We start from the raw sequence: 72,089 nt of genomic DNA on the forward strand, positions 1-72,089 counted from the left end.
AACTGGTCGTGAGTTAATATATTTACAATAAAAAATTATTATCACCATGCCTTGAATGCACAGGACTTAAGCATTGTCTCCCTATAGAAAGACTTACAATTGAAGGAAGCCAAATTATGATGAGAATAGCTCTAGGTCAGCACCAAATCAGATGATTGAACCATTGGATGGCATGAGGCAAAGACTGCCTGTTACTCTTCTTGCTCTGTTTTAGGGATGATCTTCCTGATGGGACCAGAAAACTCAAAGTCCACTGGCCAAGGTTCCCTTTCCCTTTGAACAGTACTCTTCCTTTCTCTGTTTCTGAGGCTGGTTGACAACTCTCTGTAGATATGATAATATATTTAGTCAGATCACACCATCCGGTCTAGCAGGCCTGGGAGCCCCTCTGACTCTTAACGTGACAATGCATATTTCTATTCTGATCTATTGTATATTGATTTCAAATTTTAAAATATTATGGATGATTCCATTTCTCTCATTTTCAAGGTCTTAGGGGACACTGTCTTACCATTGAGTACTGCCAGCGGGTCGTCCAGCCATTCCTCTGCTTGGAGATCAACAAGTGTTCCCCAAGTCTACCAGGTGTCCCTCTCAGCTCCATTATTTTAATTCTGTGTGGTTCTGTTTCCTTCTTGGGTCTTTCTAAAAGCTCTGTAGCTTCATGGGAAGACCACTGTCCCTAATATTTCAGCTGGTGTTAGAGATTCTCTACACCCACATGTCGCTAGAAAAATTCAAGGAACTTTGCTAGTTGGATCCACTGTCATTTCATTTGTAGCTGCAATGCTGACCAATAATCATTTTATTCAACTCAAGCCTTCTCCGTAGCGCTCTCCTCTGAACAATTTCCAAACACTCTCCCTTTTCCTCTAGCCCTCAAACTCACTTCTCTACCTGTGGCTCCTAATGGAATATTACAAATATCTGAACACGAGCTTTCATGTTCATCCTAAAATTTCCATCATCTTCTCCTTCTCTTTTTTTCTCAGAGGAAAAAGTATCCCTTCTCCTCCCAAACATCAGTCTCATATTATACATAGGTCCTTGATCCCATCTTTTCCTAGTTTTTCCAGGATTTTGTTTCACTATTCTTATTTCCTCTCGCTCCTTGTCTTACAAACAAGGGCAGGCCATCCCATCTACACATAATTTTTTACCTTAACTCTCCACTCTCTTGAGTTTGCACCTTATCTCTGTGCCCTATAATTTACCCCCAGCATCTTACAGTGAGGGCTAATTGCCCGCCTCTATTTTCTCACTGCTATTCCCCGAATCCCTTTCAGTCTGGGATTAACAAATAATCCCACTGCTGTGATCCCCACTGCTCTACCAAAACTGCTCTCTTGAGGGGAGGAAGGGGAAGAAAACAGGCAAAGAGCTTCATGCTGTGTCTAGAAGTAAATCTGTCACCACAGGGAACTATATTCAATATCTTGTTATAACCTCTAATGGAAAAGAATCTGAAAAAGAATAGATATATAGAATATATATATCTGACTCACTTTGCTGTTCACCCGAAACTAACACAACATTGTAAATCAACTATACTTCAATAAAAATAAAAGTCGGTGTGACCATCAACACAGAGCTGGGGTGTACATTATAATTTAGAAGAGTAAATTCCATTTACTACAACAAACATATTCTAGCAAAAAGTACTTTTATAATAAACATAAAGTATCCAAATACAGTTTTTACAATGACTATGTAAAGGAAGATTTGCAGTTATCATAGCTTTGTAGTCAAGGTTTACATTTCATGGGAGATAACTATAAAACTTTTGTGGTTAAAAGCAGAAAAATCACAAGAGAGCTTCTTGCCTTTTTCAATAAACAATTCAATTTTATGATGACGAGATACAGAGTATGTATAGATTTAACTTAAACAGGAACTTCCCCCACCTGGCTATTACTTCTTATTCTTTGTGTCTTATAGTAACTGGTGTGTAAAATTCTCTATATTTTTACAACCAAAGATGATTCTAATCCAAAACCTTGAAGTCTTTAAAGAACTTTTGTCAACAGTCTTTTCTGTCCAAATTACTCTTTCTTTATTAGTTCCTGCCTGTTATCTTACAAACAAGCTCAGGTCTTCCAATTCCAAAAAAGATTAAAAAATCTTAGCTCAACCCTGCATGCTTGCCTTTTCTTATTCTTAAAATCTTGAAGATAAAGGCTACATACACTGTTTATCTCTACCCGCAAATTTCTTATTCACCATTGTGGTCCATGACATATTATTCAATAATGATTTTAAATGAGATTGAATCAATGTTTTAGGGGCTTATAAATTTTTATTTTCATAGAATTAACTTAGCACCAACTATATTTCAGGTGCTCCATATGTGTTCTCTTGTATAATAATCATAACTATACTGAGGTGGGTACCATTTCTTTCATTTGATAGTGGAGGAAAAAGATGTTCAGAACATTTCACAAATGTCACCCATCTGGTGACAAAGTCACCCATCTTGTAAGCGTGGAGCTTGGATTCAGACTGTAACAAGTCAGGACTCCTAGCTGCAAGCAACAGAAACTAAGGCTGACTGATTTCAGCAGAGAATGAATTGATCATATTGTTAGGTAGTTCACAGAACCCCATGCAAGTCTAGAGACGGGGATTTAGGGCTGTATAGCTAGGGGTGATCCTCATCCAGCCAGAGGTGCATGGATGGGGACAATTCTGGCAGCTTTGGATATTGTAGCTCTTACTGTTGACACTGCCAACACTGCCAAATGGACACTGGATGCCCTCATCAACACCAATCTTGTCACTACCCTAGGAACTTAATATTTCTGTAACTACTGCTACAGAGAATTTCTTGTGGTTCCTTGATATGAGGTATGTTTGTCTGACTGGCAGAACCTAGGTCATGGGCCTGCATCCTAGCTACAAGGTTTCTTGGGAAAGTAAGTTTCTGGAATTTTCCATGTCTGTAATGGGAAATAGGTTTTGCATCCCTTTAAGAATCATAGTTTGCATTTGTGTATGTATTGGGGGATAGGGGTCTCAAATAAAGGAAGTTGTTTTCGTATATTGGATGGTCAAAAAGAGAAACAAATTCCATTACCAGAGCTCAAATGTGTCTGACTCCGAGTCTTTCCTTTATAGAGTGAAACACCTTGAAAGTCACTAATGATCTCCTATTTGCCAATTTTAATGACTTTATCTCTCATCCTTTTTAACTGCTATAAAGATTTGACACTATTGAATATATCTGTTTCCTTTTTTCCTTCCTCCCTCCCTTCCTTCCTTCCTAAAAAGAAATTGAGTTATTGTTTTTGCAAAACAAAAAAAGTAGAAGAAGAAAACAATAAAGAAAAGAGCAAAATTCAATGGAATAAAAAACAGGCAAAATAGAGAAAACCAATAAAAACAAAAGTTGGTTCTTTAAAGTATTAATAAAATTAATAATCCCATGGGGAGACTGATCAAGAAAAACAGAGAAACATAAATTAGATGACATCTCTATATACCCTACAGACATTAAGAGAGTGATAAGGGGGATATTATAAATGATTTTATGATGATACATTTGACAACTTCAAACAGTGGACAATTTGCTTGCAAAAATCAACTTCCTGAAATTATTAAAAGTAAAAACAGAAAATGTGACTATTCCTATATTTGTTAAAGAATTCAAGTAATTAGAAGTCTACCCAAAAAGGAAATCCCAGACCCAAGCATATAATTCATTTGTGAATAATACCAAACATTTAAGGAAGAAATAATACAAGGATTAAAACCCTTTCAGAGAATAAGAAGAGGGAACACTTTCCCATTTATTTTATGAGGCCAGAAAAAACCTTAATACCAAAACTGGACAAGGAAAATAAAAAAAAGAAAACTATAGACCCTGTGAAGCTCATGAACATCAATGAAAAAATTCTAAACAAATACAAGCAAATAGCAATATATAAAAAAAGGTAAAACATAATGACCAAGAAGGGTCATGCAAGTTTGGAACAGTATCAAAAAAATTCAATCAATGTAATTCACCACATCAAAAAATAAAGGGGAAAAACTGTGTGATCATATATTTTTTGAATTTTATTTTATACAGCAGGTTCTTGTTATATATCTATTTATACATATTAGTGTATATATGTCAATCCCAATCTCCCAATTCATCCCACTACCACCGCACCCCCCTCCCCTGCTTTCCCCCTTGGTGTCCATACGTTTGTTCTCTACATCTGTGTCTCTATTTCCATCCTGCAAACCGGTTCATCTGTACCACTTTTCTAGATTCCACATATATGCATTAATATATGATATTTGTTTTTCTCTTTCTGACTTACTTCACCCTGTATGACAATCTCTAGGTCCATCCATGTCTCTACAAATGACCCAATTTCGTTCCTTTTTATGGCTGAGTAATATTCCATTGTATATATGTACCACTTCTTCTTTATCCATTTGTCTGTCGATGGGCATTTAATTTGCTTCCATGACCTGGCTATGGTAAATAGTGCTGCAATGAACATTGGGGTGCATGTGTCTTTTTGAATTATGGTTTTCTCTGGGTATATGCCCAGTAGTGGGATTGCTGTGTCATATGGTAATTCTATTTTTAGTTTTTAAAAGAACCTCCATACTGGGCTCCATAGTAGCTGTATCAATTTACATTCCCACCAACAGTGCAAGAGGGTTCCCTTTTCTCCACACCCTCTCCAGCATTTGTTTTTTGTAGATTTTCTGATGATGCCCATTCTAACTGGTGTGAGGTGATAACCTCATTGTAGTTTTGATTTGCATTTCTCTAATAAATAGTGATGTTGAGCAGTTTTCCATGTGCCTCTTGGCCATCTGTATGTCTTCTTGGAGAAATGTCTATTTAGGTCTTCTGCCCATTTTTTGATTGGGTTGCTTGTTTTTTTAATATTGAGCTGCATGAGCTGTTTATATATTTTGGACATTAATCCTTTGTCCATTGAATCATTGGCAAATATTTTCTCCCATTCTGAGTGTTGTCTTTTCATCTTGTTTATGGTTTCCTTTGCTGTGCAAAAGCTTTTAAGTTTCATTAGGTCTCATTTGTTTATTTTTGTTTTTATTTCCATTACTCTAGGAGGTGGGTCAAAAAAGATCTTTCTGTGATTTATGTCAAAGAGTGTTCTTCCTATGTTTTCTCTAAGAGTTTTATAGTGTCTGGCCTTAAATTTAGGTCTTTAATCCATTTTGAGTTTATTTTTGTGTATGGTGTTAGGGAGTGTTCTAATTTCATTCTTTTACATGTAGCTGTCCAGTTTTCCCAGCACCACTTATTGAAGAGACTGTCTTTTCTCCATTGTATATCCTTGCCTCCTTTGTCATAGATTAGTTGACCACATAGGTGCATGGGTTTATTTCCGGGTTTTCTATCCTGTTCCATTGATCTATATTTCTGTTTTTGTGCCAGTCATATTGTCTTGATTACTGTAGCTTTGTAGTATAGTCTGAAGTCAGGGAGCCTGATTCCTTCAGCTCCATTTCTTTCCCTTAAGACTGCTTTGGCTATTTGGGGTCTTTTGTGTCTCCATACAAATTTTAAGACTTTTTGTTCTAGTTCTGTAAAAAATGCCACTGGTAATTTGATAGGGATTGCATTGAATCTGTAGATTGCTTTGGGTAGTATAGTCATTTTCACAATATTGATTCTTCCAATCCAAGAACATGGTATATCTCTCCATGTGTTTGTGTCATCTCTGATTTCTTTCATCAGTGTCTTATAGTTTTCTGAGTACAGGTCTTTTACCTCCTTAGGTAGGTTTATTCCTAGGTTTTTTATTCTTTATGTTGCAATGATGAATGGGACTGCTTCCTTCATTTCTCTTTCTGATCTTTCATTGTTAGTGTATAGGAATGCCAGAGATTCCTGTGCATTAGTTTTGTATCCTGAAACTTTACCATTCATTGGTTAGTGCTAGCAGTTTTCTGGTGGCATCTTTAGGATTCTCTATGTATAGTATCATGGCATCTGCAAACAGTGACAGTGTTACTTCTTCTTTTCCAATTTGTATTCCTTTTATTTCTTTTTCTTCTCTGATTGCCATGACTAGGACTTCCAAAACTATGTTGAATAAGAGTGGCAAGAGTGGACATCCTTGTCTTGTTCCAGATCTTAGAGGAAATGCTTTCAGTTTTTCACCTTTGAGAATGATGTTTGCTGTTGGTTTGTTGTATATGGCCTTTATTATGTTATGAGGTAGGTTCCCTCTATGCCCACTTCCTGGAGAGTTTTTTTTTTTTTATCATAAATGAGTGTTGAATTTTGTCAAAAGATTTTTCTGCATCTGTTGAGATGATCATATGGTTTTTATTCTTCAATTTTTTAGTATGGTGTATCACGTTGATGGATTTGCGTATATTAAAGAATCCTTGCATCCCTGGGATAAATCCCACTTGATCATGGTGTATGATCCTTTAATGTGTTGTTGGATTCTGTTTGCTAGTATTTTGTTGAGGATTTTTGCATCTATATTCATCAGTAATATTGGTCTATAATTTTCTTTTTTGGTAGTATCTTTGTCTGGTTTTGGTATCAGAGTGATGGTGGCCTTGTAGAATGAGTTTGGAGTGTTCCTTCCTCTGCAATTTTCTGGAAGAGTTTGAGAAGGATGGGTGTTAGCTCTTCTCTAAATGTTTGATAGAATTCACCTGTGAAGCCATGTGGTCCTGGACTTTTGTTTGTTGGAAGATTTTTAATCACAGTTTCAATTTCATTACTTACGATTGGTCTGTTCATGTTTTCTATTTCTTCCTGGTTCAGTCTCGGAAGGTTGTGCTTTTCTAAAAATTTGTCCATTTCTTCCAGGCTGTCCATTTTATTGACATATAGTTGCTTGTAGTAATCTCATGATCCTTTGTATTTCTGTAGTGTCAGTTGTTACTTCTTTTTTGTTTCTAATTCTATTGATTTGAGTCTTCTCCCTTTTTTTCCTGATGAGTCTGGCTAATGGTTTATCAGTTTTGTTTATCTTCTGAAAGAACCAGCTTTTAGTTTTATTGATCTTTGCTACTGTTTTCTTTGTTTCTTTTTCATTTATTTCTGACCTGATCTTTATGATTTCTTTCCTTCTGCTAGCTTTGGGCTTTTTTTGTTCTTCTTTCTCTAATTGTTTTAGGTGCAAGGTTAGGTTGTTTATTCGAGATGTTTCCTGTTTCTTGATGTAGGCTTGTCTTGTTATAAACTTCCCTGTTGGAGCTGCTTTTGCTGCATCCCATAGGTTTTGGATCATCGTGTTTTCATTGTTATTTGTCTCTAGGTATTTTTTGATTTCCTCAATGATCTGTTGGTTATTTAGTAACGTATTGTTTAACCTCCATGTGTTTGTGTTTTTTACATTTTTTCGCTGTAATTGGTTTCTAATCTCATAGCGTTGTGGTTGGAAATGATGCCTGATATGATTTCCATTTTCTTAAATTTACCAAGGCTTGATCTGTAACCCAAGATGTGACCTATCCTAGTGAATGTTCTGTGTACACTTGAGAAAAAAGTGTAATCTGCTGTTTTTGGATGGAATGTCCTATAAATATCAATTAAATCTATCTGGTCTATTGTGTCATTTAAAGCTTGTGTTTCCTTATTAATTTTCTGTCTGGATGATCTGTCCATTGGTGTAAGTGAGATGTTAAAGTCCCCCACTATTATTGTGTTGATTTCTTCTTTTATAGTTGTTAGCATTTTCCTTATGTATTGAGGTGCTCCTATGTTGGCTGAATGTATATTTATAATTGTTATATCCTCTTCTTGGATTGATCCCTTGATCATTATGTAGTGTCCTTCCTTGTCTCTTGTTACATTCTTTATTTTAAAGTCTATTTTATCTGATATGAGTATTGCTACTACACCTTTCTTTTGATTTCCATTTGCATAGAATGTCTTTTTCCATCCCCTCACTTTTAGTCTGTATGTGTCCCTAGGTCTGAAGTTGGTCTCTTGTAGACAGCATATATATGGGTCTTGTTTTTGTATCCATTCAGTGAGCCTATGTCTTTGGTTGGAGCATCTAATCCATTCACATTTAAGGTAATTATTGATATGTATGTTCCTATTACCATTTTCTTAACTGTTTTGGGTGTTTTGTAGGTCCTTTTCTTCTCTTGTGTTTCCCACTTAGAGAAATTTCTTTAACGTTTGTTGTAGAGCTGTATTGGTGGTGTTGAATCCTCTTAACTTTTGCTTTTCTGTAAAGCTTTTGATTTCTCCATCGAATCTGGATGAGATCCTTGCTGGGTAGAATAATCTTGGTTGTAGGTTCTTCCCTTTCATCACTTTAAGTATATCATGCCACTCCCTTCTGGCTTGTAGAGTTTCTGCTGAGAAATCAGCTGTTAACCTTATGGAAGTTCCCTTGTATTTGTTGTGTTTCCCTTGTTGCTTTTGATAATTTTTCTTTGTCTTTAATTTTTGTCAATTTGATTACTATGTGTCTTGGCGTGTTTCTCCTTGGGTTTATCCTGTCTGGGACTCTCTGCACTTCCTGGAGTTGGGTGGCTATTTCCTTTCCCATGTTAGGGAAGTTTTAAACTATAATCTCTTGAAATATTTTCTCGGGTCCTTTCTCTCTCTCTTCTACTTCTGGGACCCTTATAATGCAAATGTTGGTGCATTTGATGTTGTCCCAGAAGTCTCTTAGGGTATCTTCATTTCTTTTCATTCTTCTTTCTTTATTCTGTTACACAGCAGTGAATTCCACCATTCTGTCTTCCAGGTCACTTATCCGTTCTTCTGCCTCGGTTATTTTGCTCTTGATTTCTTCTAGTGTATTTTTCATTTCAGTTATTACATTGTTCATCTCTGTTTGTTTGTTCTTTAATTCTTCTACATCTTTGTTAAACATTTGTTGCGTCTTCTCAATCTTTGCCTCCATTCTTTTTCCGAGGTCCTGGATCATCTTCACCATCATTTTTCTGAATTCTGTTTTCTGGAAGGTTACCTATCTCCACTTCATTTAGTTGTTTTTCTGGGGTTTTATCTTGTTCCTTCATGTAGTTCATAGTTCTCTGCCTTTTCATTTTGTCTGTCTTTCTGTGGATGTGGCTTTCATTCCACAGGCTGCAGGATTGTTGTCCTTCTTGCTTCTGCTGTGTGTCTTCTGGTGGATGAGGCTATCTAAGATGCTTGTGCAAGCTTCCTGATTGGAGGGACTGGTGGTGGGTAGAGCTGGGTGTTGATCTGGTGGACAGAGGTCAGTAAAACTTTAATCCATTTGTCTGCTGCTGGGTGGGGCTGAGTTCCCTCCCTGTTGGTTGTTTGGCCTGAGGCAACCCAGCACTGGAGGCTACAGGCTCTTTGGTGGGTCTAATGGTGGACTCCAGGAGGGCTCATGTCAAGGAGTACTTCCCAGAACTTCTGCTGCCAGTGTTCTTGTCCCGGTGGTGAGCCACAGCCGCCCCCACCCCTGCAGGATACCCTCCAACACCAGCAGGTAGGTCTGGTTCAGTCTCCTATGAGATCACTGCTCCTTCCCCCGGGTCCTGATGTGCACACTACTTTGTGTGTGCCCTCCAGTAGTGGAGTCTCTGTTTCCTTCAGTCCTGTTGAAGTCCTGGAAGCAAATCCCACTAGCCTTCAACGTCTGATTCTCTGGGAATTCCTCCTCCCATTGCCAGACCCCCGGTTGGGAAGTCTGATGTGGGGCTCAGAACCTTCACTCCAGTGGGTGGACTTCTGTGGTGTAATTATTCTCCAGCTTGTGAGTCACCCACCCAGCGGTTATGGGATTTAATTTTACTGTGGTTGCACCTCTCCTACCATCTCACTGTGGCTTCTCCTCTGTCTTTGGATGTGGGGCATCTTTTTGGTGAGTTCCAGTGTCTTCTTGTTGATGATTGTTCAGCAGTTAGTTGTGATTCTGGTGCTCTTGCAAGAGGGAGTGAGCACAAATCTTTCTACTCCACCATCTTGAACCAATCCTGATCGTATTAGTAGACACAGAAAAACACTTGATAAAACTCACCACATGTTCATGAAAAAAAATCTCAGAAAAGTCGGAATTGAAGAGAACTTTTCTGATCTGATAAAAGCATTTTCAAAAAACCTAGAGCAACCATAAAATCTAATGGAAAATTGTTGTTTTCCCTTTAAGGCAAAAATGTTCCCTCTTATCACTTCAATTCGACATTGCACTGGAGATAGCCAGTATAATAAGGCAAGAATAAGAAGTAAAAGGCATAAACATAGGAAAGAACAAGTAAAACTATCAACTCTGTTTATTTACAAATAACACACTGGTGTGCATAGAAAATCCAGTGGATTCTACAGAAAAGATAAAAAGGTAGGAAGTAAGGAAGGAAGAAAGGAAGAAAGGGCAATGCAATTAAAAATCCAATTTGTCAGGACCAAGGAATAAAAAGTCAAAAATCATTTGCATCTCTGTTTACTTGCAACAAACAATTGAAAAATTAAAGAAAATGCCATTTTTACATATCTAGGAATATAGTTAGTGAAATATGTGCAAAGACCTATATATTGAAAACTATGAAACATTGCTGATGGAAATTTTTAAAAACTGAAGTATGTGGGAAGATATATGATGCTTATGGATTGGAAAACTCAATATTTTTAAGATTAGTTAATTCTCCCCAAATTGATCTATAGACTGAATGCAATTCCAATCAAAATCCCAGCAGGTGTTTTGGAGAAATTGACATGTTGATTCTAAAATTTATATAGAAATACAAAGACTTAAAATAGCTATCATACCTTGAAAAAGAAGAACAAAATTGAAGGACTCACACTATCAGATTTCAAGACTTACTAAACGTTTCAATAATTAAGACACTGTAGTTGATGTAAGGGTAGACAAATAAAGTCATAAATTAATGGAACAGAAAAGAGAATCTGGAATACACGTATACATATACAGTCCATTCGATTTTTAAACAGAGTCAAATCAATAGGGAAAGGAAAGTCGTCAATAAATGATGAAGCTGAAAAAACTGGGTACCTGTACAGGGGGGAAAAAAAGGAACTTTGACTCTTACATCATACAATGCATGAAAATAACTTCAAATGTGAAAGCTTTAACTATAAAGCTTTCCAAAGGAAAGAGGGAGGAATATTTTAATGATCTTGAGATAAAGATTTCTCAAGATATATAAAACACTAATTATAAAAGAAAAATGATAAATTAGACTTCATCAACATTAAAAGCTTCTGTTCATCAAGAGACATTGTTAAGAAAGTGAAAAGCCAAGCCACAATCTGGGAGAAAATATTCATAAACATATATCTGATAAAGAACTGGTAAGCTGAATGTACAAGAACTCCTACAAGTTAAACTTTAAAAGGACAAATAATCTAAATAAAAAATAGGGAGATGACTTGAATAGGCACTTCACAAAAGGAGAATGGCCAATAGCCTGTGAAAAGTTACTGAGCATCATTAGTCAACAGGGCAATGCAAATAAAGACCAGGATGAGATACCAAAATGATTAAAAATAACAAGACTGCTGCTGTGGATGTGGAGCATACAGTTCTTGTGGGAATATAAAATAATTCAACCCCTTTGGAAAGCATCTTCTCACTTTTGAATGAAGCTAAACATGTATCTATCCTATGACCCAGTATTTCCATTCCTAACTCTATTGCCAAAAGAAAGGAATGTATCTATCCTACAAAAAGACTTATTCAAGAATGTTCATATCAATTTTATTTATAAGAGCCCCAGATTGGAAACAACCCAAATGTCCATCAACATTAAAATGGAAAAGCTGTTGTATACTATTCAGCAATAAAAACGAAAGAAGTTCTGACATACACTACAACATGAATGAAACACAAGGACACTATTTTGAGCTAAAGAAGCTAGATAAAATAGTAATACTGTATTATTTCATTTATATGAATTTTAAGAACAGGCAAAATTAATTTATGGTGCTAGAAATCAGAAAAGGATACAAGGTTATTTACTAGAAAGACACACCAGGAAGTTTTCTGAGGTGATTGAAATATTTTAAATCTTTGTAGGAGTGATGGTTACACAGGTCAAAGTTCATTGAGCTGTACACTAAAATTTATTAATTCCACTCTATATAAATTAAATCTCAATATACTCTTAGCCTTAAAAATCAAAATAAGAAAAAAAACCTCATGAAAGCCCTATTGTAATAATTTTTTTCATGTTTGAAAACATCTGGTTATTATTATTACCCAGTGTCTTGCTGAGTTCTGATATTTTTGAAACACACTGTTGTTTTTTCTTCTAACTTTGTAACCATTTTTACATTATCTCTGGCATCAAATGTTGCTGCAGAGAAGATAGAGGTCAATTGTAATAGCCACCTCCCCACCCCTTGAGGTGATTGGTTATTTTTCTGTATAGATAGATAAGAATTATCTAGAAATTCATTATCTTAGTAGTATAAGTGGTCTCCATTAAAAAATTTTTAACAGATTGATATGATCTGCAGGTTGATTTCTTTTTCATTCCAGTAAAATTTGCTTGTATTAGATCATTTAATACATTTTCTAGCCCATATTTAAAATTCTCCCAGGAACACTAATTATTCTTATGTTGTATTAATTTTGTTTTCTATATCAGTTAGCTTCTTTTATTGCATTTGGCTTTTTGCCTTTTATTTTTTGAATTTGCACTCACTGTCTTATATACCGTTAAGTTTATTTTTAAGTGGGTCTAGTCTATTTCTTGTAGTCTCAAATTTAATCATAGATGATGCTATTTTCTCCTTCAGTTTGTTCTCATGTTTCTGTAACTTTTCTGTTCTGTTGTGAGAGAGCACCGAATCCTAACCACTAGGCAACCAGGGAACCTTCAGTCTGTTGTTTAATCATCTTGACTATGGGCCCTTGTTTTATTGAATTTATCTTCTCACTGAGTTTTCTGTAGCTCAGAGCACTTGTGAAGAATTTCCCTCTGATTTTTATTTGTTTTTGCATCCAAGTTGGTTTCTCTATCTTTTGCATTCTAGATATGTAGCTCTGCATTTGTGTGTGTGTGTGTGTGTGTGTGTGTGTGTGTGTGTGTGTGTGTGTGTGTATTTATGTGGATGGTTCCCGGAGGCTAATTTTCATTTTGCTCAACTGTCCTCTTGGTCCATACCTGTTATTTGCGCTAATGTAGTGTAGATGTCTTCTTGCCTCTCTTCCCTTTTGACATTCATTTTTTTCCTGACAAGCCACAATTTTAGGGCTGGGACTTTCATGTTGTTTCCCCTTTTTCTTTAGGCATGGCAGGACATGACAGAGCCCAGCTGAGGTACTATGCAGGGTACCTGCATAGAATACCAGGGTTAGCATACCTTGGGTTAGAATACCAGGGTTCAGCAGTCATTTCTAAAGTTGTTAAATGTTTATTAAATGTGTGAAGGCTTTCTTTACTGGGTTGAGGAAAGTGTTCTAGTCCTAGGGGAGGATACCCTCAAACTTGGAATCTATTCCCCAATTTCATGTTTAGTCTTGGAGCCTTCAATGCCATTACAGAGCCTATAACTCACTGTTCATTTCCAATATGTTCCAACATTTTCTATGACTTCTTATTCAGAGTTAGCGTCTCAGTAAGCTTCTCTCCCAATTTTGGGATGAGAATGAGATGTCCCTGGATTTAGTTGGTATACCTGTGTGGCTCCTGGGGATGGACAAAGAGTTAGGAGTCTTGCCATGGTGAACTGTGCCACTCCACTATAGCATTTTCTGTCTCTTTCATTGGCTAGTTTTTTTAAGCTTATGACACAGGACTATATCCCTCTCTGGTTTGGTTGCTGCAGTGGAATTTGGGGGGGGCCTGTTTTTTTAATGTATCATTTTGTTGATTTCAAGAGATAGGGGGAGGGATATTCTTATGATATGGCTTCATTCTACTTGTGCAACCTGGAGGTCCTGCGTGCTCTTTTCTCTCTTGACATCATTTAAAAGTTGTTTTTCTGCTCCCCAACCCCCTTTCTTACTGTCTCTCAGTCTCCTTTCTGGCTTCTTTGCCTATACCAACTAAGACATTTTCAAAGGTCATTTTGCATCCCCCTTCTCTTTCCCATCTCTTCATCTCCCTTATTCTCTGATCTAATCTCTTAATATGCTCTTTTATAACCTCCTAATTCACTCCCATGCCTCATTAGTAATGTCTAGGCAGATACCACTCAAATTTATATTTCATGCGCTCACCTGTCTTCTATGGGCTGGTCTCATTTTCAACTCTTTGCTGAATGTCTTACTGTATGACCGTCCCACTACAACCTTAAACTTAAAATATCCACAAGCAAGCTTATTGTATTTTGTTCCAAACCAATGCTTCCTTCTATTTAGTTTGCTTTCACTTTTTCAGGTGCAAAAGCCTGGAGTCTTCTCTGATTCTTTTCTTTCTTGGCCCCCTTTATCCAATTAGTTAATGAATCCTTTCAACTGGATTTTTCCTCCTTTTTATTTCCACTGCCATTATACTAGAATAAGTTTGTATTTTTTTTACTTGAACTTTGTAATAGACATTTAGCTGGTCTCCCTCCTCTAATTTCTTCCTCTAATTAATGCTCCACATGGCTTCAGAGATATCTTGCTCTAAACCTTCCATGAGTACCTAACACCTTTTCCTGATATTCAAAGACCTCCATAATCTTAACCCAGTTTTTAATGTGAAGCTTATTTTTCCACTGTCTCTCACCTTAAATTCCAACCAAAGTCAATTACTAAGCATGTCCTCTTCTTTCCAATGTTGAAAACTTTTCATGCAAGGCCCTTTCTCCCATTTCATCTCTCAAAATTTTACCAATTTTTCAAAATCCAAAACAAATTTTATCTCCTCCATGAACTTTTCATAATCCACTGATTTGGAAGTGATTCTTTCCTCCCTTCTCTAAAATCTTATCATGCTTTATTACTCTTCATATTTGATCATTGTGAACATGTCTTAGACTGACCCAAGACTATCAGTTCCTTGTGGGGTGGGGACCAAGGTTATGGGAAGTTGTAGCATTTAGGGGAAGTTGTGATATAGTAAACTTGGACTTAAGTATTGTAAAGCCTCAGTTCAAGGTCAACTTTGCCACCTTGGGTGTTTGGGTAAGTGACTTACTTTCCCTGAGCTTTACCTTTTTCATCTTTAAAGAGATTTTTGTGAATATTAAATGAAATAACATGTATGAAAGTGCTTTGTAAATTATATATATATATATATATAGACATACCTATGTATATGTATATAAATAGATAGGTAAATTAAATATAGATTAAGGTATTGTTATTTCTTCAAATTCCCCCCAAGCATCAAGCCTGATAGTTTATGCATAGGATGTCAATAAATGTTTGCCGATTGAAAAGAATGAAATATACCTAGCTGCAATTATGCCTGCCCCCAGAACGCCAAGGAGATGCTAATGGGTAAGGATAAGTATAGAAGAAGTTGATAGCTTGTGTGGTTATGCCAACAATTTGCCCAGCTGGAGAACTGCTTAAATGCCTCATCTAGGATTTCATGAATGGTGCAGAGGACCTGCCTAAATGGAGGCAAACGGCTGAAATGGTGTGTTCCAGTCGCTTCTAGCTCCTGATGTCTAGTCTTTCACAGAACAACGTAATAGATGTCATATTTAAAAATGACATATTTGTTTATCAGTAGCTATTCTATATATGCACATATGTACATTTCAGATGTGAGTTTATGCTAAATATATTTCATGTAAATATAGACATTTATCTCCTTAAATGTTTCCTTATATAGTCTGTTGCCATTTGTTCAATCACCACTGTTACTCTTTTCCAAACTCCCAGTTTTCCAGTAGTGGTCTGTTTATAATCGAAGAAAGCAAAGCTAGTGTATTCACATCAAAGCTAAATAGAGAGTGACAAAACAAGTACGTGAGAATGGCCATTAAGTAATTCCCTTAATAGCTGAGATCATCTGGATCGAATCTTGTGAATGTTCAGATTTCCCATGCCAGCTTCTCCTGCTTTTCTTCCAGAACCACATGCTCAAATGTTTTAAAAATATTCTAATTTTATAGGTCTTTTAAAAGTCATGTTTCATAGAAAACTGTCCTTTTGGAGGGAAATCTTAATAAAAGCCAAATATGTCTTCTGAGAATCTGCTCGCAATGTGATAAATCTAAGACCGTGTTTGCAATGATGAACTGAATGTTCACATTCATTTTGCACCTGGACGAAATTTTGGACAAAAGTGTGCATAGCATCCCTTGTCCTAGACGGAGCCTAAGCTAGGTTCCTGATTCACATGCTTAAACCGTGCCTCTGAGGGCACATTTGCAGAAGCCTATGTGCACAGGGAATGGAGACACTTTCTTGGGCAGAATTTGTCCTAAAGGGAGAGTGAAGCAGGACATGTGTGTCCCAGTAAGAAGCCAGTCCCTCTATGAAATTATGTGTTAAGTCCTGGGGATGGAGGAGATTGCGAATCAAAACTCTGGGAGAGACTTGGGGCAAAGCCATATGATGTGGACAGGGCAGTGTTCCCCACTTAACCACAGCAGAAACTCTGCCACCTCCAGAACCTCGACGTGTCAGCATGGGTGGAATGGAAGTACCCAGTGGGAGAGGGAGCAGTGCCCTGTGGTGGGAGCCAGATCTAGAAGGTCCAGAGGGCAGTGCACGGGGAAGGGCAGAGGAAGCCAAGCCCAGCAGACACAAGTGTGTGCAATGGTGCTGACACATCGTTAGGCACTGGAGATGGTGGCAGCGACCTGCACACCGCTTAGCAGGCTTGGCAGGGATGGCATCAGTGGGGGCCAAGCAGTAGAAGAGGAAAACGTGTGTCAGAATAATATTTCTTTGAAAAATGCCCACAATGGATAAAATGTTTGGGAAAGTTTATTCAGAACAGAGGGAGGAGAGAAGACAAGTACTAATCTTTGAAGACGTTTAGGAAATATTTAACCATTTTCATTTCATTTATTCTTTTTAAAAAATACTTGTTGAAAGTACCAACTCTGAATCTGAAATAAGGCACAATCTGAATCTACTTATGTAATTTTTATTAAGTGCATCACAGTTTATTAAGTGTTTTCAAGGAAAATATTGAGCCTGGCAAGTCAAATACTTGACTTCCAATTTCATAAGTGAAAACAGATTTTATTCACCAAATCGCTGTTAAAGACACCTTAAATGATTGCAAATTTTAAATTAAAAAAGCCTCACTGTTGTCGTAGATCATCAGATTGTGGGACTGAAAGTATCCTACCAAGGGTTATGAGGGGTAGCCTAACTTATGATGAAAACGTAAGGGAAAATTTTAAAAGGGGGAGAATTTCACAAAAATGGAGAGATGACAAAGATGAAGGATACTGAACAGAGCTCTTAAATACATCAACCAGCTAAGATAAGTAGTCTTCTACAAGAGGTGCTGTTGATGTGAGTTACCACCACTAACGAGAGCCTATATTCTGGTGTCCCAATATTAATTACCAACTCTTTGTCACCAAGGACCAGTGAAATCCTTAATCAACTGCATTCTGGTTAACTGGACAGAGAATGTAAACAGGTAACGTGATGGAAACACAGTGAGGGATAAGCTAGAGGTATACACAGAACATATATGGAAAGAGTACACAGGAAAATCTTTTTTTTTTAATTGTTTTACTTTTTAGCAGTTTAATTGAGATATAATTGATGTAGAATGAACTCTACATATTTGAAGTGTACAGGTTGATAATTTTAGGCATTTAGACACGTGTGAAACCATCAACAAAATCAATATAATACACATCATCAGCCCCCAAATTTTCCTGTGCTTCTTGATAATCCCTCCCTCTTTCCTCTCCTTATCCCACCTCTACCTCTGTTCCACTGTCCCCAGGCAACCAATGATCCGCTTTCTTTCACTATAAATTAGTTTCCATTTTCTAGAGTTTCATATAAATGGAATCATACAGCATATACTTTTTTTTGTTTTTTTTTTCACTCAGCGTAATTATTTTGAGATTCACGTATGTTCGGTGTATCAATAAGGGAAGGCACTATTCTAATTGCGAGCTGAGGTAAAGTTGTCAGAGATGAAGCTTGAGTCTCATAGGATAAGTGATATTTAGCCAGGCAAAAACAGGTGGGAAGAGTATCCTAACTACAAGAGATAGCAAGAGCAAAGGCAGTGAAGCACGTGCATGCATGTGTGTGTGTGTGCGTGTGTGTGCGTGTGAGTGTCTTGGGGGTGGGGAAGAAAGTAGTACACAAGGGTGGCCGTAGCACTAAATTAAGGGAAAACAGAGCTTAAGAGATCAAGATAAAGAGTGCAGGATAGCAGGGCAAACTGATGTCACTGATGCTGAAAACATGCTGGAAGACTTAATAAAGAGGAGAAAAAGTATACGTTGGGTTGTATGATGCTAATTAAAGTCATTCAAGTGACCTACTTCTTATTTTTACTTAATTTTCATCTGCCCAACCGGACGTGTGTGTATATATAATATATATAATGATATAAATCATATATCATCAATTTTATATAATCAATAAATTGATTATATATAATTATAGGTTATATAATTATATATAGGATCACTAAATTTGATAATATGTAACACATATCATCATGTATATTACATATATAATATATAAAATCACTAAATTTGCCAAGTTAACTTTATTGTAAATTTGATTGGAATGCAGCTGTAAGCACCGTACTCATAGGTCAGTATTATTTTCTTAATTGTTCAAGTAGCCCTGTTGCCTGCTCAGGCATATGATGATTTTCTCACAGTTTAAATAATACTTACGTGGACTATTGCAAGTGTATAATGCCTTTGGTCTTGCATGATTAATACCTTCTCAGAACAGTTTAGTTTTTATGTAATTTGATCCCTTTTGGCGAGCAGAGACGGTCTGCGGCTGGGGAGTCGCAAGGCCTGGCTCTCACCCATTCTCTGCCCAACTAGCTGGGGGGCCTTGTCAGAGTCTATGCCTTCTTTTTCTCATTTTGAAAAGGCAGGCTTTGGAATTAATATTTTCCAGGTGCTTTTCCAGGGCAGTGCAATATGGTGGCAGAATGATAGGACCAGGACCCAGGGCTCCTGGCTGGTGGCTCCAACTCTCCCCAGTGTGCCCTTTGACAAGTAGGTTGGGACTCAGTCCTCTCATCTGTTCACTGGGGATAATAACACCCGCTCTGCTGGTTTCATCAGAATGTCACCTGGATTAAATGAGACTGAGTTGGAAAGTAAAGCTAGTAATAGTATTGCCCAGCTCTAAAGTTCATTACCAAGGGCCGTGGGGCTTGAATGACTTTCCCAGAGAGTCTTACTTTTCCTAGTTCCTTCCTGTTCTTTTAGATGAAGAGGTTAGATGAATGTTGTAGTGTTACTATGACATATTGATCTGTTTATAACATACATAACAATAATATTTAATATAGTATAATTCATCCTACAAACTCAACAGTGTGTCATAACGCTCAGTATTGTCTTCAAGAGTCCAAAAATATCCTTTATGCTCTCAGTTGCTGTGTGGTTTATGAAGAGGATAAAGCAAAACATGTTTCTTTGAGTTAGCAGAATGGCAGAGCTTCAGTATGGTCTTTTGTAGTAGGAGCTACCTAAATTCAATAAATAAATAAATAAATAAATAAATGAATGAAATACATAAATAAATAAATACAGTGCCACTTTCTGAACAGGGGGTCACCATTTACCCTTGGACTGGGAGTAGGAAGAGGTGAGAGTAGGGAGAGGTGAGACTGACTCAGGAAATTAAATTAAACTATAAATAATGGCAGCCCCTGATCCCGTCATCATTTCTCACCAGACCCAATAAGACTTTGAAAGGAGGACTCTGTGGAATTCATTTTAAGTCTTGGAGAAACAACCTGCAATCTAATATCTGCACATAAAAGTGTTGGGGTAGGTGGGTAGGTCAGGAGATGTCAGACAGTGCTGGGATCACAACCTTGCTCCCCAGACCTTTCCCCATTAAATACGTTTATATGCAGTCAACCCTGATGGTGACAATGCTATGATTGGAAGTTCTTAGAACTACCTATTTGGGGCGATTTTTCTTATGGAAGTGGCAGTATTTTTCCAAATGTATTCAGCTAGCGGAAGAATTTTATTGCAATTGAGTCAGACTATTAGTTTAGAGACCTCCAACTTAAAAGCTCTTCTTTTTCAAGTAAGACCCAGAAAAGTAAAGGGACCTCCTGGACCACCCCCACCCCCCAATTAAGAGCAAAGTGGAGACTTGAAATGCCAGATCCAGCTGCTTGTTTTACTCTTTCCTTTTTACTTTGCACAAATACTTATTCGGCCCCTATACTGTGGAGGGCACTTTACAAACCCTGTAGGAATACAAAGCTAAAAAAAAATAGGCCTCCTCGGGAAGCATCCAATAGAGACAAGTATAGACGTAAACTCCAAGGCAGAGTGAGATGAAGTCACTGTTGGTGGCCACCAACCCGCTGTGGAGCCCTGACGGGAAGAAAGATCACTGGCTTCATGGAAGAGAAGGCATTTGAGAGGAGCCTAGAAAGATGGCAGAAGTTTGAAAGACAAATAGGGGTGGGTGGGAATGGATCAAAAAGTGCAGAGGTGTGAAAACAATGTGTTTTTTCCAGTTTGGCCAAAGAGTGGTGGAATAGCAAGGGCTGAGGCTGGAAAAGCATGCTGGGGCTGTGTTGTAGATGGATTTGTGCTGGGCTTTGGGGTTTGTATTTCAGTTGGTAGCCAGCGGGGGGCCACGGGAGGCTTCTCTGTGGGATTGAAATGATTGCAGGCTTGAATGATTGGAAAGTGGAGGCTGGGAGTTGGGTGAGCAGGATGGTCTACGGAGACTGCTAAGCAGAGATCATGGGGGCATGAAGTGGGATAGGAACTGAAACTGAGAGGAAGAGAACAATTTAAACATTATTGTGGAGATAAAGTCAGCAGGACATGGCACCTCATTAGATGAATAGGTGAAGAAAGAAGATGTGGGTTTAGGCATCAAAGATAATTGCAAGAGAACTGGGATACGTAGAAAGAACATAATGATGTGTTTTGAATACCCCTGGGAAATACTGCAAGAAGAGGGTTCCTGGGCACAAGAGAGAGAAAATGGGAGTAAAATAGGAGGCATTTGTATTAAATTGCCTTTTCCGGTGATATTCGGTTGATCTTGGAGGGAAGTGGAGAAGGAAGAGCCTGGGGATGCCCCGGATGAGATGGTCTAAACAGGGCATTATTGAACTGAGGGATTTGAAGTTTGGGCTGAATGGGGATAGAAGTGAAACCAGTGGTGCTAAAGGATGAGAACAGTAGAAAGAGCCTTAGGTTGGGGGAGGTTTGGCTCAGTAGAATTAGAAAGAAAGATGGCAGACAAAGAGATAGCGGTGTGTGAGGAGAACTCCAGAGCTGGCAATCTTGGTGGTGGAGACGTTTTGAGTGACGAAAAGAACTAGTGTGGAACTGGGCCATATTGGCTGATGCAAAGACTGGAATTGTGGGTGTCAAAGAACTGGGAGGTTGTCTGTGGCGAATGAAAAGAAAGTCCCAAGAAAAATGTTCTAATAAACTTCGTTTGTGCCAGTGGGGTTGCAGGATGAGGGAAGGCTGTGGCTGTATTTATAGTCTCGCAGTTTTATTGCTGCTGCCTTAATTCTATGTGAATTGAGACAACTTGGAGCTTTCTCTTGTTTTATCCAATCCATGTGTTTTCTCATGTCTTTGAAATGTGCCGGATGTAACGTCTTTTTCTTTTATTTTTCTTTGTTAATCCTGTTCCTGGGGAAACATCTACTGCAATGTCTTCTGCCAGCTTATATTTTTCTTAAATTAATCATTGCTATCTCTGCCAAAGTTAATCTAAATACCTCACACCTGGCTTGGAATTTCCAATACAAAGTTCATTCCTCTGGCTGAAATAGCAAAGAAGGGCAAGGGAAACAAGTAAGAGAGGCTTCAGATTGGGGGGGGGGGGTGGGGAGAGGGGGGTGGGAGAAGGCAGGCAAACAGATGTTAAACCATAGTGGATGCCATTATTAATGACTTCAGCGTTTGAAAATTATACCAAAACCAGAGTTGGTTGGTTCTTGTTTGTTTGGGTGTGGGGGTGTTTTTCTTCCTTGGATGGTCTCAGGAGACAAAGACATGGTGTCAAGACAGAACTTTGTCTGGACAAGGATGTGAATTGAAAGGAAAAAAAAAATAACCCAGACTTCATGTTTTGCTTTGATTCTACAGTGCTGAAGTTCTACACTCACCAAAGTTGCACTAGAACTTTTTCTAACATCCATATGTGCTGTGTCCCTATGTACAAAATAAGGAGCCCTTTCAGCCTCAGACTTTCTGAGATGGTATCACACCCTCTGTAGGGATCGTCCCTGCCCTTTTCAGTTTTCCGGTTAGTGGTGGTGGGAGAGAAGCAAGGAAACCCCAGATGCTTAATTAGGCTATTAAACCCGCTTATAATAGAAAGCTTGCCTTGTTTCGTTCAACATCTAAGCCCTATACCATTCGAAATCTTTTGGGATCTTATTGTGCTTAGAGGAATTGGAATGACAGTTTGGTCCTGCTCTCTTTCCTCCAAGCTTTGTCCTGGTCAAGGCAGAAAGGTGCAGCTGATTTTTTGCGGCTGCCACAAAAGGAGTCCCTGCAGGGGCAGTGAAAGCGTTATTGCTGGAGGAGCTGGCTGGGTGCAGCTCTCCCTGTGGGTGAGCCACTCGACTGAAAGCAGAGAGGCCAGCAACCTAATGAGAGATACAAGTGGTTTCTAATGAAGAGACCTTGGCAGGAGGAAAAAAGGCAAAATCTGGGCCTTGGAACTTCCAGTTTTAAGTATATACTCTGGCTTTAACAACTAAAAGCTCACCTTTGAATGCAAATAAATAACATCTATTTTGTTCTTTCTTTGAAACATCCTTCTGCAACCTTTTTTTTTTTTTGTGGGGAAAGGTACATGGAAGGAGGAACAAATAACTTCTAAAACATGCAACGGTGCTCTGATTTAAACCTCATTGTTTAAATTCTTGAAGATAATTTCCCCCTTATTGAATGGAGGATTAGGTGAGGGATTGTTGTAGTTTTGTTTTCTTTTTGCTTCATGCTAATGAAATCTCTCTTTCCATTTATCTTTCATAAGACCATGTTTCATCACTTATAAATGGGACTTTCTTTGGTCAGATGAATTTGTGTAACTTAGCTAACCTTTGAAAGGTGGGGAAAAGGAAACAGTTTTAAAAAAGAAAACCTGTGCTGGACTGAACTCAGACACACACACACACACACACACACACACACACACACACACACACACACACAGAGGCATGCACTACTTCTTTCACCTGGAGACCACCAAGATCGTACGGTTGGTGGAGAGCTGGTCTGGTTTTTGTTTGGATTGGGTATTTTTATTTTTAATATTTGTCTTCTGAGTCAGAGGTGGTTATCTCTTAAAAGAAAAATTTGATGGCTTGAAAGCTGGGCGTTTGTGCTTTCCCCTTGGAAATGTTAACATTTAAGTAGCCTTCAATGTGCTTCAAAGTTAGCACCCCACTAAGATAAATTAGTGACCTTCCCCCAACCTCACCCCTGCCCCCCCATGCTCTGGTGCAACTACCTCCGCACGGCTGGCTGGAAGCCCCCTCTGGCCTGAGCTGGGTAGTTCAGTAGGCGATTCGGTCAATCTGGGTGGCATGAATACCTTGCCAGGACAATGGTGGCTTTTCAGGCCGATTTAGTAATCTGAAGAATGCAGTGGCCTGTCCTTGAGAGGAACCTGCTTCGGTGGATATGTTTATGTGACTTCCACAGGTGGGGAGTGGGTAGGAGTTGTGAGGAGTGGGGTGGGGAGTGACATGTGGATTGCCTGGAAATTTACGAGTCCGTCTGAACCTGCTTTATTGAGACTTTATGAAAAGTTAAAAAAAAATGTCACCTATCCAGTTTCCTGACACATTAGGTTAAAGATTGATGAAAATGAGGTTTTTCTGTTTCAAACCCTGACCGTGATTACTGAAAGACCCTACTCCTATCACAGCTTACGTTTCATGGGAGTTTTAAACAGCATCTTTTTGTAAAATCCTAAACTTTCTCTACCTTGTCTTGTCTGACTGCTGATTTGGGCACCCTGCTTTATCTATATCTATCTATCTATCTATTATCTATCTATCTATCTTCTGGCTATATTTGTGGCTTGCACAGTCTATACAGACACCAGCATGGTGTCAATGGGGACAAGACTGGTATCTTTTCACCACCATGGGAGGTGGGGGAAGTGTCTCTGTACCGCTGTGCCAGGATGAGTTATGCAGAAGAGTGAGTGGTTCCAGCATCCATCCCCCGCTGCTGCCTGAAATACAATTCAAATCAGATGACCTCTCAGGAGTATCTGTGTTGCTGTCTCTGTACACTGATAGCAACTCTTGTCTCTGCAATTCTAATAATTATCAGCATGTCCACTGTCCCAAGCCTCCAACAGGGAAACCTTTCTGCTGGAGGCTACAGGCACTGCTACAGCAGTGCCACCCCCGGGCGCTGTGGCAATTGTAGTGCAGACAACACAATTGGGCTCAAAAGGCAGCTCAGCCAATCACCTACCCTCTCTGAGCCTCCGCTGTGTTGTCTGTAAAGCTGAGGAGGTGTATGCCTCCTCCTAAAAGGACTGTTTTGAGCTTTACGGAAGCTAACAAGTGGTTCTTCTATCACAGTGTAGGTGCCGGATAAATGTTAGGGAGAGCAGTCAATTGAACAGGCACAACTTGTGATATATTCGAGGCACAACTTTACTTTTGCTTCCCTTGGCGCGTTTAAACTTTATTTGGGATGGTGGTGGTAATGTTCCCTTAAGCCAGATGAAAATCAGGCAGGCCTGTGACTTTTATGCTCATTCCGTAATGACAGCCTTGAGTTCCCTTAAGTCACGTAGTCTTGAATCAGAAGACAAAAAGCCTACACTGGTAATAGTGAATATTCTACCCTTGACCTGGCAGCAAATCTCCCCTCCACCTGTTACCGGCCAGAGTTCTTGGCCTTCCTTAACCAATAGAAATTGATAAGAGGCCAGACAGGAAATTCAGGCAAGGCTTTACTGGGGCCCCTGCTGCAGCAAGGGGGGGGCAAGAAAAAGTAACAGGTTCCCTTGCTAACTCTCTGAGCAGGGGGAGGGGGAGGAGTTGGTGCCTTATATGGGGTGAGGGGAGGGGTGTGTCCAGAGGTCAGGCCAGAGGGTTGGCTTAGGTGGTCTGCCCGCCCCTTTGGTAGTACTGAGTGCAGGGGCCATGCGTCGTACCCTGCTTTTGCTCCCAACACCCTGTTTTTGCTCCTGGCACCTGAGAAGTGGCAGTTGGTCTTTTTAGTCTTTTTGTATCTGTCCTCCATAATTTGTCCCAACTGTGCATGCATACAGTTATTTTTAGTCCCTTATAGATTCTTTGTATTTTGTTGCTTGAGGAGATGTTTGTCCAGGTGCAAGCCCTGCAGCACTGCAGCAAAGGGTCCCAGGTCCCAGGTCCCAGGTGCCAACCTGGCTCACACCTTTGATGCCCCCCAGTGGTCCTGCAGTCTTTCTCGCCTCAGCTGTTTTCCTCCTTCCCCCCACCCCATCAAAGACTATTCCCCCAGATCCCCTTGCCAGAGAGGTGGGATGGGATAGGGTGGGGAGGGGGAATGAGATGAGGGCAGAGAAGTTCCTAATCAGATTCTTGGGACCTGGAGGATGACTGAGACTTTCCCTCCGGGGAGACTCTACAGGGCTCCTCTCTCTCTCCTTCAGCTCCCCGGACCCAGACGGCCCCACCTCTGTTCTGACTCGGCCTTGTGCTGCCTTCTTCATCAGTCCAGGGCAGCTGGCCATCCACCTCCAGCCTCCTGCTTTCCCTAATGAAGTCCTTCTCCGCGTGGCCCCAGCCCACGACAATGCAGACCCTCCCACTGCAGGGACACACCCGGCTCTGTGAAGGGCATCGGGAAAGACGCTCATGAGGCCCTCCCCAATCCCACTGGGGAGGTGGGACAAGAGAGTTCAGAGCACAGGTTTTTCCAAAGATTTCCTTATAACATTCTCTTCGTTCCGTTCTCTGATTCCTGTTTTATGCTCCAGGTTCTCAGAGCCATTCCTTGAAAGTGTGTGTGTGTGTGTGTGTGTGTGTGTGTGTGTGTGTGTGAGAGAGAGAGAGAGAGAGAGAGAGAGAGAGAGATGGTGGAAGAATCTGTCTCATATCCTTCTTGTTATCCTGATATTTATCATTTTGACACCTCAGTCTAAATTGAGGCAGGAAATTTCCCCCTTCCCACATAAACACACTGGCCATAATTTACCACAAGGACACTTTGATTGTTGGCAAAGATGTAGCAGAATGGGACCTTAGCAGTGTTGAAAAGCTGGTGCCCCAGTGCAGACGAAGCTCATGATTAGGGCAGTTGATAAGAAATTGGTATTTGATGATATTTCAACATAGCACTGAAGTCATGAGGATGAGGAAAAAACAGAGCTTTGTTAGTTTAATTTATTGTTTAGTTTTGTTTTTGTTTTAAATTTCATGAGTGTTGGGGGAACAGGGCAGCTTAAAGCATCTGATATTCTTAGCAGGCCCTGAGGGCCTGAGAATGTTCCGGATTTCAGGTTACATCCTAGCAGAGGCTTGCTCCAGGCCGGGCACACCCTTTGCACGTCAGCCCAAATGTGGAGTTTGCAGCCTGCCTTTGCGGCTCAAAGTCCTCTGCGTGGCTCGTGGGGCCCTGCTTTGGTTTGTGTTTTCTCTGTCCTCTAGTCCAGAGCCCACCAACTGGTCCCTCAGCCTGGAGAAGCTTCTGTGTGTTGGGAGGTGGGCCCTACACTCCCTAGGGTCTGCCCCCCTTACCAGAGGCCTGGGAATGCCCTTTGGTGCAGCCAGAAGTGGCACTTTCTCCCTGAACCCTGCCCTCGTGCAGAATGCCTGGTGCAGGAGGTCAAGGCTTGGAGGCGCAGGCAGTTCCAAAACCGACCGCCCGTGGGCTGTGTGACCGTGAGCACGTTACCTAACCTCTCTAAGGCTTCTGTCTCCTCATCCCTAAAAGGGGAAGAGGATAAAGAACCTGCGCCCCGTGGGGTTTGTGTGAGATTAAATGAGGCCTGGCGTGTAAGGCAGTTAGCGCAGTGCTTAGCACATAGTAAACACTGAAAAATCATTAGCTATTATTCCATGACTTGGTTAAAAAAAAAGGGCAGTTCCCAGCTCCCACGTCAGGAGATTTTGATTCTGGAATCTGTATTTTCACAGCTTTCCCCAGATGATTTGTCTGGTGAACAGGTTTGGAAGCCCTGCGTACACCTCCTCCTTCTGCCCTATGGGGTTGTCTTTGGCAGCCAGGTACCCAATCTTGTTTACGTAGCAGAGGCAGCTGTGCCTCACGGTTAGAGCTTGGCCTCTGTGCTCAAACTGCTTTTCCAGGCACCACTAGTGTATACCCGGGGAGGTTTATCACCTCCCTGTGCTGTTTCCTCATCTGTGAAATGAGGATAATAATGGTTCCTCCTCATGGAATTGCTGTGAGGATTCAGTGAGTTAATCCATACAAAGCTGATATATGCAGCGCCGAGCACACAGTGAACACTCAATAAATGGTAGCTACCGTTAGGTCTACTCATTTTGTAGCTTATTTCCTACCTTGAGGAAGTCTTACGAACTATTAACAAAGATTTGAATTCTTTCCAAAATTATCTTCATTAATTCTTAAGTCACATATAAACCACAACTTTAAATATGAGCAATCCAGAATTTTCGAATTAAAAATTTTTTTTGAATTTTAATAAGTAAATGTTAAATAGTAATAATTATAAAACAAAAATCTAAAACAAAACAGAAAATCCTGCTATGTAGCTATCTGTTCTGAAGCTTGCTTTTCCCCTCATTTAAACTCTTTCATGCCTTTATTTTTCTCTTTAATTCTGTAGCACCTGTAGGTTCATCTTTAAACATTTTTTTAATAACACCTTTTAAGATTAATTTTCACAAGATGATCCAATTTAAAACATCATTTCTAAAACATTTTTTAAAATTTGAAGGTGAAGGTAATTTTTTCTTAATTTTTTTTTTTTTTTTGGCTATTCTTTCCCACAAAAGGGTCATTGGGGTTATCAAAGAGAAAGAATAAACAATTTAAATACCTTGCTTTTTAAAAAGTATTTTAGAAGATTTTTCTCCTGCACAGTCTATAAAATTCTAATGGACACCAGAACCAAGTTCAACCAATTTGCAGTTAAGTTTGATGTGTGTACTTGGGATCCACGGCCTGAGTTTCAAGTGCCATTAAAAGTAACCATGGTGAGCGTATTGATTCAAAACATCTTTGCATGTACCCTTGATTTGTTCTTTAGGATACGTGATCAGAAGGAGAATGACTGGATTAAAAGGTGTGCCCCTTATTAAGGTTTTGTTGAATATCATAAACTTGCATTCCTAAAAATCTGAACCAGTTCCTATTCTCACCAGCAGTAAATAAGAAGGCTCATTTCCCAAATACTCATACCAACACTTGTTAATATCATTAGTCTAATAAGTTAAAATGGTATCATATTGCTTTAAACATACAAATTTATGCAGTTTAATAGTGAGGCTGAGCATTTTAAATCTATTTATTGACCATTTATATTTCTTATTTTATGACATATGATCATGTCCTTTGACCATTTTTTTACGTTGTCCTCCTTTTCTTACTGATTTATAAAGCTTTATATATATTAAAGAATAACATCCTCTCAAAGATACTACAATAATTTTTCTTAGTTGTTTTCTTTATCTTTTAACATATTGTTTTTCAGACACACTGGAATTTTAAAACTTTTTTGCAACTTAAAATTTTCCTTTATGACTTTATTCCTTTCCTTTATGATAGGTCTTACTAATCTCGTTTCCATAAATATTGTTTTAAAAATATCTAATTCTTTAAGACTTTAAGCATTAATTACTTTGCTTTTCCAAATAGATGAACATTTATCCCAGTACCATGTATAAATCACACCAAGAATAGTTCCTAGTACATAGTAGGAACAAAAAAAAATGTTTGGAATCAATGAATAGATACTTTAGCTACGTTCTTATTTAGGAGTTAATGTGAGTTTAATCTAGTACTTCCTTATATTTGGATAATGAAGAATAGACTGAAATATTCATGTGTATTGCAAAAGATCACAAACCTTGATGGAATTAGCCTGTGTATAGGAGGAACTAGACCATGGGTATCATGGAGTCATTCCTCTATGTGATAAGAGCCACTAGTTATCCTGTAACAAATGCTAGAAAGAATGGGATCTTTTTGACAGGATGGCAGACCCTGTTGGCTGCCTGCCCAATGGCTGTTCCCCACTTTTTCTTTGGCGCTAGCAGCTCAGATATTATTTAGGCATGGGTGAGCAATATGTTCAGGGAAGCTGGTCCCAGGGTAAAAATCATAAATCATCTAACCATATAATAGTAATCCTCATCCTTTTTTTGTCAGTAATTGGTTTAAAGGTGGGCATGTAACAACTCAGTCCTGGTTAATGGGCTCTGAGGGAAAGTCTACTGGGCGCCTCTGGGAAATATTCACATTCTCACAGCAAAAGAAAGATGTACAAGGGGAGTTTCCTCCCACTACCTTCCCCAACACACACACACAGACACACACACACACACACCTTCCTCCCTTTGGATATTATAGTGTGAGGCTGTGATGCTTGGGACTGTGGCAACCACCTTGCCAACATGAAGGGGGACAGTCTGAGTCTTAATAGTGTTGACTTTCTAAAATAGCCCATTCTCTAGACTTCTTGTTATGTGAGATGATGAACCCTCACTTTAAAACTTATTTTTAGCTTTTTTTTTTTATAGCGTTCCATACTGTTCTCTTGGGTGAGTCACTCAAACTTTCTGGGGTTTAGTTTCTGTGAAATAGCATGGGCGAGCTGCCTGGTCGTCATGGTCCTATCCAGATCTAAAACTCTATGATTCCAGCTGTTGCCTCTGGAGCACCTTTCTCATCTTTATTCTAAAAGAAAGTACTTGAAATCCTGAAATACAGAGAATGATAATTAACACCTGTAGAGTACATTTCACACACGTTATCTCTTGTAATCTTTATAACAACTCTGAGAAGTAGAGTAGGCATACTCATTTGCAAATAAAAAAAAAAATTGAGGCTCAGAGACATACCCAAGAACTCTCTGCTAAGTTGACTGAGCTGAGACTTAAACAAACCCAGCTTCTCTGGCTCCAGTTCCATTCCTCTTTCCCCTGTGCCTCACAGCCACAGGCACCCTTATCTTTGGTTGGTTTATAGCAGCAGACAAACTTCCAATGTGATTAATTTCTCCTTGCTGTCTGGATGATCACTGATCACTCTGAGAACAACTCCACGAGCAGCCAGAGAGTCCAAAAGGAATGTTACCACCCACCAATGGATTCTTTTTTTAAATGAACTTTACAGGGTCACGCTCTGATGTTTATATGAAAGGAGATAAAGTACACCTGTTCTTCTGGGAATATACTTTAAGGAAAGGAGAATATATGACTTATTTTGGATAGGATATTTATAACCTACTAATCTATAAACTAAATGATGAATTACCTAAAGTCAGAGTTCTGCAGGCCCTGGCAGAATAGAGTTTACACCCTGATCATGTGGTCCCAGCACGAGAGGAAGAGGAGAGAGATGGTTATGACAGGTGGGGATGGTCTCTGTACTCATCACAACTTGTTGCTGACGAGTAACTGCTGCAGAACCTGGGGACGTATACCTGCTGTCTCCATCACCAAAGCATGTGGTCTTTATAGCCACAGGGAGGCTGACATTGTCTAGGCCTCCCATTCACTTTGTAGGTGAGGAAATTCCCTTTATGGTCATATCCTGAACATCTAGCACAGAATCTGGCCCATAACAGGCACCCAATAAATATTTTCTGCATCCTGCTGTTGATGAATGAAGTTGAAGCCTAAAGAGGTGAAGTGCCTTGGTCAGAGTAAAAGAACTAATAAATGACAGAGCCCAGACTTCTGGTCTCCTTAGGCTCATCTGATAGATTTAACTCCAGTAAAACTGGAAATATGGACTTTGTTGGAGGTCAGAAATATCACTACATATGGGAAAATCATTGTTTTAATTCTATCTCAAAATGTCTGGGATCCAATATAAATACATCATTCATTTACAAAGAGGCCAAATATATCTTCCAGGTTGAGTAGCAACGTGAGTAGAATGGCTGGAAAGGCTCTGAGAGCATTTAGTTATGGAAATCTGCCTGTCTCCCAGTTCTCAACAGAGGGTCCAACGTAGTGTCTGTCAGCCTGAGCAATCCCGTCTCTATGGCTGGGGAGACCTTGGTCACCCTTAGAAAGATGCCCACTGGGCCACAGGCATAACTTCCTTACAGCACCTCAGTCTCCAAATACATGTCAATGGCTTAAACGTGATCCCATGAGCCACTTAAAGATGAAAGAATGGTACATACTGGAAACAGATTCTGAAGAGATTACATCAAGGATAAGAGAAGGGTTCAGCCACTTCAACTTGGTAATGAAAGAGAGGACGAAATGAGAAAGGACTACTACCTCCTTGAGGGCAGGGAATGAATAGTGTTCATTGTATCAGGCACAGAGCAGGTAAATATTTGCTGAGTAAAAGAACATTACTGTCTTATATATGTATGCATATATTACATACATGCATATATTGATGTATTACATGTATATTGTTGGTTGGATGGAGAAGACTCTGTCTTCCCTGGTCTCTTCTAGCTGTATCACTGACCATCTTTCTTGTTTTGATAGTAACTCAGGGTCTCCCAAACTTGGAGCCTGACATGATCAATCCAAATGGTCCCACTAATGGCTCTGACTGGCAGAGAAGATGGGATGCATAAATGTAACAAGATGTTTTCTAAAGGCTGCTGGTAGAGAAATTTCTTCTCTCTTCTATGGAGGCCACCTAGAGAGATTCCCTCTTCCAGGGCCATTGCATTGCACAAATCCAGAGGAGACTGTTGACATCGTGTTGAATTCAGTTCCATCAGTGGTGTACCCTGGAGTTGTGCAACATGGCAGACCTGCCAGAGGACATACGTGAGGAAGCATATATTCCCCAGAAACTGCTGGCAGCCATCTTGGGGGGGCAGCCAGCCTTAGGGTTCAACACCACATGAAGACGACAGGTTGGAGAGCTAGGATGGAACTGGGCCTTTGGTGACACTGTTGAGCTAGTGTCAAGCCTCGATGAACCTTTCTATTTCATTAGCAGGTGGCACCAAATTTCCCCCACTGTTTAAATCTGTTTGAATCAGGTTTTAGTATTACTTGCAACCGAAAAGGTCCAAAAGGACACACACAGAGCAATGGATATCTTAGATATGTAGCATTAGTCTCATCAGTGTAGACACTCAGGTCAGACCACTTGGATCTGAGAGAGGTGATTTTGTCCTGAGTGTCCAATATCACACCCTATTTATAGTCACCAGATAATTACCCAGTGTCTGTTTCAGCTCGGAATGGACGTGAGAGCATCTCTACACATTTAACAATTCTCTTCAACAAACTTTAGCAAAACTTTCTTTACACCAGGCACTTGGCTAAGTGCAAGGTCATAAAATATAAACGTAAAATAGTAAATGTGTTTAAGACATGAACAAGACAAGAACCCGGCCTTTAGGAACTTACAGTCTCCTGGACAGTAGGGGGTTGTAGGCGAGGTAGGCAAAAGAAGGAGGCCTCCTGTCATATAAGGCACGATTGTGAAATGAGAAAAGCGAAGGGCAAATACATTTTCTAGGAGGGCAAAACTAACTCCAAGTTGGAGCCTCCATAAAGAGGTCAAGAATAAGTTTGCTATGAGCTGGACTTGAAGAATTCACAGAATTTCCATAGCCAGCCATAAGGATAAGGGCAATCCCAGGCAACAAAGGGTACGAAAAGGCCAGGAGGCAGGAAATTACAGATGAATAATCCAGTGTGACAAATTTTGGTGTGTGGGAGTGAGGTAGTGACAGATCATGTGAGACGGTAGGAAGGGCCCAGAGTGTAGGGGGCCCTGGAAGGCTTTTGAAGGAGCTGGGCTTTATTTAATGATAGAATAGTATTCATACAAATAATAATAACATATATATATATATATATATATATATATATATATATATATATATATATACACACACACATATATATAATGCTTTTCTGTGTTAGGAATTGCTCTAAGAAGTTTATATATATTACATGGACTAATTTAATATATATTAAATTAAATATAATAAATATATAAATTAAATTTAATATATAGATTAAATTAGTCCATATATATTATTATTCTCATTTCACAAGTGAGGAAACTGAAGCACAGAGAGGTTATGTAGGTTGTCTGAAATCACACTGCTAGAAAGTGGTGAAGAAGGGAGTGAAAGCAAGGCAGACCAGCTCCAAGGTCTGAGGACTCCAGGGTACTCAGAAGAGTAGCGATGTGACTCTGATGACCCAGGCATTAACGTGGAGGACAGACAGCAGTCACGCTGTCCCAGTAGCTCAGGTAAGAAACAACAAGGGTCTTACTAGGTCAGTGGCAGAGAGAAGGCAGAGGAGATGGAGTGGAGAGAGAGATACAGAGGAGGGAGACTCCGTACAAGAATTGTAAACCAGGTATCGACCTCGCAGTCTGGCCTGCGGTGGTTTACAGATTGAGCTTTGAATGCATTTTGATGGAAGATGCACTCTCTGTTTTCCCATAGTCACACCCAGACCCATCCTATATTTCTCTCTCCAGCCTGACTTTTGCAGGCTAATACATTTATGAGCCCTGTTGCATAGAATTTGATGTTAGGGATAAATGAATGAGTCAGAGATGCATTGGGGATGTCTAGCTTGAGAGCAGCGTGGGTGGTAGTGCCATCACTGATGCGACATAGCATAGGGAGAGGCCAGGAAGAGAGGACTAATTGGTCAGCCTCTATGTGGAAGTGAGAGATCTATGGGGCAGACTAGTAGATGGCCAGTAGGTATGCAAATATAGCCTGGACCCCAGGACCTAGAAATGGTTTCTCTTTAACTAGAGAAACTAGTTAAAATCATGGAGGAAGTGTAGAGTGACATGAGGGCTGGGTCCATATACCTGAAATGGACAGATCACTCATTTTCATCAGTTTTAATCATTCAGTTAGATCCTATCATACTCGGCAGGCTTTAACCATACAGATTTAATACAAATAAACCAGTAGTTCTGGACACTGGCTGTACGTTAAAGTCACCTGGGGAGTTTTAAAAATGCTGATTCCAGGCTTCTTCTCTCCCTATCCATGATTAAATTAGAATCATCTGGGCATGGGTATATAATTTTTAAGTTCCCCCCATGCCAGGCAATCTGACAGGTAAGCAATACCTGGAAAGCTTATCAACAGATCATAAATTTTGCGATAGAAAAAGGGAAAAGGAAATGGAAGGGGAATGCCAAGCCCTAGTCCTAGAAAGGCTGTGGTATTGTGCCCATCACCTTGCCTGGAGCAAAAGAGAAAGTCAGCTATTTAGTTAATCAGGACAAATTACTGGACCCACATAGTATCTGCAGTGGACAATAGCAAGGCTTAATGCTTAGACCCTAAATATTGTATGGAGCCTTATTTAACCCTTTCTTCTAAAGCCAGTATTGGCCCCCATGACAGAAGTAGAACTGAACCTGCTGGTGGCAGGCAAGTGGCCCAGAAGTGAAAGGAGAGGAGCTCAAGATGCCAGGAACCTGATGGAATATTAATGCTTTTTAATAGCATGTGGTGAACGTAGCTCATCTTTAAATATAGAAAAGCAAACTCATCCTCAAAATAAAAGCAATAAATAGACAGATGAATAGATAAAAGTGCTCCAAGTGACTTTAATATGAAGCTGGGTGGACGCCAGTGTCCCAAAATGTCCAATTGAACACTGTATTCACTGTGAATGCAAGTAAAACAGAGTTCACCTAATTCTTTTTTTTTTTTTTAACACCTTTATTGGAGTATAATTGCATTACAATGGTGAGTTAGTTTCTGCTCTATAACAAAGTGAATCAGCTATACATATACATATATCCCCATATTTCCTCCCTCTTGCGTCTCCCGCCCACCCTCCCTATCCCACCCCTCTAGTTGGTCACAAAGCACTGAGCTGATCTCCCTATGCTATGCGCCTGCTTCCCACTAGCTATCTATTTTACATTTGGTAGTGTATATATGTCCATGCCACTCTCTCACTTTGTCCCAGGTTACACTTCCCCCTCCCCACGTCCTCAAGTCCATTCTCTACGTCTGTGTCTATTCCTGTCCTGCCCCTAAGTTCTTCAGAACCTTTTTTTTTTTTTTTTTTAGATTCTATATATATGTGTTAGCATACAGTATTTGTTTTTCTCTTTCTGACTTACTTTACTCTGTATGACAGACTCTAGATCCATCCACCTCACTACAAATAACTCAATTTCGTTTCTTTTTATGGCTGAGTAATATTCCATTGTGTATATGTGCCACATCTTCTTTATCCATTCATCTGTCAATGGACACTTAGGTTGCTTCCATGTCCTGGCTATTGTAAATACAGCTGCAATGAACATTGTGGTACATGACTCTTTTTGAATTATGGTTTTCTCAGGGTATATGCCCTGTAGTGGGAATGCTGGGTCATATGGTAACTCTATTTTTAGTTTTTTAAGGAACCTCCATGCAGTTCTCCATAGTGGCTGTATCAATTTACATTTCCACCAACAGTGCAAGAGGGTTCCCTTTTCTCCACACCCTCTCCAGCATTTATTGTTTGTACATTTTTTGATAATGGCCATTCAGACCGGTGTGAGATGATACCTCATTGTAGTTTTGATTTGCATTTCTCTAATGATTAGTGATGTTGAGCATCCTTTCATGTGTTTGTTGGCAATCTGTATATCTTCTTTGGAGAAATGTCTATTTAGGTCTTCTGCCCATTTTTGGATTGGGTTATTTGTTTTTTTAATATTGAGCTGCATGAGCTGCTTGTAAACTTTGGAAATTAATCCTTTCTCAGTTGATTCATTTGCAAATATTTTCTCCCATTCTGAGGGTTGTCTTTTCGTCTTGTTTATGGTTTCCTTTGCTGTGCAAAAGCTTTTAAGTTTTATTAGGTCCCATTTGTTTATTTTTGTTTTTATTTGCATTTCTCTAGGAGATGGGTCAAAAAGGATCTTGCTGTGATTTATGTCATAGAGTGTTCTGTCTATGTTTTCCTCTAAGAGTTTTATAGTGTCTGGCCTTACATTTAGGTCTTTAATACATTTTGAGTTTACTTTTGTGTATGGTGTTAGGGAGTGTTCTAATTTCATTCTTTTACATGTAGCTGTCCAGTTTTCCCAGCACCACTTATTGAAGAGGCTGTCTTTTCTCCATTGTATAGTCTTTCCTCCTTTATCAAAGATAAGGTGACCATATGTGCGTGGGTTTATCTCTGGGCTTTCTATCCTGTTCCATTGATCTATATTTCTGTTTTTGTGCCAGTACCATATTGTCTTCATTACTGTAGCTTTGTAGTATAGTGTGAAGTCAGGGAGCCTGATTCCTCCAGCTCCGTTTTTCTTTCTCAAGATTGCTTTGGCTATTCGGGGTCTTTTGTGTTTCCATACAAATTGAATTTTTTTATTCTAGTTCTGTGAAAAATGCCATTGGTAGTTTGATAGGGATTGCATTGAATCTGTAGATTGCTTTGGGTAGTAGAGTCATTTTCACAATGTTGATTCTTCCAATCCAAGAACATGGTATATCTCTCCATCTGTTGGTATGATCTTTAATTTCTTTCATCAGCGTCTTATAGTTTTCTGCGAACAGGTCTTTTGTCTCCTTAGGTAGGTTTATCCCTAGGTATTTTATTCTTTTTGTTGCAATGGTGAATGGGAGTGTTTCCTTAATTTCTCTTTCAGATTTTTCATCATTAGTGTATAGGAATGCAAGAGATTTCTGTGCATTAATTTTGTATCTTGCTACTTTACCAAATTCATTGATTAGCTCTAGTAGTTTTCTGGTAGCATCTTTAGGATTCTCTATGTATAGTATCATGTAATCTGAAAATAGTGACAGTTTTACTTCTTCTTTTCTGATTTGTATTCCTTTTATTTCTCTTTGTTCTCTGATTGCTGTGGCGAAAACTTCCAAAACTATGTTGAATAATAGTGGTGAGAGTGGGCAACTTTCTCTTGTTCCTGATCTTAGGGGAAATAGTTTCAGTTTTTCACCATTGAGGATGATGTTGGCTGTGGTTTTGTCATATATGGCCTTTATTATGTTGAGGAAAGTTCCCTCTATGCCTGCTTTCTGCAGGGCTTTTATCATAATTGGGGGTTGAATTTTATCAAAAGCTTTTTCTGCATCTATTGAGATGATCGTATGGTTTTTCTACTTCAATTTGTTAATATGGTGTATCACCTTGATTGATTTGCGTTATTGAAGAATCCTTTCATTCCTGGGATAAACCCCACTTGATCATGGTGTATGATCCTTTTAATGTGCTGTTGGATTCTGTTTGCTAGTATTTTGTTGAGGATTTTTGCATCTATGTTCATCAGTGATATTGGCCTGTAGTTTTCTTTTTTTGTGACATCTTTGTCTGGTTTTGGTATCAGGATGATGGTGGCCTCGTAGAATGAGTTTGGGAGTGTTCCTTTCTCTGCAATATTTTGGAAGAGTTTGAGAAGGATAGGTGTTAGCTCTTCTCTAAATGTTTGATAGAATTCGCCTGTAAAGCCATGTGGTCCTGGGCTTCTGTTTGTTGGAAGATTTTTAATCACAGTTTCAATTTCAGTGCTTGTGATGAGTCTGTTCATATTTTCTATTTCTTCCTGGTTCAATCTCGGAAGGTTGTGCTTTTCTAAGAATTTGTCCATTTCTTCCTGGTTGTCCACTTTATTGGCATATAGCTGCTTGTAGTAATCTCTCATGATCCTTTGTATTTCTTCAGTGTCAGCTGTTACTTCTCCTTTTTCATTTCTAAATCTATTGATTTGAGTCTTCTCCCTTTTTTTCTTGATGAATCTGGCTAATGGTTTATCGATTTTGTTTATCTTCTCAAAGAACCAGCTTTTAATTTTATTGATCTTTGCTATTGTTTTCTTCATTTCTTTTTCATTTATTTATGCTCTGATATTTATGATTTCTTTCCTTCTGCTAACTTTGGGGTTTTTGGTTCTTCTTTCTCTAATTACTTTAGGTGTAAGGTTAAGTTGTTTATATGAGATGTTTCTTGTTTCTTGAAGTAGGATTGTATTGCTATAATCTTCCCTCTTAGAACTGCTTTTGCTGCATCCCATAGGTTTTGGGTCTTCGTGTTTTCATTGTCATTTGTTTCTAGGTATTTGTTGATTTCCTCTTTGATTTTTTCAGTGATCTCTTGGTTATTAAGTAGTGTATTGTTTAGCCTCCATGTGTTTGTATTTTTTACAGATTTTTTCCTGTAATTGATATCTAGTCTCATAGCATTGTGATCAGAAAAGATACTTGATATGATTTCAATTTTCTTAAATTTACCAAGGCTTGATTTGTGACCCAAGATATGATCTATCCTGGAGAATGTTCCATGAGCACTTGAGAAGAAAGTGTATTGTGTTGTTTTAGAATGTCCTATAAATATCAATTAAGTCCATCTTGTTTAATGCATCATTTAAAGCTTGTGTTTCCTTATTTATTTTCATTTTGGATGATCTGTCCATTGGTGAAAGTGGGGTGTTAAAGTCCCCTACTATGATTGTGTTACTGTCGATTTCCCCTTTTATGGCTGTTAGCATTTGCCTTATGTATTGAGGTGCTCCTATGTTGGGGGCATAAATATTTACAATTGTTATATCCTCTTGGATTTATCTCTTGATTATTATGCAGTGTCCTTCTTTGTCTCTTGTAACATTCTTTATTTTAATGTCAATTTTATCTGATATGAGTATAGTTACTCCAGCTTTCTTTTGATTTCCATTTGCATGGAATATCTTTTTCCATCCCCTCACTTTCAGTCTGTATGTGTCCCTAGGTCTGAAGTGGGTCTCTTGTAGACAGCATATATATGGGTCTTGTTTTTGTATACATTCAGCGAGTCTATGTCTTTTGGTTGGAGCATTTAATCCATTTACATTTCAGGTAATTTTCGATATGTATTTTCCTATTACCATTTTCGTAATTGTTTTGCATTTGTTATTGTAGTTCTTTTCCTTCTCCTGTGTTTCCTGCCTAGAGAAGTTCCTTTAGCATTTGTTGTAAAGCTGGTTTGGTGGTGCTGAACTCTCTCAGCTTTTGCTTGTCTGTAAAGTTTTTAATTTCTCCATCGAATCTGAATGATATCCTTGCTGGGTAGAGTAATCTTGGTTGTAGGTTTTCCCTTTCATCACTTTAAATATGTCCTGGCACTCTCTTCTGGTTTGCAGAGTTTCTGCTGAAAGATCAGCTGTTAACCTTATGGGGATTCCCTTGTATGTTATTTGTTGTTTTTCCCTTGCTGCTTTTAATATTTTTTCTTTGTATTTAATTTTTGATTGTTGGATTAATATATATCTTGGCATGTTTCCCCTTGTATTTGTCCTGTATAGGACTCTTTGCGCTTCCTGAACTTGATTAACTATTTCCTTTCCCATATTAGGGAAGTTTTCAACTATAATCTCTTCAAATATTTTCTCAGTCCCTTTCTTTTTCTCTTTGTCTTCTGGGATCCCTATAATTCGAATGTTGGTGCGTTTAATGTTGCCCCAGAGGTCTCTGAGACTGTCCTCAATTCTTTTCATTCTTTTTTCTTTATTCTGCTCTGCAGTAGTTACTTGCACTATTTTATCTTCCCGGTCACTTATCTGTTCTTCTGCCTCAGTTATTCTGCTATTGATTCCTTCTAGAGGATTTTTAATTTCATTTATTGTGTTGTTCATCATTGTTTGTTTGCTCTTTAGTTCTTCTAGGTCCTTGTTAAACGTTTCTTTTATTTTCTCCATTCTATTGCCAAGAGTTTTCATCATCTTTACTATCATTATTCTGAAATCTTTTTCAGGTAGACTGCCTATTTCCTCTTCATTTGTTTGGTCTGATGGGTTTTTACCTTGCTCCTTCATCTGTTGTGTGCTTCTCTGTCTTTTCATTTTGCTTGCCTTACTGTGTTTGGGGTCTCCTTTTCACAGGCTGCAGGTTCGTAGTTCCTGTTGTTTTTGGTGTCTGCCCCCAGAGGCTAAGGTTGGTACAGTGGGTTGTGTAGGCTTCCTGGTGGAGGGGACTAGTGCCTGTGTTCTGGTGGATGAGGCTGGATCTTGTCTTTCTGGTGGGCAGGACTGCGTCCGGTGGTGTGTTTTGCGGTGTCTGTGACCTTATTATGATTTTAGGCAGTCTGTCTGCTAATGGGTGGGGTGGTGTTCCTGTCTTGCTTGTTGTTTGGCCTAGGGTGTCCAGCACTGTAGCTTGCTGGTCTTTGAGGGGAGCTGGGTCTTAGCGTTGAGATGGAGATCTCTGTGAGAGCTTTCCCCATTTCATATCATGTGGACCCAGGAGGTCTCTGGTGGACCAATGTCCTGAACTTGGCTCCCCACCTCAGAGGCACAGGCCTGACTCCCGTCCAGAGCACGAAGACCCTATCAGCCACACGGCTCAGAAGAAAAGAGAGAAAAAAAGAAAGAAAGAAAGAAAAAAGGAAAAGAAAAGAAAAGAAAGTTATTAAAATAAAAAATTATTATTAAAAATAAAAAAATTAAAATGTAATTAAAAAAAGAAAAAAAAAAGAGAGAGAATGAAGAGAGCAACCAAACCAAAAAACAAATCCACCAATGATAACAAGTACTAAAAACTATACTAAAAAAACACACAAACATACAAAAACGGACAGACAGAGCCCAGGACAAATGGTAAAACAAAGCTATAAGAGAAAATCACACAAAGAAGCATACACATACACACTCACAAAATTAGAAAAAGGAAAAAAATATATATATATCATTGCTCCCAATGTCCACTGCCTCAATTTTGGAATGGTTCGTTGTCTATTCAGGTATTCCACAGATGCAGGGTACATCAAGTCGACTGTGGAGATTTAATCCGCTGCTCCTGAGGCTGCTGGGAGAGATTTCCCTTTCTCTTCTTTGTTCGCACAGCTCCTGGTGTTCAGCTTTGGATTTGGACCCGCCTCTGCGTGTAGGTCGCCTGAGGGCGTCTGTTCCCGCTCAGACAGGACGGGGTTAAAGGAGCAGCTGATTCGGGGGCTCTGGCTCACTCAGGCCGCGGGGAGGGAGGGGTACGGAGGAGGCGGGGCGAGCCTGCAGCGTCAGAGGCCAGCGTGATGTTGCACCAGCCTGAGGCGTGCTGTGCGTTCTCCCGGGGAAGTTGTCCCTGGATCAGGGGACCCTGGCAGTGGCGGGCTGCACAGGCTTCCGGGAGGGGAGGTGTGGAGAGTGACCTGTGCTCGCACACAGGCTTTTTGGTGGCGGCAGCAGCAGCCTTAGCGTCTCCTGCCCGTCTCTGATGTCCGTGCTGATAGCCGTGGCTTGTGCCCATCTCTGGAGCTCGTTTAGGTGATGCTCTGAATCCCCCCTCCTCGCGCACCCCGAAACAGTGATCTCTTGCCTCTTAGGCAGGTCCAGACCTCTCCCCGGACTCCCTCCCGGCTAGCTGTGGTGCACTAACCCCTTCAGGCTGTGTTCACGCAGCCAACCGCAGTCTTTTCCCCGGGGTCTGACCTCCGAAGCCCGAGCCTCAGGTCCCAGCCCCGCCCGCCCTGGCGGGTGAGCAGACAAGCCTCTCGGGCTGGTGAGTGCTGGTCGGCACTGATCCTCTGTGCGGGAATCTCTCCACCTTGCCCTCTGCACCCCGGTTGCTGCGCTCTCCTCCGCGGCTCCGAAGCTTCCCCCCTCCGCCACCCGCAGTCTCCGCCCGCGAAGGGGCTTCCTAGTGTGTGGAAACCTTTCCTCCTTCACAGCTCCCTCCCAGAGGTGCAGGTCCTGACCCTTTTCTTTTGTCTGTTTTTTCTTTTGCGCTACCCAGGTACGTGGGGAGTTTCTTGCCTTTTGTGAAGTCTGAGGTCTTCTGCCAGCATTCAGTAGATGTTCTGTAGGAGTTGTTCCACATTTAGATGTATCTCCGATGTACTTATGGGGAGGAAGGTGATCTCCACGTCTTACTCTTCCGCCATCTTGACGGTCTCTCAGTTCACCTAATTCTAATTATTTAAAATAAGGTATATTTTTCTGACTATAAAAGCAATAGATGTTCATTATTGAAAATTTTGAAATTGAAAAAGGACAAAAGAACATCAAACGCACTCAAAATATTACTACTGTGGATAACTGTTTGGTTGTATTTTTCTCTGTTTATTTTAAAGTACATGCATATATGACATGTGGTTGACATCATGCTATATTTATAATTTTACTTTTCATCTGACATTATATCATAAGAATTCCTCTGTGTCATTAAAATGTCTTTGGAAACACAGTTCTAAATGGCTTCATAATTTTTAATTTCTATGGCTGAAATATAATGTACTAATCTTTGAGCACTTATAATTTTTTGCTTTTTTATATTAAATGATCCTGGTATTCTTTGTGTCCAAATTTCAAATTAATTTCATAGGCCAGATTCCTAAAAGTAGAAAGACCGAGTCAAGGAGTATGAACATTTTACAGGTACAGCAATTCTGGCTAGTCATGAAAAAATGGGATTACTAGAAGGAGCTAGGAGGAGCTCTGGAAGTTGAAGAACATGGCAGATAACCTAGAATCAGGAAGGCAGGACCTAGAGTGCTCTTCAGGCTTGGTCTCCCTGCCCGCTGCTGCAAGAGTCTGATTAGCTGAAGTCAGACCCTGAATCAATCAGCAGATAAGGCACACAGACACACACACACACAGACACACAGACACACAGACACACACACACACACACACACACACACACCAGGGGAGGCATTGTGAGCACAGCATCCACCTAAACCTGGGCCCATTATATGAAGATTCCTAGAAATGAAATTCCTGGGTCAAAAAGTATGCATATGTTAGAAGTTCTTAACAGAAATGGCCAAACTTCTTACCAGAAATGTTACCAATTTATACCCTCATGAGGTCTGTGTTTGTATCACAATCCTGTATCTGGCATCTATTTATCCATCTATCTCTCTATCTATCATCTATCTATCTATCTATATCTATCTATCTATCTATCTATCTATCTATCTATCATCTATCTGTCTCCTCCAAAATTTGATAGGTAAAAAACTGTATCTCTTTTTGTCATTTTAATTTACTTTTCTTTTTTAACTTGCAAATGTTCTGAACATATTAGTGATCAGATATTTGTATTTGCCCTTCCGTGAACTGAACCTTTGTTTCTATCAGTCATTTATTGATTGGGGTATTTGTTATATGAATTTTTTGAAAGCACCCATCAAAGAGTCCCTCATACCAGAACTCTTTGCAAGGTTCTGAAATAGCCATATAGTTAAGTAAAAGCATTTGTTCCCTCGAATAATGCAAATGGTTTCAGTTTATACTTCATGTGCCTCTTTAGTGTGCCAAAGATTTGAATCTTATTCCAAAAGAATGTTAAAAAAAAATAAAATCTTCATATAAAAGTCTTAAAATTTCCCTTTATTAAACATGATTTAAAAGCTTTGATTTGTGAAGTACTAAAAAAATCTCTTTGGCTTGTGTGGGAGTTGGGGACACTGTCTTTCACTAGCTGCTGGTTGATTAGTACTAGAAGCAAAAACTTACCTCATGTAGACAGAGGAATAAACCTATCAAAGATTAGCTATCAGAGTGCACAGCGTGGGCTATTTATGGGTAAGTCAAGGAAGATATCAAAATTATGGGGTTTTTAATTATCTTTAAATAACTCTTGATGCGCCAGGTCAGAAAGTCCTAGGTTTTATGTTTCTAAAGAAAAATCAGTTGAGGCTAAAGCAGTTTTTGGCTCCTCGAACTTGAGACCGTCACCTTAATCAGGAGAAGAAATCAGTGGAAAAAAAAAAAAAAAGAGGAACCTTATCATTAATGATTGTTTCATTATGTAAGCCAAAGAAGGCATTAAGGATCAAATGCAGACAAGACCAAAATCTCTTTTTAGGGACTCCTTCTGCTTTCTCCTCCACCCTTACCATTCTGTACATTTATACAGCCAGATGGTTCCAATTCATAAGGCTTATCACAAATGTCCCTTTTGCAGTGGGTTTGATAAGTCCAAAGAAAGACTCAAGTGTGTTGAGTCTGAGGTCTCAAAACATTCCTGGTGATTTCTTTAGTTCTTAGAATCATGATGAGCTTGTAAAATAGCTGGGAACACCACAGAGAATTCTGTTTGAATTCATGTCTGTCCTGTCCCAAGGTTCTATCTTCTAGCTTTACAGGGTGGGGGAGGGAAGGAGAGCAGAAAGGGAGAAGACAGCTGCATGTAGAACTTGCCTTCAGTAGCTTGACCCACCTGAGCTGCCCCTAAAGGTCCAGAGTGGGGTGAGGGCAACATTATGGACACTTGCAATTAATTTGGATATGTATTTTTCAACAAAAAGTTCAAAAAGAGAAGGCTCCAAGGTAAGTTTCCACACTCCAGATGGCTCTCTACCATCCTCTGTGACCTACACTTCCCTCATGACTGCAAGATGGCTGCAGGGCCTCCAAAATCATGTTCTCACATGACAGCCTTTCAAGCAGAAAGGGAGGGAAGAGGGCAAAAGGCTTTCCTTCTAACTAAAAATAGAACTACCATACGACCCAGGAATTCCACTCCTGAGTATTATATGAAAACACTAATTTGAAAAGTACGTGCACCCCAGTGTTCGTAGCAACATTGTTTACAATGGCCAAGATATATAAGCAACCTAAATGTCCATCAACAGCTAAATAAATAAAGAAGATGTGGTATACACACACACACACACACACACACACAGACAATACACCATTTGCAACAACATGGATGGACTTGGAGAGTATTATGCTAAGTGAAATAGATAGAGAAAGACAAATACTACATGATCTCACTTATATGTGGAATCTAAAAAAGTAAAAGAAACTAGTGAATGTAACAAAACAGAAACAGACTCACAGATACAGAGAATAACTAGTAGTTACTAGTGGGGAGAGGGGAGCAGGAGGGGCAAAATAGGGGTAGGGGATTAAGAGGTACAGACTACTATAAGCTACAAAGATATATAGTACAACACAGGAAATATAGCCAATATTGTATAATAACTATAAATGGAATATAACCATTAAAAATTATTAATCACTAAGTTGTACACTTGAAACTTACATAATATTGTACATCAACTGTACCTCAATTTTTTAAAAAAGGCTTTCCTTCTTTGACTGACTACTTTCTATCAGGAAAAAAATCTTTCCCAGAAACCCCAAGCCGACTTCCTTTTGTATCTCATTGGGTCACCTGACTCAGAACTGGGTCACCTGACTGCCACTGGCTTCACAGGGAAAGTTGAATAGGCCTATTGTAATTGGTTTAGACCAGATGCATTCATCTCCTGGGGCCGAGCATATGATACCTTGACAAAACTGGGGCTCTGCTGCCGAGGAAGGTGAAGGACTGACTGCCAAGAGGCAACCTCCAGGGACTGTCCCGGTGTAGTTAATAACACCTTCCACTGGCAAATCACTTTACAAAGTAACCTTCAGTATGTGGCATGGCTTCATATTATAAGATTAAAAAGGAGGAACCAGGAGATAAAAACAATGTATGTGGTGGTGATGGTGGTGGTGATGGTGGTGATGGTGATGGTAGGGTAGTGTTAAGAAAAGGGAAGCTCACGTGGACCAGCTCAAAGCCAAGAAACAACTTTCCTAAGTACCTCTTTTGTGCCTGACATAGTGCTGGGCTAGTGTCAGATTCCAAAGCCCCACAAACGTGTGCTGTGGGTCTCATCTGCAAGGGAATTGCAAACTGTTGTGGTACCAATGAGAGAACAGTAGGAATCAGAACATTACTAAGGACTAAACTGTGTGGTAGAGAAAATAACGGCCAGGGGAGATCAAGGGTAGGACAGATCATTGCAGTTTGGAGTCTGGGGAGGGCTTCAAGAAAGAGGTGTGTTTTCGGGCTGAGTGGGATTTAACTGAGCAGAGAGGACATTCCAGGTGGGAGAACACCGCAGATCTGGGGGAAGAGCATGTCAAAGGCTGAAACAAAAATGCATGTGTGTTTGGGAGTGGAAGGGCCCGCCAGTGAAGAAACCTGAGTTTGGAGTACACTTGGAAAGCTGCTGCTTGAATTCTTGGAATGGTAGCGTTCAAAAGTGCACCTCTGAGAGCAAAATGGTGTCTGACAAGCGAGGTTTTGCTTCATGAATTTTCCTGGTGGAACATTTTTGTTGCTGTTGGCAGCACGGTCTTGCCTCTAATGCTTACAGATAAGAAGCTCTCAGTTCATTGGTTGAAAATGTTACTGGTGGGGTGGCGTGGGGCTGGGGTGTCTCCTTCTGGGGATAAATGACCATTTGTTGCGCAGGAAGATTGCACAAAATCAGACATTCCTTGTAGCTCCGTCCCTACTTACACAGCGTTGCATTCAAAGAAATAGGTATCCTGCTCAGGCCCTCCTTGAGAATTAACACCCATCTTTATCATAGATTTTCTTGAAGGCTGCTTATAACCTCTTTAGATATCCTACCCTTATCCCAAAGATTTCCCCTCTCGGCAGCCACTGAAACGTCTTCCTCTCTATCCCCCAAACAACACGCTTCCATCCTGCTGACTCCCCGGATTCCGTGTTCATACACATCACAGCTTTCCCCAAGCCTGTACCCTCTCTCTCTGTGTGTGCACAGATCCTCAATTATTGACTTGACTCAAGAAATCTACCCAGGAAAGAAGAGCTGGGAGCTGATTTGATGAGACTGGCTGCAGGGGTAGGGGAGATGGGTGACTGAGAAACTCATATATAAATCACTTTTATCTCTGTTCATATCTAGTCCATCAACCTACAGACTTAAAAGTTGTTTTATTGTGATAAAATATATATGATCAAATTTGCCACTTTGTTTTTAAGTGTACAAGTCAGTGGCATTAATTATATTCACAATGTTTTGCAACTATCACCACTATCTATTTCTAAAACTATTTTTTTTAATATTATGGCGTGTTTTTAAAAATTTACTTATTTGTTTTATTTATTTTATTTTTGGCTGCATTGGGTCTTCATTGCGGTACACAGGCTTCTCATTGCGGTGGCTTCTCTTGTTGCGGAGCACGGGCTCTAGGTGCGTGGGCTTCAGTAGTTGTGGCACGTGGGATCAGTAGTTGTGGCTCGTGGGCTCTAGAGCGCAGGCTCAGTAGTTGTGGCTCACGGGCTTAGTTGCTCCGTGGCATGTGGGATCTTCCCAGACCAGGGCTTGAACCCGTGTCCCCTGGATTGGCAGGTGGATTCTTAACCACTGTGCCACCAGAGAAGCCCTCTAAAACTTTTTGATCACCCTAAACAGAAACTCTATACCCATTAAGCAATAACTCCCCATTCCTCCCTCCCTCCCTCCAGCCTCTGGTAACCTCTAATCTACATTTTGTCTCTCCGAATTTTCTTATTCTAGATATGTCTTATAAGTAGAATTATACATTATTTGTCCTTTTATATCTTGCTTCTTTCACATAGCATAATGTTTTCAGGGTTCATCCATATTGTAGTGTGTATCAGAAGTTTGTTTCTTTCTATGGCTGCATAATATTCCATTGCATGTATATACCACATTTTGTTTATCCATTCATCTGTTGATGGGGATGGTTGTTTCCACTTTTTGACTATTGTGAATAACACTGCTATGAACATCAGCATACAAGTAACTGCTGGAGTCTCTCTTTTCATTTTCTTGGGATATATACTTAGGAGAGGAATTGCTGCATCATATGGTAATTCTATGTTTAACTTTTTGAGGAAACACCAGACTGTTTTCCACAGTGATTGCACCATTTTACATTCCCACCAGCAATGTACAAGGGTTCCAATTTCTCCACATCCTCACAAACATTTATTTTCTGTTTTTTTTTTAATTTTATTATAGTCATCCTAGTACATGTGAAGTGGTATCTCATCATGGTTTTGATTTGCATTTCCTTAATTACTAATGATTTTGAATATTGTTTCATGTGCTGCTGGCCATTTGTGTGTGTGTGTATGTATATTTTTTTTTTTTAGGAAAATGTCTGTTCAAGTCCTTTGTCTATTTTTAAATTGGGTTGTCTTAAGAATTGTAGGAGTTCTTCATATGTTATAGATATTAATCCCTTATTAGATATATGATTTTTCAAATATTTTCTTCCATTCTGTAAGGTGTATTTTCACGCTTTCAACAGTGTCCTTTGATGTATGAAAGTTTTTAATTTTAACAAAGTTCAATTTATCTATTTCTTTTATAGCCTGTGCTTTGGTATCATATTTAAGAAACTACTGTTAAATCCAAAGTTATGAAGATTTTCCTATGTTTCCTCTAAGAGTTTTATAGTTTTAGTTCTTAAATTCAGATCTTGGACTTACTTTAATTTTTGCACATGATATGAGGCAAGAGTCAAACTTCATTGGTTTGCATGTGGATATCCAGTTTTCCTAGCACCATGTTTGAAAAGACTGTCTTTTCCTCATTGAATGTTCTTGGCACCTTTGTTGAAAATCAACTGACCATAAATGTGAGGATTTATTTCTGAGCTGCCAATCCTATTCCATTGATTTGTATGTCTATCCTTATGCCAGTACCACACTGTTTTGATTATTGTAGCTCTATAGTAAGTTGAAATCAGGAAGCTACAGAGTTTAAAATGCAAAGAAGACCTTCTTCATTTTGAAGTCATACCTTTTCCTCTTCATAGAAATTATTCCTATGTTGAATACAAATATCCCTGCCAGCCTGTGGGTCTCCCTTCTTGTTCCAAGATTGGCTCTAGTTTAGGTCACAGTGGGGCAGAGGGAAGCCCATCATTTTTAGCTGGGACAGGACTAAGTGAAAGCCTGGAATAAATGCTCTGTGGTCTCTCCACAAGAACTAGGGTATTGGGTTTTTTGCCTTCCCCTGCCCCCAACTACAGTTAAGGAATGGAGGATTCAGAACTAGCCCAAATAAGGGAGCAAATGTTAATGAGAGGATATGAGTATCTGTCAGGTTCTAAACAAGAATATGGAAACCACTTCAGATATTACCACAGAGAGAACTGAATTCAGGGAACAGTTACAAAGGAATGGACAAATCAGGAAACTGAACAAAGAGTAGAGATATCCCAAAGATGAAAAAGAGCTGAAAACCCACTGCCACTCTCTGTTATGGGCAAAGGGAAGAAGCAATGTTCCCAAAGCCTAGGGATCAGTATTGCCCTGTGAAAGCTGGGGATTATCAGGTAGGAGGTGGAGCTACAGGGGAGATGCAGCCTCTGCAAAAATGCCACCCAAGTCCAAACAGGAAGGGGAGAGATACCCCGGCTTCTCCCACCAAGTGCTACCCCACCACTAGCTGAACCTAGTCAGAAGTCACCTGTTCTGGGAATGCTCACGGGAATGCTGTCTGCAGGGGCCCTCCCTGTTCCCTCTTTCTTTCCCCTCCCCTAACCCCCACTGGTGATGGAAAGCAGAGCACAGAAGGGTGCTGCAGAATGGATCTCAGGCTATATAGAGGCCCGGGAGTTGCACACAAGGAAAGCAGGACCCTCCCATCCTTGGAGTGCAGGGATCTGATTTGGGATGTGCCTGTTAAAATAACAAATTCCATAATGGTAACAGTTTTACAATTACTGAGGATGAGATATATGTGAAGGAGACTGTTAGGCTCTTTGCATGTTACGTAGTTTAAATTCATGGAAAGATCCAGTGGTGTTACTGTGACTGAGTAGTTTTAAAGACAGGGAGAACGAAGCTCAGTTAAGTGGCTTGTCCAAGCTTGTAACTGGCAGAGCCAGAATTGGCATCTGGGAGCACCTACCCCTGCCACCCCCCACCGGAGTCTGTGCTCCTGACCATGAGGTTTGCTGCTTCTCAGCAAGGAAAATTGAGACTAACAGTTTTGTGAGACTGAAAGGAATTCTCTCCCTGCTGCTACTGCTTCCCACCTGGCTGACTGTGACCCCCAGAAAGCCATGGAAATGTGAGTTACCCCCAACCAACATGTCACAGAGAAGATGGGAGGAACGGGGTGGTGACTGGAGAAGGGAAATGTGAAAAATATTCTGCCCTCTGGGTCAACTTGCTAATACTTCTAGAAGTAATTTTGCCTTCTCTCCAAAATGAAGAATGAATGAGTAACCATGTTGAAATTTCCTGCCATTCCTTAGAAGCAAGGGGCAAGAGGCCCAGCTAGACAGTACACTGACCGAGAACAGTCCTGAGGAGGCCCATGGACAGCCTGGCCTGGCACCAGGCTGCAAAAAAAAGTGGAATATTTGGGGGAGTTCTGAGGTGCCCCTTATGATGTTTGACCCATATGTGTAGCTTCTCCATGCTTCCATCCTTTTGTAATCAGCTCCCTACATAAATTCTCCCTGTGGCGGTTGACTTCAGGAGTCTTTAAGGAATAAGATAAGCTGAGGCACCAAAGCGCCACCAAGGTGAGGGGAAATATTACTCAGGTATAGGTGAGTTACTCAGGTATAGGTCCAACAGGATCTGCCCCCCATACCAATCCCTCTTCACCATTCTAAGTTTCTAAATTCATTTTCTAGTACTCTCTCCCTGGCTCGTTTGCTCCAGCTACACTGACCTCTTTGCTGTTTCTTGGACACGCTAAGCATGATCTTGCCTCAGGGCCTTTGCACTTGCTGTTCCATCTGCCTAGAACACTTTTTACTCATACATCTGCTTAATCTCTTCCTTATCTCTTTTAGGTGCTCTACTCAAAAGTCACCCATATCAATGAAGCCTTCCCTAAGTACTCTATTTAAAAGAACAAGTCCTTCTCCATTGTATTCCACTCCCCTGCTTTTTCCTCCATAGCCCTTATCACCTATTCCAAAGGTTCTCAAACTATAGCAGGTATCAGAACCACCTGGGGTGAGGCAGGGAGGCATATTAAAACCCAGATTCCTGGCTCCACTCCCAGTTTCTGATTCAGAAGGTCTGGGGAGGGCCCTGAGAATTTGCATTGTTCAGAATTTCCCAGGCGGTGATGCTGCTCATGATCTCAGTACCACATTTTGAGAACCATTGCCATATAACTATCCATCCCTCTTTCTATCTAGCTACATACTAATGTATATACTTCAAGTGTGTTGTCTTTAAGTCACATATTATATTTTAATAATTTTAAAAACTGACATTTCTATAACTATAAGCTCTTTTCTCTCTTTATATTATTTGCAATTCCCTCCCCCATTTAATCAATCATACAGTTTTTCAAAAAACCAGCCTTCACTTTTCATACTCATTATTCTCTTTCTGTCTGTCTCTCTGTTTATACCCGTGATCTTTCTTCTTTTCTTCCTTCTTATTTCTTTATGTATACTCTATTACTCTTTACCTTCCTGAGTTGAATTCTTAGCTCATTTTCCATCTTTCTTGTTTTTCATTACATATATTTAAAGGTTTCCCTAGCCCTCTAAACACTGCTTTAGCTGCATCCGACTAATGCTGAAATGTAATGTTTTCCTTGCCATAAAGCTCTATATTTTTAGTAACTTTTCTATTTGATTTGCTCTTACATCCAAATGTTCTTTAGTGGTATCTTTTTTCATTTCCAGACATATGGAATTTTTAAAAACTGTCATTTTATGAATTTTTAATTTTATTGCACTAGGTCAGAGAAGTTAGTGTGTGTGACACTGGTGCCTTGAACCTTTTTTCTTTTTTCAGCCAAAAACATGTCCAATTTTTGTGAAGTTTCATATGAGCTTGAAAGAATATGACTTTTGTTTGTTGGAAGTGAAGGTATACATGTATATATGTTAGTGCTTATGGTATTGAATATGTATATAATAGTAGTTATATTAATATATCTTAGCACCTCTTAACCATGTTATTAAAATATTCTGAACATGTGTTTGTTTGCTGTCTGCTAGACCCACTATTTCCTTCCCTCTGTTTACTTCCCTCACTTTTCCTTCTGAGATTCCTATTAGAATGATGTTGACATTTCTGTTTATCTTTCATATCTAACTCTTCTCTCATTCTTTTCATCTCTTCAGACTTTCTTGACACGTACTGGGATAATTCTTCAACCTGAACATCCAGTTTGCAAATTTAGAATTTGTATCTGCTGTTTCCAGGACCTCAGTGAGAATGGGGGTAGAAAGCATGCCAGGAAACATGAAGGAGAGAAAATGACACAAATAAAAGCTGTCTCCTGGAGGCTGGCTGGTGCTTCAGCTGTGTCCCAGGCTCTCTCTAACGTAAGACCATCATCATCCCCATCCCCCAACCCCCGCCCCCAGCTACTGGGTCCCAATCAAGACTCTCCCCGAGCATTTCTCACGATGTTTGTGTTATTTGGCTGAGCACACTTGAGATCCATCAAACTTCTCATTTCTTCTGTAGCATCTCCAACCCTGGGATCCATATGGAAGCCAGCAGTCATGAATAGTCATTTCATGTCCATCCTGGCTTATCTGTGGGTCCCAGTTCCCTGTTTTTATAGCCACTGCTTGTCTTAAATTTATTCTTTTCAAAATAATGCAAGAAGGAAAATACTGAGAAGTTTGGGATCATTTTATTAGCAACAAATGTCTGTCAATATTAATTTATCCCATGTGTGATATATGAGTGACTTAAGAGCCAAACTATTAAATTCAACTTAAATAACAGGAACAGCAAAGAATGAACTGAATTCTTGGCTAGTAGAGCAGCCACATTTTCCCAGCAGACTTGACCTGCTGAAGTTCAGAGGTCTGGAGTAAAAAACCTGAACAGAGGTTCAGACAAGTACCGAATCTGGGAGGACAAGTTTCTCAGGGTAAATTCCCCAGGATTTTAGCAGAGTGGTTTCTCCATAGAGTTGCCAGATTTTGCAAATAAAAACATAGGTCATCCAATTCAATTTGAAAAATAGCTTTGACTACCAAATTTTTGTAATTTATTTCAAAAATAGCTGAACACAGGACATTTGAAGAGTCCTGACAAGGTCAACAAGAAGGCTGACAAGAAGAAAATCATTAAATACAGGTCCTATCCTGTGTATACAGGCCTGGCAACTCTATTTCTCCATCCATTGGCGTTACTAGACTTCCACCAGCCTAATGGTGCTCATGGTCACGATGAGAAACACTTTCCTTCCACAAGTTTGATCCATGACCACCTTGGGAGAGAATATTGGAAATCAGGACCATTCGGGAAATTCCAGGATGAGTATTGCATAACAGCAGGCTTTCTTTATGGCAGAAGTCTTCAACCCTGGATGTATATTAGCGTCACCTGGGGATTGTATTACCAAAAAAAAAAAAAAAAAAAACCAGGATGCCAGTAAGATTTAAATTTCAGAAAGACAGGAAGAATTTCTTACTGTAAGTATGTTCCAAATACTGCATAGGATACACTTATGTATATGTATTTTTTTTTTTTAATTTGTTGTTTATCCAAAATTCAAATTTAACTGCATATTCTGTAATTTTGTTTGTTAAATCTGGCAACCTTACCTGGGGAGCTTTGGAGACATACCCTTGCCTGGTGGGACCTCTCTCTTGGTCGGGTTAAGAATCCAGGTGATTCTAATGTGCCATCAGCGTTGACGATCCCCGCCTGCCCACACCCCGAGTCTATCTAGAGTGAAGCGTCTCAAGCTTAAATTTTATGTACATCATCTGGGCTTTGTCCATGTGCTGATTCTATCCTTTGGGGTGGGGCTTGAGATTCCGTGTTTCTAACAAGCTCCAGATGATGTGGGCCCGCAGGTCACGGACCTTTTTTGCTGAAAAGCTGTTTAGGAGCGCCTGTCGGTTAGACAGCGCTAGATGGGGTTGGGGTGAAACCCTACAGCTATTGAGAGAGTATCAGTGCCCCCTCACCATCCACGACTGTCCATAGGAGTTTGGTGCATTTTCCTGGCCTTCTTCTCACTGGCACTGCTCTGGTACCAGGTAAGAGGAACGGCTGCTTTGTCCACCTTGTCTTAACAAGCCCCTAATGGTTTCCTCGCTGAGTACAGGGTGTACCTGGGTGCAGGGAGCAAAACCCGGTGTGTGTATCTGGTGATGAGCCCTGGGATGTGGGAAGCAGTGGCGGATGCAGCCCCCCGCCTCCCAAGGAGCTACACTCTGACCCCACCTGACTTGATTTTTTTAAACTTATTTTATTGAAGTACAGCTGATTCACAGCGCTGTGTGCATTTCTGCTGTACAGCAAAGTGATTCAGTTATACACACACACATATACGTATTCTTTTTCATATTCCTTTCCATTATGGTTCATCAGAGGATATTGATTACTGTTCCCTGTGCTATACAGTAGGACCTTGTTGTTTATCCATCCTGTATATAAGAGTTTGCCTCTGCTAACCCCAAACTCCCAATGCATCCCTGCCCTACCCTCTTCCCCCTTGGCAACCACAAGTCTGTTCTCTGTATCTGGGAGTCTGTTTCTGTTTTGTAGATATGTTCATTTGTGTCATATTTTAGATTCCATATATAAGTGATAGCATATGGCATTTGTCTTTCTCTGTCTGACTTATTTCACTTAGTAAATGATCATCTCTGGTCCACCCATATTGCTGCAAATGGCATTATTTCATTCCTTTTTGTGGCTGAGTAGTATTTTGTTGCATATATATATACATATCACATCTTCTTTATTCATTCATCTACTTATGGACATTTAGGTTGTTTCCATGTCTTGACTGTTGTAAGTAGTGCTGCTATGAACACAGGGGTGCCTGTATCTTTTCGAATTGTAGTTTTACCCGGATATATGCCCAGGATTGGGATTGCTGGATCATAAGGAAACTCTATTTTCAGTTTTTTGAGGAACCCCCGTACTGTTTTCCATAATGGCTGCACCAATTTACATTCCCACCAACAGTGTAAGAGGGTTCCCTTTTCTCCACACCCTCTCTGGCATTTATCATTTGTAGACTTTTTAATGATGGCCATTCTGACCGGTGTGAGGCGGTACCTCATTGTAGTTTTGATTTGCATTTCTCTCATAATTAGCGATGATGAGCATCTTTTCATGTGTTTGTTGGCCATCTGTATGTCTTCTTTGGAGAAATGTCTATTTATGACCCCACCTGACTTGGCAGCCTCTCTTTGCCCAGTGGAAGCTGGACTTTGATCCTCAGAAGTAATCTAATGCGGAAAGGATTTTAGACCCCTTAGAGCAGCCGCTTTAGCCCTGCAGAGAATCATGGGATTTTTGCAGAGGTGCATACGTGTGAAACAGATGGTGTGGATGGATGTGTGTACATGTGTGACAGGAAGCCTGTAGAAATAGATCATACGGGATCTGTGGCGCTGGTGTGGAGCTGGGGGGGAGGGGGAACTTTAGGTGTGTCATGTTACTGAGTGGAGTTCCTGAGGCTTTGGCTCCTTCTATCAGCCAGATCCTTCCCCCAGCCCCATTGCTTCATAGTCACCGTGCACGTGCGCGCGCACACACACTCACACACTTACGCTTTCTTTTTTCAACTCTTACACAAAGTCTAAGAGTCTGGGTCCCTGTTAAGATCACCAGGAGAAGTTCGGCTCATTCCTCTGGGGTTGTCTAGCCCAGGTTATCATCTTTAAAGGAATTCACACGACAAGGACCGGTCACTAGCGAATGCTGTCAAATGAGGAAACTGGAAATACCATTCTGAAAGCTACCACATACCACCATTCACCAGAACTGCCCTCAGGATACTTCAGAGAAACGGGACCAGGTGGGCCCCTGTTTTTGTCCCTCCAAGGAGATGTGGGCAGAATAGTCAGAAAAGCAATGTCGCTTGGAGAGCAAGATTTGATTCGCATCTCGGTTTTGCCACCTAACGGTGGGAGGACTTTTGGCAAGACCAGCGGCTGGCCTGACTTAGTTTTCCACTCTAAACATTGAGCTAGTACTACTTAAGAGGGCTGCTGGAGGGTTAATGAGAAGTTGCAGGTCAGGGCCTGGCACAGTGCCTGGCCTGAGAAGACTGCTGATCGGCCAGTTCTGCGTACGGGGGGTGGGGAGATGCTGTTTCCGTGACAACTTCAAGGTCTCCTCATCTCCAGTCCTTATTCCCACACACGTGTTCTGAGGGAAGAAGGCAGCAGAAAGCAGCAAAAACTGCCGCTCAGAGAGGACTGCAAAGCCATGTATCAGCGCCCAGCTCGTGTTTATGAAGAATGGCATTTATAGCTGAGCCTTTGCCAGGGGAGCGTACTTCAATAACACAAAACAAATCACACAGAAACACCAGCACACACACATCCCTTAAAAAACTATTTACTCTTGATTTTACGAGAAGTTGACCGGACTGTTGAAAGAATGTTGAGATGAAAAGCCACTTCTGAAACATCTCTCCGTGTCTAGAAACATTTTGGTGTATTGTTAACAGTACTCATTTTAATCTGGAGGCTCTTGGCCGCCCCCGCCTGCGTGACTGAACGAGGAAATACTCCAGTGTGTTGAGCAGGAGTATGGCTGGTTATCTCCTCCGCGAACATTTGTTGATTCCAAATGAATCATCGCTTCGGAATATCAAGAAATGCCATTTACCGATCAGACCCAACAGAATTTTGCTCAGTGAACTCATTGTTTGACAAAATGTGCCAATGAAGCAGGGAGAGATTTGTTTCAGAAGCTGGGGTTGCCCTAATTTTCTTTTTAATTTATGATTGAAATAATGAATTTGTCTTCTTGTTTTTAAATGCTCGTAAACAGAGGAGAGAATTTTATTTTCAGCCTGATCACTGTGGCCAGACATAGATTGTGTTGTTTTTGTGAATAACAACCAAATTCACACAGTCCAGTGTAAGTGTATTTTGGTGTGTGTCTACCCATATATGTGTATGTGTTAGAATATAAATATCAATTACGTATACACAAAATATTGTTCAATACTTTGTGCTATAAATATTTAAAATTATCTCTCTGTATATATTTGATTACTGGACAACCCCTAAAAATTAAGTGATTAATGAAAAGATGCTCAACATCACTAATGATCAGAGAAATGCAAATCAAAACTGCAATAAGGTATCACCTCACACCGGTCAGAATGGCCATCATCAAAAAGTCTACAAACAATAAATGCTGGAGAGGGTGTGGAGAAAAGGGAACCCTCTTGCACTGTTGGTGAGAATGTAAATTGATACAGCCACTATGGAGAACAGTATGGAGGTTCCTTAAAAAACTAAAAATAGAGCTGCCACATGATCCAGCAATCCAACTCCTGGGCATATATCCAGAGAAAACTCTAATTCACAAAGACACATGCACCCCAATGTTCATAGCAGCACTATTACAATAGCCAAGACATGGAAGCAACCTAAATGTCCATCGACAGATGAATGGATAAAGAAGATGTGGTATATATATACAACGGAATATTACTCAGCCACAAAAAAGAATGAAATAATGCCATTTGCAGCACCATGGATGGACCTAGAGATTATCATACTAAGCGAAGTAAGACAGAGAAAGACAAATATCATATGATATCGCTTATATGTGGACTCTAGAAAATGATACAAATGAACTTATTTACAAAACGGAAATAGAGTCACAGATGTAGAAAACAAACTTATGGTTACCAGGGGGGAAAAGGGGAAGGGGATAAATTGGGAGATTGGGATTGACATTTACACACTACTATATATAAAATAGATAACTAATAAGGACCTACTGTATAGCACAGGGAACTCTACTCAGTATTCTGTAATGGCCTATATGGGAAGAGAATCTAAAAAAGAGTGGATATATGTATATGTATAAGTGATTCACTTTGCTGTACACCTGAAACTAACACAACATTGTAGATCAACTATACTCCAATAAAACTTTTTTTAAAAGTGATTAAGGATTCTTCAATGACAAGGGGAGAGAGCAAAATAAGGAGGTGAAAAAGTTGTAAAATGGTATTAGAGTATGATCCTAGGTTTGTAAAATTACACACAAACACACATACACACGGAAAAAATACATAAGCAAAAATTAGGATACATAATAATATGTGACCAGTTGTTATATCGGGGTGGTTGGATTACTGGTGATTTTGTTTTCTTTGGGCTTTTTTGTATTTTTTAGCATTTTCTTCGATAAACATTTCTTTTTTATAATCAGAAAGAAAAATCCCACAACAAATGGTCCTCTTAGGAACTGAAATGGAAACCCCAGTGTCTTCTATGGCTGTGGGTCAGTGAGCCACTTTGCCTCCTTGGTTTTGTGGCTGAGGCCTCCCGGTTTCCTCGGCTGGCCTGGCAGGAGTTGAGGGGAGACGTCTCCAGCAAGATGGCAGAGCCTGCAGAGTTCCTTCCAGCTGCCTTGTCCAACAAAGAGACAGAGGTCTGACCACCCTTAGGTTTCGTACCAAAAGATCAAAAATGCTAAAGTGACCCCTGAAGCCACAGAAGCCTCTGAAAGGTCCCCATGCTTGGCTGATACTCTATTGTCACCATGTTGAAATTCTTACTAATTTTTGAACAGAACCCTGCACTTTCATTTTTCCCTGGGCCCTGCAAATGACGTAGCTGGTCTTGCCTGAAACCCTGACCTCTCAAGAGCAGAATCTATGTCTATAAAAGAAAAACAAAAAGAGTAAAACAATAGCTTAGTTTTTCCACTACTTCAAATGCCTGGTTTGCAACATCCCAGGTTGAGTGTCCTTGGAACACTGTATTTCCTCTGTAGCATCTCACGCTATCTCTGTACATTAAAAACACATAGTTCCCTCAACAACATCGGAGGCTGATGGTGCCTGGCACTCAGCTTACGGATCAATTTCTTCTCCTCCTCTGGTTATGTGGTCCTTCTGGAGTGTGGCTGGTGAGCGATGTTCCCGTCCCTAATGGGGACTGTGGGGACACATGTGTGCCCCTTCTCTCAAAGAGTTCACAGCGACCTGGTGTTATCAGACCCTGGGAGAGACTGTCCCACTCTCCACTTTCTAGGTCCTGTGCCTTTAAGATTTGTGCCCCATCAGATTGCTCTCTCTCTCTCTCTCTCTCTTTTTTTAGTGGCTTTACTCAACTCCAAAAAGTGGCATCAATAAAATTCACCTGTTTGCTGTGTTGGTACGCTCTTTAAAAGAAAAAAAAATGTTTGCATTGCATTCTGAATTACTTTTAAGGAAACTGAACATTTAAAATGGAAGACGCACAGCAGGCTCATTCTTTTTTTTTTTTTTAAACATCTTTATTGGAGTATAATTGCTTTACAATGGTGTGTTAGTTTCTGCTTTATAACAGAATGAATCAGTTATACATATACATATGTTCCCATATCTCTTCCCTCTTGCATCTCCCTCCCTCCCACCCTCCCTATCCCACGCCTCTGGGTGGTCACAAAGCACAGATCTGATCATTCTTGACTTAATCTTTTGCAAGAAAGAGAAAACTGTTCTGATATTTTGGGGCCTGCAAAATATTTAGAACTGCATTGACAATATTTTTATTGAATAAAGTACCAGCCTGCATCGTGCACCCTGTGGCCCTCGTCTCCCTCCGCTGCTGGGGCCTTGGGGTCTGTGGTAGCCCCCCGCGGGCTGCACTGCATTCCCCGCTGAGCCCTGGGCGGGTCACATCCGCGTGGGCTCGCCAGCTCCGGAGCGCTGGCCTCGGCCACAGCGTGCCCTGATTAGTCTCGCTCTCGCTCGACCCTGTCCCAGGAATGGCTTCTCTTATTACAAAGGATCATCCTACCTCAGCTGTTGAAACCTGGTCATTTCGCACCTGCTTCGATGAGTTCGGAGTGACTTGTGTTTTTGACGAGGTGCTCACTTCATACACTCACCACTCTCCAGGAATCAGCGCTCGCGCCCCACTCAGGCTTGCCCCGGCCCGGCCTTCTCGGCAGCACCAGAAGGAGGCCACTTTTAAGCCTCTGTTCACATTAAGATTCCCAGGTCATGATTTTAAGTCTGCCTGAAAACTTGAAGTGCCGTAATTGACAGAGGCTCAAAATTGGATCCACAGCCTGACCCGAGGGGCAATGGCCTTGCCGTCATACTCCCAAGTCCTAGAGAGCCAGCTGGAGCAGATATAATGCAGAATAGAACTGTTTTCTAAAATTAAAGTAGGAATCTGGCTCACCTTCTCACCCCCCGCTTGGGGGGATTTGTTTGTTTGTTTTCCAGTCATGAAATCGTTGCCTGGGTTCTTTTTCCCCCTCAAAGATTTTTCAACACCACTAATTGCTGGAAATACCAAAATGCCAGGAGCTCCGGGGCACTTCTGGCATTTTAGGGTCGGCTCAGACCAGGAAATACTTCAAGTTTGGTAAGGGAACCTGATCTCTCGAGGTTTCCAGCCCAGAGAGCTTTGGTATCCCAGCCCTCACTAGTCTTGCTGAGGACAAAGCTGCCTTCCTCCCTTTGTCTCTTGGCCGAAACAGAATTTTCTCTCAGGTCAGATTCAGACAAATTGGTGTCGCCTCTTTTCTAGATTCTCTAGAGCAGCATTTGTAATCTGTGTGGTCTGTGGTATCTGATTATGAGTATGTGTGTTCATGGGTGGGTGTCTGAGTGTGTGTGTGTGTGTGTGTATGTGCATTCACACACACAGCATAGACTGGAGTGAGAATCTTCCAAATCATAAACTCACTGGGTTTATACTTATGACCCTAGTGGGGAATTCAAAGCGTGAACAGTCAGTAGCACCACCTTGGGCTTCTATCGACTGACAATGCCAGCATTTAGGGCTCTGAGAATTCCTTTCCTGCCCCTCCAGTGTCTCCTTCCAGAGAGATCCAGAAAGGCTCAGGCTCATTCCTCGGGTGGAATATGCTGGGCCCAGGAAAAACCCAGTCCTGATGTCTCTCCTCCCAGGTAAGCCCTTATCAGGGACCAGCCCCAGGAAGCCCAGGGAACATAAGCGCCCATCCTGTCTGTGCTTTTCCCCTGGCTCTGTGCCCTCACCTGCCAGTGGATAAAGGTACCCACACCTTGGTAGTGCCCACGGTTGTCACCCGGGTTCAGCCTCATCTGTTTCAATCCAGGCTTCCTCTGCCTTCTGACTCTGCCCATTTAGGAGGCCCCATCAGCCCTTTGCGGACTTGACCTCTGAGCTTCATCGGGGTCCCCAGGTGAGATTTTAGCTCAGATGCACCTCACTGGCTCCTCCTGCCTTGGACCAGCCATTTGCACTCAGAACCCACCCTTGGCTGTAGCTGCTGGGATGGGCTTTTGGTCACTTGTGTGCGGTTCAGAGAAAGGAAGTGTATTCCTTCTCCAGCGTGAGGAATGGCCATTCTCTTCTTGCTGCTGCCGTCCCGGGCAGCTACAGGCCCTGGGGACCTTCTTCTGGAAACAGCTGCCTAGCTGCCTTCTGTCCCCCAACATGGCCCTCCCCAGGGTCCACTCTACCAGGAGCAGCTACCCATTTGTCACCATGCCTGCCATCGGTGGGGAAGTACGCTTTGGAGCAGTGGCCGTGGCTCACTGGCTGTGACTCTTCTGGCCCCTGCAGCTGCTACCACTCTCAAAATCCCCTCTCCGTTGGGGATTGGGAGGTAAATCCCAGAGACGCGTCCAAATGCTGCTTCTCGGGGTTTGACACACCAGAGGTGTCTGCGCTGCTTGACCTGAAGAGCCGAGTTGGCAGAACTACCTTGTTAGTTCTTTCCAGCATCTCAGGTCTTCTCTTGGCCTCTCCACCCAGGGCCTGGGTGTCACATGGTGGATCTTCCACTTCTACTCACCAAGGGAACCACAACTCAAGTCTTCTTGAAGGGGCTCAGCTCAAGGTGATGGACACAATAGTCCCAAACCTTAAATTAGGGATGGTGTGTACACCCTCACCCACCTCAAGTCAGTGAAAGGGCCTTGCCTCTAAGGTTCTCCTTAGTAAGAGAGCCGCTGCCCGTTCTCTTCTTCGCTAGGCTAAATTCCCCCATTCAGCCCCGCTACTGCCTGAGCTGTGGTATACAGGTATGCAAACAACCTCTGGGGCTTATGGCCCTGAGCGCTTCCACTCTTTTCTCCAGAGCATGGCTAGGCTCAGACACATACTCCAGGCTTGATAGCAGAGATTCTCACATGTTAGGGCACACCAGACTTGCCTCTTCTCTTGTTAGAAGTGCCTATTCCTTTATTCCATTTCTAGAGATTCTAACACGATAGCTTGGGAGTAGAGTAAGGCATCTGATAAGTAGCAAGCCACCTCTCCTTCCAGGTGATTCTGATGCAGGTGGCTCACAGACATCGTTTTGAGAAACGATGCTTCACAGTCTTTAGATTACATCCTTATTTAAAAAATGTAAATACCAGGTAGTACCAGTATTAAATATCAAAATAATAAGTAGTGATTGTATTGTGAGTTTCTGAGTTAACTGCAATTTTGGAGTTGTCTGAAACTCTTTGTTGGCTGAATAATCTGCTCTCTTCTCTGCACTTGGATCTCTGAGTTATGGGACCCCAGAGACAAGGAGACCAAAAGGTATTAAATGGTTAAAATCTAAGTATATCAATGAAATTAAATGATGTTATCACATCATACAAAAGTGAGAAACTTTTCTCCACGTATGTTTGGGGTGGACTGACTACAGTGTACAAAACAGGCACTCTGGGAGTCCTCAAAGAAATGCCATCAAAGAGATGGACCGTCGTCTTCCAGGGTCACCAAAACTACAGTGGAGAGCCGACTGGGAGAGACATGCCATTTGTATTAAGAAAACATGGGTAACACAGACAATGACAGGTGTTGGCAAGGATGTGGAGAAATCAGAACCCTCATACACCGCTGGTGGGGATATAAAATGGTGAAGGAAAACAGGGTGGCACGTCCTCATTGTTAACCATAGAATTACTATATAACAAAGCAATTTCACTCCTAGTTATCTACTCAAGATAAATGAAAAGCTATGTTTACACAAGGCCTTATATGTGAATGTTCAGAGCAGCATTATTTATAATAGCCCCAAAATGGAAACAACCCAAATACCCATTAAGTGATGAATGGATAAACAAAATATGATATAGCATGGAATATTATTCAGCAGCCAAAAGGAATGAAGTACTGATACATGCTACAATATGGATGACCCTTAAAAACATTATGCTACTTAAGGAAGCCAGTCACAGAAGACCATATATTGAATAGGCAGCTCTACAAAGACAGAGATCCAGAGAGTAGATTAGCGGTTGCTTAGGACTGGAGTGGGAGGGGCTGGAGAGTGATTATAAATGGGTTTGAGATTTCTTTTGGGGATGATGAAAATGTTCTAACATTAGATTATGGTGATCGTTGCACAATTCTGAACATACTAAAAACCATTATTCCTGTTAAATGGGTGGATTTTGTAATATGCAACTTATATCTCAGTAAAGTTTGTTTTTTTTTTTTTTTAAGCCACTCTGGACAGAAAAAATAAATAGTTATTTCAACTGTAAGCCCATAATAAAAAATCACAAGGGCAGACCCTCCAAACTGGACATCATCATTGAGATAGAGCCTAGTAGCTTGGTCCAGGGTTTTTATTTAATGATGGTTAAAGATTCTGCCAAGCAATGCCAAGTTCACAGCTGGTCTAGGAGAGTAAGTTATCTGGTGACAGGCTTCCTGAACCAAGAGGCTCAATGTCCCTGAGTGATTGGGCCCCTGCACCCCAGAGGGTAAGCACCACTGCAGCTCAAGCACACACTTGAGGGCAGAATTTCAGCAGTCCCGTGCTGAGCTTAGAGTGTTTTGCCTCTGACTCGTTAGCTAAATCTGGCCCAGGCAACAAGCCATGATCCAAAGAGGATCTTTGTAAGAACTGCATTACTTGTATAAAAACCTTTCCATTTTGAAAAATTGCTCCAGGTCCACCTGCACTTGTAACTTTATTTGGGCCATTTGGCTGGAAAATGGATGGAATTTTTCAACATGACCATTTTAAAGCTTGAAAGATAAACTTTTTTTTTTTTTTTTTTTTGGTTCTACCTCAAATATTCCACTTGTTGCTAAGATTCTGGCAGTAAAAGTTGAGCTTCACCCTGAGAATTATTTACACTGTCTTCTATAATTCACTCTGGGTATTGTCATAACCTTAGAAATGGAACCTCTTATTCAGCAACTTCAAACTTTTTGAGTTGTAACATCCTATATTTGTTCAATCTCATGAAATCTCCCTACTCCTCTGCAAAGAACCTGGATACGAGTCTGAACTCTAAGCCTTGACCCTATTACAAAGCTGTGCAATCCGTTTAGAAAATACTAAATAAAAATTAAATAGGGCTGGACGGAACTTCAGGGAAACCTTGCTTGGTTCAACCCTTTCATTCTGCAGATCAGGCAGATCCCCTTTAGAAGGTTGTGACCAATTCACAAAGCTAGTTATCTCAAGCCTTGGTTGGTTCATCCTTAAAATGGGATGGATAATATTTTCCCTTCATTGTTATTGCTTCATTCATAGAATTGTTGTAAGGATAAAGTAAGATTATCTATATAGATGTGTTTTGAATAAACTTTAGAAGAGCTAAATAAATGGTATTTTTCATAAACACATGCACACTCAAATTCATTTTATTCTGGGAAGGTTTTTTTCTCTACTGAGAAAGTCTGAGACCCTGGGTGGGGGTCACATCATTAGAGTGGGTACCCATTGCTCTTGTCTGATAAATATCGGCTGATGAGGATAGGGGAGTTAAATCAGTTTTTCATGTCCAGGAGGGAAACTGTATTTAATAAACTGTTTCCATGTATATTTTAAATATTCATCAACTCTGTAATTTTTCACTGAGATTAGTTTGTAAGAGCTGGAGCAGTAAGGGAAAAGCTTTGACATGATTTCCTAAATAGGAAGAAGAAGGCATAAAGTGAAACTGAGCTGCCATGATGCCAGGGTAAGAGTTACCTTCATGCAACCACAGGAAAGGGTCTGCCTTGTGGCAAAGAGTTGGTGCCAGAAAATGATATTGGAAAACTTGAAATAAACGTGAACTGTTGATCTGAATATAGGAAGATGGGACAATTTGACTTCTTGGTTTTAATTTGAATTGACGGGGTGTCTCTGAGGACTGTATTATGTTATGGTAGCAGTGACAGATTTCCAAGCCAGTGCAATCGTGGAAATTGTATCAAATGTACCCGTAGCCAAGTGGAGTGATATGTCTTAGGAGAGCAATCAGGCTGAAGAACTACAGAAATACACAAAGAAACTCCCAGCTGCAAAGTACTTGAATGAAGTGAGTAAAAACTTGAATGAAGCTAAGATTGCACAGGAATGCACAACTCTTTATATGTCCTTAAAGAGAAAAAGTCCAATGCTTCTGTCATGCTCAGTAAAGCTAGTTTGCCTTAGAGGACCAAGGAAGAATGAATTCCACCTTTCCTCTAGCTAAGAGAGAGAAATGCATTTGTTCTGGTAGATTTTCTGCAAAACTGAGCGAAGTTTAGAATGAGACTGTTAATCTTTGTACTAAAGCCCACAGCTGAGAATGTTTTCTGTTGAGTCCAAGTGAAGAAAAAGTTTGGAGACATCTGCTCAATCCATGCTCTCCATCTCTGAGAACCCCTCCTGCCACCATCCATTGGGATGGGATCCAATGGCATATCTTTATTGTGTGACCTCTCCTTGATCGTCAAAGCTGATTGGACCAGTGGGGGACACCCAACACAGGCTGAACCAATCAAATCTTCTTTTCCCAGAATCTGGAATTAGGATTCTAAGGTGCTGGCCAGATTCATCTGAACTTTTGAGCCAGACTGTGATGTAAAATTACGTCTCAGGCAGAAACAGAGAAAGCTGGTCTGCAGAAAGGGAAAAAACAGAATGATGCAGATATGCAGACAAAAGCAGAAACAAGATCACATGGCCCCAGAGAGATGGAGAAACTGACTGGTTCTGACAGCTTTATAGTTTCTGGTCCAATTCCTTGTAAGGCCCAGCTACACTTCCTGTCCTAAGATGAATAAATTTGCTTAAGCTAGTTTCAGCAGGTTTATGTTATTTTCAATCTAACAAGCCTTAACCAAAATCTTGGAAGTCTGTAGATGAGAAGAGATTGGATGGTTCTCTTTTATTGTAAAATAGCCCTCTTGAGCCCTAAAATAGTTTTTCTTGCATATTTTGTTTTAGAAAACCTTAAACTATTAACACATTTTTAAAATGTCTTATGAATATCATTCACACTATTACATACAAATGCCACTTAGCCAGGGAAGGCATGATACTCAAATTCCAGCATAGTAGGGGCTCCCTAAATATTTGTTGAAAGAATGAATCTTTGACAGATATTTACTAAGCCCTATTCCAGTACTGAGTTAAGTCACATATTAATCCTGTATTTCCAAAATTAGTGATTAATGTTCTTGGAAAATTGTTGTGCCTTTCAACAAAACATAAATGAAACATTTTATGGATTTGCTAGAACACATGGCCTACATATGCCATGTAGTTATATTTGCATTATATCCATATAAGAGATTTATTGTCTCATAATAGCAGTTAGGAGAGGAAAAATAGTGTTGGGCCTTTGAAGACATAGTTTATAGAAAGAACCAGCAGTTGAATTTTCTATATGGGAAAAACTTAGTTTAGAATTGTATTCATTTCCATTACTGAGATGCTCCGTAGACACCTACATGTAAGGTTAAAATTCTTTCCCTTCAGTTTAGAGTTGGACCTGGAATCAAATCCCATTACGTGTCTGGGGAGATGAATTTAATGCTTCCCTAAATTGTATGACATTGTTTCCAGAATTACCTTGAAATTGTTTGTGAACATCACTTCTGATGCCCAGGAGGAGAAAAAATGTTGATCTCTACTGGTTACCTTTACATTAACAAGTGACTCCACCTGAGATTGATTTGCAGGGGCCCTTAAGGACACAGGTGGGCTTCATTAACCTCAGCTGACCTTCAGACTGATAGAATCCAGTCATTTAATGGGATAAATGGTGGTCTCTGGTTATTCCCACATTAGCTACACAGCCTTTTGGCCTAGAAACTCTCTGAAAGTTTGTTTGGCAAAAGACATTTCCTGAAATGTTCAACTACAGCTGCCCATTGTTGAGCCCCCAATTAATAATGAAATAATTCCTAGTCTATGATTTTATAAGGATAGGTGCTATATACTTTCTAAAGCTGTAGGCCATTTGAAGGTTTTCCTTTGCCTGAATTTATGTAAAAAATTGTGATTTTTATTAGCAATATTATTTCTGTTATATACAATTTAAGTAATAACCTAAATACTGAGAGCAATAAGTTATTTTAAAGATGTGAAGAAAAATCACAGATAAAGCGTTTGTTTTTTGGGTTTTTTTTTTCTCTAACGTGCAGAGTTAAATTTTCATTTGGTTCAACATATTTCTAGAGAAATAGATAGGTCTGTATTTATTGCCAGTCATGGCAGCAAAGCTGTTTATGGGAAAGCAAAGATGTTTATTTCCTGATACCTGTAACAGGAAATGTGTTCAGCTACAAGAAACACTCGCCCCCCACCTCGGCCCTCAAACAGTGGCTTATACAAACTAGGGGTTTCATTTTCCTCACTTTTCAAAAAGTCCAGAAGTAAGTGGTTAATGGCTTTGGCTCAGTGGCTTAAAGATACCAAGGCTAAGGTATCTGGGAAGATCAGGGAGGAGTAAAGAGGTAAATGGAGTAGGCCCTCAGGTCTGTCCTCCTTCAGCTCCTCCTGTCAGACTTCTCACACCTCCTGCGCTAGAACTTGGTCTGCAAGAGGCGCTGGGAAGTGTGGATTTATAGCTGGGAGCATTGCACCTCCCAACAAAATTAAGGTTTGTGAGGAAGAAAGGCAGTGACTAGCAGGTCTGCTCCAATATCACTTCAAAGTAAAGGTAAAGAAAGCATACTGAACATCCCTGGAAATTAACACCTCACTATGGATAAATAGTCCTGAATGTATCTAGAACTTGCTCCAATCTCTTTCTACTTTCAGCCAATCTACTTTTTGAGGGAAAAGTCAATAATGCTAGAAACAAACTCGAAAGTGGTTGTTTCCAAGTTAGTCTCTTTTGGGACGATAAGGAAGAGCACAGTGGCAGCCAGCTCTGAAACTTCACTGTTGTCTGTGGTCCTCGCTCATTTCCCAAGGAGTAATCTGGGAATCATTAGTACTTGGAGAGACTTCCCCCTGCCGTCCATGCTCTTCATCCCTCCACAGATATACGTACATGTGCTCAAACCTTTCCTACAAATGAACTTCCATCCCCCCACTATGTGCCAACCTCTGTCTTTGAGCCCCTTGGCGTTCCAAATTTTGGCCCTTCTCAAAGGTTCAGGATATACCGATGCTTTGTGATTGGACTGAAGCAGGAATTTAAATCCTACATATGCAGGAGTGGATTAGTTTTCAGTGTTTCTCAAAGTTAGGTTCAGTGACCACCTGCATCAAAGCCCTTGGGGTGTTTGTTAAAAATGTAGATTCCTAGACTCCAGTGATACATTTAAAATCCAAATCCCTGGGGGGAGAGCTGAGGCAATCTGCTAGGGTAATGTGAGCCCCAGAAGGACAGGGATTCTCTGTTTTCCCTCCACTGCTGTATCCCCACTGCCTGGCACAGTGCCTGTCATGAGGTTGGCACTCAACAAGTATCTGTTGGAGATAATGCTTCCTATGTACTGGGCACTGTTCCAAGGACTTTTTATGTCCTTATAAAAGACATACTTAATCCATATAAAAACCCTTTCAGATAGGCACTGTTCTTATCCCCATGGAACAGATGAGAAAACTGAAGCACAGAGGAGATGAAATGACTTGTCCAAGGTCTCAGTTTGTAGGTGGTGGAGCTGAGGTTTGAACTCAAAGCTGTGGGAGTAGAATTAATGATTGACATGGAACCTAAAAATATTAGGTTGGATAGTTAACAAAAAGAAAGAAAAAATTACTAAACTATCTAGAGATTTGTGACAGTCTCCGAATGCATCTCTCAAGACTATCAGGAGATGATTACAGCAGACGCTGGAGATACAAAGAAGAATAAAATGGGAGGAGACAGACAAGTTAACAGGGAAATTATAAAACCGTGTGGTGTGTGCCATGAGAGAGGCTGGCTCAGCACGTGCTGGGAGCTCTCGCGAAGCCAAGGGAAGGGCTGGGAGAGGCAGCTGAGTGGGGCCGTGTGGAGAGTTAAGACTGGAAGTTGATGAAGGGAGTTGTTTGCCTTGATGAGGACACTCAGGGAGCAGCAGAGAGTGATCCAGAGCAGAGATGGGCTGCTCAGAGCACAGGGAGCAGAATTAGAAAATGGACCGGCTCAGGAGCCTGCATTCATCGAATATCCAGTCATCCTTATGAGCACTAACAGGGACAATAGTTACTGAGCATCCATCTATTATATGCAAGGGACAGTGCTCTACTCATGTGTGCGTTATCTCACCTCATCCTTGCTCTAATCCTATCAGGTTGTTTGTATTCCTGTTTCACACAAAAATAGCAGAACAACTGACTTAGCCATTCATAGGAAGAAACTAGATAGTTCATAAAATAGTGTGGAACCTTCAAAATAGCAGAAAGAAAATGTCCAGAAAAACTTATGATAAAGAAACATAAATGGTAAGCCAAATCTGATGAAGTTATCCTTTCAGCAGGATTCACTATCTTTCCTCCTTAATGCACACATTTGTCAGTGCTGTTCTGCTGAATGTCAATTTCATGTGTGTTTCAGGTTTATGCTACTTCTGAGCCCTTCTCCAAAGGTGAATATTTCTTTTATGAATGGGATGACTTTCTCTTCAATGCAATTTGTTTGTCATAGATGAAGCAGAAACTTTCTTTTGTCAAATGGACAAACCAAGACTGTATGAATCTAAATGTGGAGTTTACATGTGGGTCTGAGGTGTCTGTGTGTGCATGAGTGTATGTTTTCTTCAGCAGTTACAGGGATAGCGGGTGTTTGTGCTCAGAGGATACATATAAAGGTATTCCTAGTCACAGCTTCCCAATTCTCACCTATGACTCTAAGCTTTTATTTCTCTGTGATTTTAGGAATGGTGGTAGACATAAAGTTAAACATTTTTTGAAAGAAAAAGACCTACTTTATTGTTTATAAAATCCTTGAAATTCATTATATGTTCAACACTTAGCAAGAAATTACCATACCCCAAAATACAGTGATTTTTAAAAGCCTCCAGCGAAATAAAAATTGGCATAAACTTCATAAGTAATTATTAGAAACAAGTTTTAAGCAAACAGATAATTTAGCAAATTACTAAATTGATGAATGGGTTTACAGAAATTGCTTTCTGGAGAATTGACCTAGAGTTCTTTCTTCATGTAGCAGTTAGAATTAGGTTGGATAGCTTATAAAGAATATACAAATGACAGTGGCTTAAGACAGGGGCTTCTTTTTCTCTTCTGTAAAAGGAGAAGGACGTCTTCTTAACAGGGCTGTGATGGATGACTGTAAGATCATCAGTGTTCCAGGCTCCTACTATCTTTCTTCTTGACCATCCTTAGGGGTTGCCTTGCATCCTCGGGGTCACTGCATGGTCCAAGATGGCTACTAAATCTCCAGCCATCACTTCTAGGTTTTAGACAGGAAGACGGTAAAAGGGAGATGGGAGGAAAGGACAAAAGGGCATGTACCAGCTGCCTATCCCTCTTGTAAGGAGTTTCCCTTAAAGTCCCCCCTGACAAATGCCACTTAAATCTCAGAAGCCATCCTAACTGCAAGGGAGGCTGAGAAATATATTCTGTCAGTTGGACACATTGCTTTCTGGAATAAAATTAGGGTTAGTTTGGTAAGAAGGAAAGAGATAATGAGTAGACAGCCTCGGCCACATTACTGTACCAAAGTCCTGAATTTGGGTACATCAGGACCCAAATTTTAAGTAAAGAAGGAAACTCAATGCCATCCTTTGGGCACTTACAAAAAGGATGAGTTCTCATGTCACGGGCCTAAAAAAGAGACATTGACAACCCAGCGGACAGCTATCAGTCTAAAGTCATAGAAGCCTTTCTACTTTGGGTGAATAGTGAGAAGCTGGCGGAAGAGATTTCTTTGGCCTTCATGCTAATATTTGCCTGAGAGTCACCAGACATACCCCAATCCCAAGTCATAATGATAGAGCGTGACAGAAAAGAGAGCTGAAGAAGGTAGATTACTATCATTCCCCAAACTTCCAGGGATGACCATGAAAATATGTACTTTTTTTCTCATATACCCTTGCTGAGATTTAGCTCAGATATGGAATTATTTGTGATGCAGTGTAAATAGTTGTATCAAGTTACAGCATTAACTGTTGGATCATTTGAGCTCTCAGCTGAGTTGGCAGGTTTGGGATGAGGAGATGGGTCTTTTCACATAAAGCCTAAACTTCAGCACGAGAAGCACAATGTGAGTGGAAAGTGCTCAGTGCAAAAGGTGAGCTTCCTGCCTGATGAGTAGTTCTTCCAAAACCTGATGTTACTGCCCCATCCTGGCTGAGGCAAATGATCTGTGCTACGTCTCCAGTACTGGTGTAGAATTTCCACTCTGATACTTGTACTCATGTTCGAAAATTGGTTTAGGATCTGCCATAGCTGCAAGCATCCTGGAAACAGGTAGGCTAAACTTGTGGTGGCGACACTGCCAGGGACAGTCCCCTGCTGTCTGTGACTTGTTGTGGCTTTACAGAGATAGGACCCACCCAATAAATCAAAACGATTGACAGCTGCTACCTCCTTCCTAAAGTCTTTGGATTGTACTTGCTTTACCAATTCTACCTCCTCCTTCCTCTTTCTCTTTCCTTTTTCCTTCCACATAGAGCCTTTTATTATTCTGATCTTTGGTACCTAAATCACCATCGGTTCATGGTCCGCTAAACATACTCTAGACCAGGCCTGTGTTTCCTCTGATATACTGTGCTCTCTGAGTTGGAGAAGATTTTTATGGTTTGCCCAAAACTGTGCTGAAAGTACCTATGATTGAAAAAAAAAAAAAGATAAATTCTTGGAAAGGTAACCTGGGGATAGAATATCGTGACAAGAGTGCTATGGGGAAGACAAAAAGCTCTGCTGTGCAAGGGGCCTCTGGGGCTGGAGTGGGGAGAGTCGTCAAGAGCACAACAGGACTGAGAGCTGGGCATCAGTTCAGTCAGAAACTCCACAGGGTGGGGTCTGAACACTGCCTTTCCTGACAGCCTCTGCGTGTCAGCCATGGACCTGCATCCTCCAAACTAGAAGCTGCTAGACACGTTACCTGCCTCCAGAAAGAAACTTCAGACATCAACATTGCTGTTGAAGTGTTTATAATTGTGTCAGGACTTGAATTGGGGGCTAAGAGTTTGGAGGTGGTTGTGGCAGAGATGATGGAGGATCTGG

The sequence above is a fragment of the Balaenoptera musculus genome, chromosome 3 (assembly GCF_009873245.2).
Source record: "Balaenoptera musculus isolate JJ_BM4_2016_0621 chromosome 3, mBalMus1.pri.v3, whole genome shotgun sequence".
NCBI lineage: Eukaryota > Metazoa > Chordata > Mammalia > Artiodactyla > Balaenopteridae > Balaenoptera > Balaenoptera musculus.